At 36.2% G+C, this 53,666-nt stretch overlaps 4 protein-coding genes and 1 long non-coding RNA gene across 16 annotated transcripts; 1 reads left to right on the top strand and 4 right to left on the bottom strand.

The window, feature by feature from the left end:
* Nucleotides 1-1,956: 1,956 nt before the first annotated feature.
* Nucleotides 1,957-11,321, top strand: LOC145224237 (rab11 family-interacting protein 2-like). 2 transcript variants are annotated; one of them, XM_080090694.1, is made up of 11 exons: nt 1,957-2,217; nt 3,019-3,166; nt 3,336-3,422; nt 3,806-3,954; nt 4,847-4,970; nt 5,664-5,779; nt 7,224-7,364; nt 7,875-8,004; nt 8,614-8,746; nt 9,282-9,397; nt 10,023-11,321. In XM_080090694.1, exons 1-11 carry the CDS (start codon nt 2,034-2,036, stop codon nt 10,129-10,131), a joined length of 1,437 nt encoding a protein of 478 aa, XP_079946820.1. In that variant the 5' UTR covers nt 1,957-2,033; the 3' UTR covers nt 10,132-11,321. The 2 variants fall into 2 exon arrangements, with proteins under 2 accessions (XP_079946820.1, XP_079946821.1); XM_080090695.1 differs by lacking the exon at nt 7,224-7,364.
* A 2,379-nt stretch (nt 11,322-13,700) lies between these two features.
* On the bottom strand, nt 13,701-16,334 carry LOC145224203 (uncharacterized). Of its 2 annotated transcripts, none has more exons than XM_080090645.1 (3): nt 16,186-16,334; nt 15,958-16,109; nt 13,701-14,522 (listed from the first exon to the last, which is right to left on the bottom strand). In XM_080090645.1, exons 1-3 carry the CDS (start codon nt 16,272-16,274, stop codon nt 14,404-14,406), a joined length of 360 nt encoding a protein of 119 aa, XP_079946771.1. In that variant the 5' UTR covers nt 16,275-16,334; the 3' UTR covers nt 13,701-14,403. The 2 variants fall into 2 exon arrangements, with proteins under 2 accessions (XP_079946771.1, XP_079946772.1); XM_080090646.1 differs by having other exon boundaries at nt 15,973-16,109.
* Nucleotides 16,335-21,085: 4,751 nt separating this feature from the next.
* On the bottom strand, nt 21,086-23,401 carry LOC145224231 (uncharacterized). Its single transcript, XM_080090684.1, has 4 exons — nt 22,703-23,401; nt 22,257-22,382; nt 22,000-22,148; nt 21,086-21,298 (listed from the first exon to the last, which is right to left on the bottom strand). The coding sequence occupies exons 1-4, from the start codon at nt 22,726-22,728 to the stop codon at nt 21,174-21,176; spliced, it is 426 nt and encodes a 141-aa protein (XP_079946810.1). The 5' UTR covers nt 22,729-23,401; the 3' UTR covers nt 21,086-21,173.
* Nucleotides 23,402-25,898: 2,497 nt separating this feature from the next.
* Nucleotides 25,899-28,555, bottom strand: LOC145223963 (uncharacterized). Of its 2 annotated transcripts, none has more exons than XR_013859528.1 (3): nt 28,398-28,555; nt 28,163-28,314; nt 25,899-27,783 (listed from the first exon to the last, which is right to left on the bottom strand). It is a non-coding gene; the product is annotated as an uncharacterized LOC145223963 (long non-coding RNA). The 2 variants fall into 2 exon arrangements; XR_013859529.1 differs by having other exon boundaries at nt 25,899-27,780.
* A 2,995-nt stretch (nt 28,556-31,550) lies between these two features.
* LOC145224847 (uncharacterized) lies at nt 31,551-36,585 on the bottom strand. 9 transcript variants are annotated; one of them, XM_080091435.1, is made up of 9 exons: nt 34,911-36,583; nt 34,454-34,537; nt 34,292-34,344; nt 33,531-33,647; nt 33,377-33,460; nt 32,998-33,099; nt 32,582-32,729; nt 32,284-32,395; nt 31,551-32,146 (listed from the first exon to the last, which is right to left on the bottom strand). In XM_080091435.1, exons 3-8 carry the CDS (start codon nt 34,319-34,321, stop codon nt 32,319-32,321), a joined length of 558 nt encoding a protein of 185 aa, XP_079947561.1. In that variant the 5' UTR covers nt 34,322-34,344; nt 34,454-34,537; nt 34,911-36,583; the 3' UTR covers nt 31,551-32,146; nt 32,284-32,318. The 9 variants fall into 9 exon arrangements, with proteins under 9 accessions (XP_079947561.1, XP_079947563.1, XP_079947562.1 ...); XM_080091437.1 differs by having other exon boundaries at nt 35,197-36,583; XM_080091436.1 differs by having other exon boundaries at nt 34,454-35,298; nt 35,373-36,583.
* Nucleotides 36,586-53,666: the final 17,081 nt, after the last annotated feature.

Here is a 53,666-nt window from a genome sequence, read left to right as displayed (position 1 = left end):
TGCGAGACAAAAGTCGTATATAATTCAATTTCCAAAAAAAAGAATAAAAAAGATTAGTGCCGTGACGATTAACACAGCGATCGATATTTCGCTTAAATGTGAATTGCTGTATGAGGTACAAACTATCCAATTAAATTTAGACATATTTTAAATTTTGACTCAATTTTTTCGGGAAAGCAGCTGATACTTTAAAGGAAAACACAGCAACCGAACAATAAAACTGTTATAGCCTAATATGCAAACAGTCCAAATTTAATCCTATTCGGACATTGGTTACAAATTCCACCTACTTTAGGGGGCAAGTTGTGTAATTACCCGCGGTTTCCATTTCTCAACTAATCAAATACCAACCGCAATGATCCAACATACAGTTCATACAAACTTTGACCTGTTAACACCACCTAACTACTTAATTCGGAACAGTTTTAGGCAGTGTAGGGATTCAAATTTTTTGTCAGCCGATTTTAACCCAACAAATCATATTTTTCAGCCGGTTTTGTTACAAAAAGTCCATTGACATTATAAACCAGTAATGTTAACCGGTTCGCTGATACTGTTTCGTGAGACGGTTCTACAGCACCGGTGCGAACCGGCTGAATCCCACCAAGAGTTAAGATTTCACTACATTTTTATCACACAAAAACTTTATCATGGTTCAACAGAATTAAACAAAAGAACATTTTAATGTAAGGAATTAAATAAAGGAGTGCCGAATAATTTGGTGAAGTAACTTCAACTTGTCGACCATTCGTAGCATGTAGCTTAATTTTTTGTGTGTTCTGTTTTTTAACTGTAACTTTTAAAAACAATTTCCAGAACGTCCTGGCTGTGAGTATATCAACTTTTTTACGGTCCGTGTCAAGGTTATTTATTTTCGAACTATTCCCGTTTTTTATAATTAAAATTGTTTGAGTCAGGTGCGTTTGTTTTACCTTGTCAGAAATCGTAGGTATGATGCACTATTGAACAATTCACCAAGCCGCAAACATGCCCTTCTGCTTTCTGTCGTTTTTAGCGTCGTCTGGCGGATAAAATGTAGCGCGATTTTTGTTCTTTTATTAACATTTCTTAGCTAATTTAAACAACGCAAACCCACGTAAAAAACAAGTGAAGCGTTACGTTTAAGATACATATGTTTTGTGCAATACAATTAATCCTTTAAAAAAAGAAACATGGTGTATAAAAAAGATTAGCAAGACGTAAGTAAAGGTAGAGATAGATGAGGCAAGAATTTAGTAAACCACATTACCTCTGTTTAAATTAGAAAATGTAATATTGTTGTCACACAGGATTTCGAATTGGTATTGTGTTATTTCAAGTTTTTGAATAGAAACACTTGGCAACCATCAGATCGCCAGTCATGCGTTGCCTCACCTGTGTGACGTCACAAAAACATCAGCTGATTCTAAAAATAGAGCCAGGCGTAATGAAGGCGAGACGCGGTCAACAAAAAGAAAGTTGCTGTGTTGACGACAATCAAGCAGCGATAGAGAAAAGCTTCTTGACTGTATGACGATCGCCCTTCGACGTTGCAGACTATTTTGAGACGGACTACTTAGAAATTACCTGCATTATTATCGTAGTTCAGATCTGATTACTGAACAGTGAACAGAATGACGAAGCTCTTCATATCAAACGTTACATCTGATTTGACTGCTTGTATAGTGTTGATGTGTTCTTCGGATACACCTGTGTGGTTAAAATGAAAGTATGATTAAAATGACGATATGTATATGACTTGTGTGTGGTTTTGTGTTGTTGTAATATGTGTATTTGTTTAAAATCGCTGTGGAATTTTCGATCAGCTTCTTGTTTGTCACGTTAGACTTGTAAAAATAACAGAGAAGTTTCTAATATTTATTGTCATTTTTTTGACAGCTTTATAGTTTATACCATAGATTCTGTGCCTTTTTTGTAATTTATTCAATTATTATTATCAGTCTATTCTCAAAAGTAACCCATGTTGTGTATATTCTGTTACAGGTTTGTTATTATTCTATTTATTTAAGTGTATTAGTTTAAAATTTTGCCTGATGTGGAGCCCTACCGACATAGTCGTGACAGTCAAACAAGCTCGAAACTTGTTAGTAAAGGGCAAAAATGGTGTAAATGATGCGTATGCTACAATTGAACTTGGCAAAGAAAAGTTTGCTACTTCCCCTGAACGATCAAATTCACCAACTTGGCTTACAGAATGTTCATTTTCACTGCCACAAGGTAATGTTTTAAACTCTTTCATATGTATTGGTTGCATAATTTATGTGTTAGGTTGTAAAATGGGCTTTTCGGTTTCTTGAGCAGATTGAGTGTGACAAGTAAAATGTATTCAAACCAAAAATAAACTGAAATAAATGTTTTGAAAAATATTAAATGTTTTATTGAAAGAATAGGATATCTTCTGTGACAACTAAGCATTTTGAAATTGATTGTTTTAACTCCAGTACTTTTCAGAGTTCAAACACAAAATTGTTTTATTATTTTTGCTGTAATGGGTGCAATAGCAAATAGATTGAAAAATGAAAATGACCTGTAAAGTAGTGACTTTACAAAAGTTTCCTTGTATACAACACATAAAGGGAGGAGGCAGTCTGTTTAAAACACAAAGCAAATTATTTGTGGGATTTTTCCAGTAATTTGCACTTTCTTTGGCTGTGAAGTATGTAAAACAGAGGCGTAATTGGCAGCTTGGAGCTAATCGTGATGCTCATAAGACTAATTATAACACCACCAGGCATGCCATGGTCAAATGTAAGCCATTATGTGCCTCTTGTTTGTACGCCCTCAGGCATTTAGGAGCCTGAATTATGTTTTGAATGTTGATGTACTAGGCTGATTCTCCCATGCATCCTTGTTCTTATACTAGCATGATTTTTTATATCATATGTGGTTTAAAAGATACAAATCTTTGTTGGTTGTAATGTACACACATTTAGTATTTTTCTTTGTACAAAATGTCTTCAATCAATTAAACATTTAATGTTTTTAACCAATTAAAGTTTGATTGCTTTATTTCTCCAGGTGGAGTTCTAAACAACAAATGTGTGGTATTTATCAACGTTTACCACAAGCGTCATGGTAAACTTGGCTTGGAGTCAGATGAATTTATTGGACAAGCTCAAATACCACTTTCAGCCCTCAATTGTAATGATAACAAACAAAGGAGCAGGTATTACAAGACAAACCATTCTGCAAAACGCACTTATTATTGTTTAAAAATGTACTTTTGTATGTAATAGTGAAATCAGCCCTTTAAAGTGCATAAATTACATCAATTGCCTATTATAAATGTTCACCAGTTGTGCTATATTTTAAATACTCTGATTCTGGGTTTTCAGATGGTACACACTTGGCAGCAAAAAGAAGGACAACAAAAAAGAGAGGGGCGAGGTTGAAGTTGGTTTTAAGTTTCTTACTCTTAACAGGTAATAAAAACACATTGTAAGTAGTTAAGGACAATAGGCACTAGGGATTGTCTAACTTATCCATTTGCTCAAATCTGGAAACACAAGGGTGCTTAATCAATCTTTACAGTACCGCTAATGCATGTTTTTGCATGATATATTCCTGTTGTGGTCATACTGCAATGTTACATAACAGATGGTAACATTGACGAATAAAAACACTGCTGGAAAATGATGGCAACTTTTATCAATTTTGAGATTTTACTGTTTAGCTGGAACAGCTGCAAAAACACAATGGCAAGCCACATAGCCCTCACAATTTGTTGTTTGGCATCCCCTGACTTCCCAGAATTTGTTGTAAAACTTCCAAATTTGTGGAACTGCAACTTTAATGTTTGTTTTAGGTCCGGTGTACTGCCAGACAAAAAAGAAAGTCCTAAACCACTGCGACTTTTAACAACTGGTTTGAGAGGGAAATTCCGCAGAAGGTCGGAGGATGAGGATTCAGGTGTTGGGTTTGGAGATACTGAAAGATTTTCACCACTCGGCATGGGTAAACATAAAATTGTCTGTTGTTTACTTTCTAACTGTTTCAGTTTCTTGCCAGGTAAATGAACTGCCTTTTCAAACAAAGGCTTCTGTTTCTGTGTGTCTACATTACTTTTTTCTATAACTCCATGCCACCCCCTTTGTTTCTGTTGTGCAGCACCAAGTAGTGATGTACCGAATCGGCTAAATTTTGATTCGCCGAAACCGAATATTCGGCGGTTTTGCCGAATCAACCGAATCATTTATGACGTCACGCGAAGTCGTACGCTACGCGTTTGACGTGAAAAAATGTTTATCTACCAGGCAGCCAGTGCAAAATAGTTGTGTTTCGTCCTTATTTCAGTTCTGTGGGGTTTAAAATTGCCTTAAGCATGATTGGCAACCTGCCAATGAATTACTAATTTTTTTGACTACAGTGGGAAAAACGATAATGTGTTGAAAAAGATAAACATTGACGCAATTTTCGTTATGTTTGGGCTTTTGAAAGATTGCATGGACCTTAATAAGCAGAAAAGACACGTTTAACGCTTTAAATTTTTGTTCGTAAAAGATTCGGTTTCGGCCGAATCGCAACAAATTATTCGGCCGAAACCAAACCTTTGCAAAAATGATCGATTCGGCCGAATAAATTCGGCAAACCGAATATTCGGTACATCTCTAGCACCAAGTTGCTTCCCTAATAATGTAACATTCATTTTACATTTTACTTGACAATGACAATAGAAACTGCCAGAATGTTGTAATGTTTTACATAATATATTGACTTGTTTCTTTTTGTTCAAGAAAGTTTAAAAACATGAATTGTATCACTGAACATTGTATGAAGTAGCATTGGCCCAAAGTTAGGTTATTGTATGTTTTGCCGAAAAGATATCAACAAATTCTAATCCTTCTAGGTCGATCATTAGAGAATTTGTCAACAATTTCTAATTCACCAACTGGAACATTTGAGCGATCCTTTCACACAAGTTCAACTACAAGTTCACCTGGTGTTCTAACGTCAGCTCGGGGCTCTGCAAGGTAAATACCAAGGAGATTAATTAAAAACACTGACAGACAACAATGGTACTAACTCCACACAAACTCCCATGGCATTTATTTGCGCAAGTTTCATGAAACTGCTTTCCCAGTTTATGTCAGTGTGTCCAAAGTTGCCAAATGATCAGTTCAAAACACTCATAGGACAGTGTCTTTTTGAAATGTATGACGTTTTGCAGTGGGGTATAGTAAATACTTCTATCTAAATTGGTTGTCCTGTTTAAACCATAAGACCGAGGTTCTCAACCAGGGTAAAATTAATATGCTCTATGGGCAAATAAAAGCATTCCAAATTCATGAGCTAAGCGAAATTATTGTTAAACAAACTTAGGATCAATTTATTATCAAAATATGAAAGGTTAAGATCCTGTGTCTTAATACCTTCATGTTATATAAAAACACATAGTCAAAGTTAGTATTATGATCTGTGTGGAGGAACTTTAATGACCACTTTCTGCATAAGCATTAACATTTATTAGTTCTAACTACCTGACATGGAAATTGTACTTTTTGTGGAATACACTATTGTTACCCACACCTCACAAGCCAAACAATATTCTTCAATTATCAAATAAATTGGAAGTAATTGTCCGAAAGTTTTTTGATGTTTCTCATTTTTAGACACCTATTAAAAATAAGTGCCTGTGAGTGTTCAATATGTTGTTCTTTTATCAGAAACTTACAGTCCCACCAACTTGGCTCTGCCAAAGCCGTCAGTGTTGATGTTTTAAACAAACCACCAATGCCAAGAATTTCATCATCTTTAAGTCGATCAAACTCAGGGGGCTCAAGTAAGAACATTTCTACTTTTTTATCCGGTCACTGACAGTTATGTATTGTTCACATAGCATGGTTGATTCTGTTATACCATGCAATGTGGCAAGCATGTTATTTGGTGAAGTCGCATGCCAAAAAATGTGCATGTGGGGTTTTTAACTTGTTTTTTTTTACTTTCGTAAATACAGTTTAACACTAACAACTAATTTATTAAAAGCATTATTTTATTTTACTAATGCCATAAAAACCTGTATGACATTTTACAAACACATCATTTATTTTGTGAGTGTCAAGAAGTATTGCCTTATACCTTCCCAATAAGTGTAAAATGCAAATTTGCACTGATTAAGCCATAAACGTAGGACAACCAGTTTGCCCAGCACCACATTACATCGTTTTTCTTGTTCAAGTGTTTCTATCTACCCATAGAGACAGCATGTCTTTAAAAGTATGTCATTTAATGTCTGCCAACAAAGCAATATTAGTAAAGCACTTCAGTTTTAATTGACAACCCCAAACTGTGTCACAAGTTAATATCACTGTGCATATTAAGGAATTAGGTCTTGTGGCTTAAGAGGCTTAAGTTTTTACAGTGGTTTCGAATTACTGCAACAATCAAAGTTGTGTATGGCATTGCTACAATAGAACACAGCTGTGAATGATTTATCACTACATTGTCAGCCACTGAATAACCACATGCTGATTACTTGCTTGTATGATTAAATTATTGATTACATAAGCTATTTGGTATCTTGTGATTATTTTGCAGTGGGCTAATAATAGTGACTGACATATCTTTTCTGCAAAAGGTTGGCTTAGTCACTGATGCTTAGCTGCATAAACACGTGATTATTGTTTAACACAATATCTTTGCAAAGGAAATTATCTAGCATTCTACTGTCACTGTTACTTTGTTTCCATGGCCACTTAATGATGTAAGTGAGTTCATTTGCATAACAAATTTTAAAAAAACTTGAAAAGTAAGAATGTGAGGGGTAGCGAAAAACCCTGCGGTCATCATGTCAGGTACGCCTTTTTTCATGTTTGCAATGGCCATGGAAATGAAGTATTTATTATTTCTGTTTATTTTTCACATTTAATTTATCATTACTTGTGGTATGCAAAGCGTGATACAGAATCAGCCAGTGCCCCAAGCATTCCCGTATGCCAAGGCACCAACTAGAAAAATCTAGCCTGCTTGGGAGACCATCTTGATTAGGTATAACGCCTTCAATGGGCCTGGTGTACTATAATTAAAGACGGATTGTGCCTTAAACACTGGCCTGCATCAACATTTCAGGACTGATCCCAGTATGAATGTATTTATCTCAATATTAATTGTGGCACTGCATAGTTTTTACTCTTCAATATGGTTACTGGCAATATTTTATACATTTTTTTGCATGCTTTACTGTGGAGGTGGTAACATAATAACAAAAACCAACTAACATTACTCAGGTGACAAAGGTCATGGTTCGGCGATGAAGCAGCATGTTCGCAATCGCTCCATGCCAAATGCTCAGCTCAAAACAGTCATGGGGCAGCTTCACCCCTCGAAGAGCGATGTCTGCATTAATGGAAACCATTTATATGTGCCAGGTGGTGGTTGGTGGATTTTGGTTGAAAATAACTGCATGCTGTAATTAACGTTTGTTGGTGTTTACATATATACATCAATTCAGTAAAAATGTCTGATTTGACTGTGTACCAGCTGTTCTTTTGTTTGCTGATTTTTTTGTTGAGTTTATATACCTTCGTTAAAAAAAGAACAGCAACAAAATTTCACTCAGACAATCACCAAGCTGGAAATAGCTGTGCAATGTTACAGGAAAAAAGTTGAGGTCACATTTTAGTGATAATGGCAAAATACGCTGTAGCTACATAATATACTGTGTGAACTAAATTAAACCTCAACTTTTTGTAATAGTTCCCAAGTTAATGGACACTATACATATACTTTCCAAACTTAGTAATAAAACTTCCCCAATTTCAATACCAAAACTTTTCCAATCTAAAATTCTGTATGTAACGTTTTGACAAATCTTCTGACAGTTGTATGTTAAAAAATAGCTAGACAAGTAATATAAATTTGTTGTGTTTTTGTATTAGGAACGCAAGAATCCTCAGGTTGCAGTAGTTCAAGTTCACCAGAGTTTAATCGCAGAACTGGGTCATTCACAAATCTCAATGAAAGCTCTTCTTCTTCGCTGCCAAATCCTAGAATCAAATCCTCAAACAAGTAAGTCACTCAGATTCACTACATAAAACATCTGAAGCGAAGCAATGCTGACAAAGAAAATGCCCTGATTTAAGCTATAGTTTTTATTTTTTATTTTTGATGTATAAATAAGGCTTACAGTTGATTTGGTATCACATTTTCATGTGTGATAAATGAATATTTATTGCAATTGGTTTAGAATGATCATATTCCTTCTAAAAGTGTTTAAAATAGTCTATAATAATTGTTGGGTCTTTAATGACATGGAATATCGCACAATGTTGCATGAGCTTTTTATGTTTTGGTGTATAACTATTGCTTACAGCTGACTTAAAATCACATTTAGGTGTGTCATAAATGAATATTTGTTGCAATTGATGTAGAATGATTGTAATCCTTCTAAATGTGTTTTAAATGGTCAACTAAAATTTCGTCAAATGTTTTTTTGGCATGAAATGCCATGTTCTGACCCAGTGAGTTTTTTTATGTAAGGTAAATAAACAAGACTTACATTTCACTTAAAACTGCAATTTAGTGGTGTATTAATACATAATTGCAGCAGTTCATTTAAAATGATGATAACCCAAGTGTTTTGAACAGTAAGCGTAAAAATTGTTTACTTTTTTGCAGCAATTCTAATACAACGAAGCGTCATAGCATTGCTGATATCAATATCACCAACCCCAGGCAAAAGATTGCTCCTCTGCCCAATCTATACAAGCCAAAGAATTACTACCGTCTGGATGTAAAGGAACTTCGCAAAGTAGGTCCTTCAACTTTGGCACGCACCACTTGACTCTACCATTTGTTATGCTTGCCCCCTGTCGGTCGCGTAAATTTGGTAAAATTAGAATTTGTAGTTCAGGGTCTGCAGACTGGAAAGGTACTGCTTTTAGGTACACCTTGCCCAGTTAATGCCGCGTTGGATATACCATCTCACGTTAATACTCGGTGCCCGGTCGAGCACGCTCGGTGCATTGTGACGTCACAAACATGCTACATTTGTAGCTTTCCAAAGCCCCTTACGTCACCAGCGGTATATTAGTCCCCACAGGCCCCAGAAGTACGCGTTTCCCACCGTCAAACTCATTTAAAAAATAGTCATTTTTGTTCTTGGGTACCGTTTTGAAACAATATATCGTTGATAATGTTTTGGCACAATACTCAGCTTGGTATAAGTTACAGCCATATACCACTTATAAACTGAAACCTTGCATCAAAATAGTTACATACTAACTGCTTACAAGTTTCAGTAAGTGAGATAACATGTAATATATAATGTTTCATTTGTTTTTAAGGTTTCCACAATACACGAGGACAGTTCGACGAATTTTCACACGATGTCCCACGATCAGTTAGTGAAGCTGGCAACCAAACAACAAGCTGAAATCGCCGACAGAAACCAACACTTAAGGTAACAGTTTTATATCAAATGCCTTAACTGTTTCATCCATAGTTTTATACATTTGTTTGCTCTGAATAAGGTAAAATATTTTTTGTCGAAGTTGCAAATAAGTCCTCAGACATAAATTCTCTAACCCATAAATTTGATTTTTATTGCGATTTCAAACTTTTTTGCGAGGGATAAGTACTGTAACCCAGTGGTCGGCAACCGCCGGTCCGCGAGGAGTTCGTTACCGTGCCGTATACTTTTTTAGGTTAAATGCTTTAAACCATTTTGTCCCTGTATATAGATATTGGATAAATATTTGTAGTTTTTTTAAGGCCGGACCGCGATAAAATTTTATTTTCAAAAACAGCCCGCTGTGCAAATAAGGTTTTCGACCCCTGCTGTAACCTATACTCACTAAAAAAAACATGTTTGGCAGATAGGCCTGTTAAAAGATGTATAAAATGTGCAGATGTACGAAATTGATTGGTGTACACCCTGTCATCAAAATAAAATATAATTATGTTTCAAATGTGGCAGAAAGCGCAAATTCAGCCCATTTGGTCCAACTTTTAAACTCATGGCCTCAGCCCACCCCGACTTACATAACTTGACTTTATATCAAATAACATCAATTTTTGCTTTGCAGAGAATTGGAAGATTACATCGACAGTTTGTTGTTGCGAGTTATGGTCTGTACACCACAGATACTCGACCAAACATTTGATATTGTGGGTAAACAGGACCGCAGGTTTTGAAACCAGTTTCCACCAACACCACCAAAGCACTTTTTTGTCTAGAGCCTGCCATGCTCTGGTCTTTTTGCAGTTTTTTTTTTCCTTTTTTGTACAGGGTAAATCTAAAAGTGTCTATGTTGATAAAGATATATTTTCTTTTGTGCACAGGCAGAAAATCATTTTTAATTCCAATCTACTTGATTGAGAGGCCATTATTGCATTGCAATTTTCCTATATAGATCTGATTGAACTGTTGTTAAATGGTGCTGAACTTACACGGTACAGAAATGATTTTGATAACGCTCCTTGAAACTGGAGTGAAGTTTTTTTTGCACGGTGCGGATTTTTTTGTATCATTACAGTCTTTACCTGCCAGTCGAACTGCTTATAAATCTTATCGGTGTCTTGAAGCAAAGCAATCAGCGAAAAAACTATTTTCTACGTTTTTGTCCACCTAAGCAATCTCCACTATTGCTGTGTGGTATTGTTGCAACATTAACTTAAAGCGGTCGCTATTAGGGTTTTTTTCAGAACAGTACAAAAGTCGACTTGCGACGGTGCACGCTAGTCTTAGTACCTATGGTACGAAAAATTTGCCTTTTCTGTACAAGCGTTTCCAGTTTTTTTGCGGTGTTACAATCGCGAAGGTGCCAAGTTGCCAAAGATTTTTTTGCATTGCATCCTCAATTTTTTTCATATGCTGCGAAGTGTCTGAGCCATTTTGTCCGGATTTAATGCCGTTGCCAACTTTACACGATAAAAATGTAAATATTACATTTGTTGGTTCAGTTGGTCGTACTTAAACGGCATTTTAGGACAGCCATTCTCAATCCATTCGATATCAGTTACAACAATTTGGAAGATATTCTTCTGGTCTTCTGTTGCCTATATTGTATTGAATGATCACAGCCTAAGTATGGTCTATGTTGCAAATATTTTGTCGATTTTTTTTTACAAATACGAAACTACTACTAATTTACCTGTGTAGTTTAAATGTCGTAAAATCGTGTGACAGTCGGCGCTGTACTCCAATGCTGTGCCTATCATCACAATGAAAAAAATCTATCTAGTCTGACAATTTGCTTTGGTATGTTCGACTTTTCTGTTTTGATGATGGATTTCAACGACTGAAGCTGGATTTTTTACATTTTTTGTGAAGTTTTGTTCTTCCGTTTATTCTGTAAATAAATGAATTCCAGCGATTTAACAAACTTTTCATAAAACAACCGTTGCAATCTAACAAGGAAATGATGGCTGGTGTTTTTCAAAACGCCACGTTATTGACATTGTCGTCACATAGTAAATGCTATAATTTCGGACAATGGGAATGGAAATGAAAGCCTAATTAAACTTAATGAGTTGTAACTAGAATCACAGTACGCCAGGCCCATTAAAGACGTCATACCGAATCAGCCGGTCACCAAGCATTCAGCACTTCGACGTCTGCATCGACGCTTCAGGGCTGATCCCTGTTATGAATTTATGTTCATCTTAATTGTAACTAGAATCAGCTAAATTTCGGTTCGGCCGAAACCGAATATTCTGCGGTTAACGCAACGCGTTTAACATAAAAACGTAAGTTTATCTACCAGGCAGTTAGTGGAGAATAGTTTCGTCCTTATTTCAGTTCTGTGGGATTTTACATTGCCTCAAGCATGATTGCCAACCTACCAATGAACTACTGATTTTTTGACTACAATGGAAAAACTTCGGTTTCGGCCGAATCGCAACAAATTATTCGGCCGAACCGAATCTTTGCAAAAATGGCCGATTCGGCCGAACAAATTCGACAAACCGAATATTCGGTACATCTCTAGTTGTAACCTTTCTACTTGCTTTTTAGCATAGTATGTTTTGCTTATGTAATCTTGCAGTTTTTTTTCATCGACAAAAGCACTAAACGTAGTTATTCTGCTATTTTTTCGTGAACATACAGTGGTAAGTATTTTTAAAACTTTAGTGAGCCAAACCTATTTCGAACAAATATAGTTTCGCCACTGAAAAAAAGAAAGAAATTAGAGTCAAAACATATGTATTATTGCTGCTCTTCGTGATTTTCTCTGTCTCCTGAAAACCTTAAATCAAGAAGAAATCAACTTATTTTCTTATTTTTTTACCCTTCTACATATTACATATTTCTGACAACAGGCAAATTTTTGTTGTCACTTTTCGTCATAATGTTTTTTTCTTCTTTTTTTTGCGTCCACAACAACCCCAGGACGTACAATAATCCTGAAACAGTTGAGAACCAATAAAATAATCAGGGCGTCGAACCGCTTGTATACAAGCGTATTATAATACGGGTTCAGGTTCGGTTCGGGTTCACTTAGTTTTGTTCTAAGGGGTTCGTTTTTGGTTCACGTTTTTAAAAATGTATATTTTCGGGTTCGGGTTTTGTTCCGGTTCGGGCAAATTATCCGGACCAAACCGGTTTGCGGTTTGAAACCGGTTCACAAATTATAATAAAGACTGCATTTTTTACTGGTTCGGTTACAGTCCAACGACAAACAAAATATGAGGTTCAACTCTGGTTCGGGTTTTTAGAAAATCGTAATAAACGGATCGGATTCGGTTCGGGTTTAATGAAATAAACCGCTCAAACCGGTTTACGGGTTCGGATTCAGTTCCGGTTTGACGCCCTGAAAATAATACACTCCCCAAGTCTATGGTTGAGATGCTTGCCCCTTGTCTCTTTGCTCTTTTTATTGAATTGCTTGCTTTTGTTGCTGTTTTATCAATATTGCATTATTTTTACGAAATCCTCGATGCAGTCTTCCTTAAAACTTCTATTAAAACAAACTTGTATTTTAGGCAATTTAATAGCTTACTCTAAATTGAGATTTAAAATTACTAAGGCATATTTGTTTTAGTTATGACGAAACAATTCAATACTAAACGTTTTGTTTACAAAAAGTTACTAGCGTCTTAATTTTGCACCAGCAAGCAGCATGACAAGTGATACGCAACCCGTTTTAAATAACAAACTTATTATGTCAGAATAAGCGATTCGTGTGTAAAATGACGAAATAAATAAAGTACCGAAAAGTCTTCGGGTATTAGTCGTGGGTCAGCCAACTTTTAAGCGACGGCTGGGGATTAACTTGTTATTTCGATGTGGTAATTACTAGTTATGCACCGAAGTTTCGGTTGGACGAAACATTTTGGCCGAATACGCTGTTTTTCAATGCTTCTTTTTGACTGCATGGAATTAGTGCATAAACTCTGATTTTCGCCAATATGAAACATCACAAATGAACTAATTGTTGGATTTATAAAATACGAGCCTCATTGTCTTTAAAATATTAGAAGTTTGGTAAAGCTTACACGTATTGTAAAAGTGATTTGGAATGTGATAAATGAGTTCACCTGCATCAACAACAAAAGGTTCAGTTGAAAACATCCACCAGAAATGGGATTTGAGGTGCAGCCTGATTCGGCCGAAATTACTCGGTTTCGGCTCAAATCATTTTAGCTAGGTTCGGTACATCACCAGTAATGACTTTGCGTGGCAACATTTTTCTGAGTAATATCCTGGTGGTTTGTGCCAAGTGATATCAACAATAAGAAAAAAGAAGAACGTTTTGTGCACCTTGGCTGAATTTTAAGACATTGCGACATAATAAAAAAACGAAAACAAGCAGTGTAACATGTAAAATTAGTATTTTAATATAAACACGCAAATCGGTTGGCGTGGCATGAAAAATCATCTCGCGTGGTTTGCCCACCCCTGGTCAAGTGGTACGCATACCACCGGCTGAGAACCACTGTGCAAAGTATAGATACTTAAACGCTTTCGTCACACTCCTTTTTTCTACTTCTGTAAAACTTTATTTGGTAGAAAGCAAAATAGTTTTTCCTACCAAAGAATTATCTTTTAAAACAACAGCAGCACAAAAAAAATATGACAAATTTACATCAAACTTTAGTGCAGGGGTTCTTAACCAGGGGTACATGTACCCCTTGGGGGTATGAGGCACTAAAGCAGGGGGTACGACATGAAGGGTGAAATCATACCGTATTTAGGCATATTTTTAAAAAATACGTAGCTAGTTACTTTGTTATGTGTCTAAAACGGGTTGGTTTTGTCCTACTTACAATACTGTTTTAATACATACATTCAACAAGCAAGTTTTAATACCTATTATTACAATTATGTTAGTTCCTATTATTACAACTTTATCAACTTCCGTCGGCCATTTTAGACGGGGGTACGAGAAAATTTTATGAAAGCTCAAAGGGTACAAGCGCTCAAAAGGTTAAGAAGCACTGCTTTAGTGTTAGTTTGGATCAAATTCAAGGCATCCAACACTGAAAAGCACAATGCAAAAATGGAAGCAAAAATGCTTTGAAGAAACCACGAGTTTCAATATCTTTCTTTCTACTTGCCGCATCGATTCCAAGCAAAATGCAGCCTGCAAAAGTATGTTAAATTCGTGCGTTATAAGGATTTCGGCCAAGTAGAATTCTTGTACTATAGTAGGGTTGCCATTCGTCCGGATTTTCCCTGACATGTCCGGGAATTTAGTGTTTAAATCTGCGTCAGGGAGAAATGGTAAAATGTACCTAAAAGTCCGGAATTCAAGAAAAAATATTTGTATATATTATAAAATTAATGTACCAACGGAGAAAGTTTCTAGTAGACAGCTACAACCGCGTCTATACCATGAAACGATAAGAGGTAAACTGGCGGCACGCAGGTTAACGTACCTGTTACTGTTTGATGTGTGTGCGCGCGTAACAATACCTGTTTGTTACTAGATCTTTAACAATATGCGTTAAATACACAAATAAAAATCCGCGTTTCAAGAAAACACAGTATTCGAAGCTACATGAGAACGTGGAAAATTTCATTTAACTGTGTACCTAATATGCAGGGAACTAACTAACAACTAAAAGTCATTTTTACAGTGGCATTTTTACAGTGGAACATTTTTACAGTGGCATTTTTCTTCAAATTTAAAAAGCTCCTTGTCACTACCATCGTTTAATTTTTTTGGTTAAAAAAGAGCTTAACTAAACAGAAGCGTTTATTCCGGAATAGAAGTGTTTGGATCGCAAAAATGATCAACGCAGCGGTTCTCAGACTGGGGTCCGCGGTCCTTTAGGGCATTTTGCGGGGACCTCGAAAAGGTGGAAGTAATTCTATAACCTTATTTGGCGTCAGTTTGTGCAACTGGATAAGTTGAAATCAAAGTTCAAGTGAGAATCGACCGTCTCCATTGTTAAACAATAGGCTTTATTGCATAACAACTAACAAAATGCAATTGTTCGCGCACAATTGTAATGTTTTTGTCATGTCTGTGATGTCAGATTTGGATCATTGTTATGCGCAATTTTGCATAACTAGCTAAAATCCTGCAATCAACTTTCGTTTTTCTGAAATACACACTCAGACTTACGTCAACACATTTAGACTTAAAGTTTGAGAAAAACTGGGTTCACGCAACCGAGATAAATTTTGTCAGGGATTGTGTTTCATAAAATATGGCAACCCTATACTATAGCCTATTTAGACTTATCTACAACTTCGTCATTTGGAAATGCGCGGTAAACAACTGGTTAAAGATTAGGTTTAAATAAGTAATTACAAATGATACGAGTTTCACATTTTAAGAAAACGTCATTTAGGGGGCATAAATAATGTGCGTGCTTGTGTACGCTGTCGATGCAGAGATAAACAATCTTGTTTGGCACATTTCTAGAAAGACAATTAACACCGCGTGCTTTGCCTGGTCAACCACGTACAAACCCCACATTTGTAATTAACGTCGTTGTGGCTTAAACAAAGTTGTTATTTTTACCTTTACTCCTAACTGTTTACCTGAACAAAATACGAAATATAAGCACCTGCAAAAAACTGACCAAAACCAATTCCAAAATGGATAAGAAATACGTCGTCCTTTGTGTTTGATTGAAGGTTGGCAAAACAGCAAAAGCATGAACCCCATCCTGCCAACACGCTGACAAACAATTGTAAGAACCACGCAAAGTTGCAACATCTGTGCAGACAACAACATAATTAAACCTGCTGGTAAAAGTAAAACCGTTGCGCAGACACAAATTGCACAAACTTACTCTTTGTCATTGTCACAATCACAATTGAACAATGCACACAAAAACTGGATTGAAGCAGTTGTTATAATTCCAATTGTGGGCCAAGTCATGATTGCACTATGATAATAATGATGAAACAAACCAAACTCAGCAACGTTTATTAAAATAAATTTATGTTTTAACCTAGATCAAAAGGTTTGAATAGTTTTAAGGACCATGCATATTACAGTTATATTCTTAGCTGTTAGAATCCCTGCGTTTATTTAGGTTAAAATGTCCGGTATAAATAGGAATCCTTGCACTAAAAAGTTAGACTTGGGCATTTTAACAGCTGATTGTGTCTGACTGACATAATTTCAAAGCATAGTTCATCTTCGACCAAATCTAAAACAACAATCTGAGACCAAAGCACTGAAAGTCATTGCTGCATTTGCACATTAAAACAAATGCGAAATCTCCACTTTCAAATTGGCAAGACGGACCAAGCACAAGCATACCTGTGCTTTTGCGTGCAGCTGTTAGCTGTATTACTGCTAGAAGTGTAAAGTCGTTCGCTATGTTATCCATCAGGGCGAAACACATAACAAAAAAGATTAGGGTTTAACCACATGACGCACATGGACTGCCTCTAGAGCTATTTCCGGCTTGGTGATTGTTTTGGTGCTATTGTGTCGCTATGTTCACCGAGCGAAATAAACTCATCTCTCATCATCTCTCTCTCTGGGACACCTAAATAAGCTGCACCTGGTGATTTCCACGAAAACGATTTCCCCTTGTAGCAAAAAAGGGCTTTTACGGTTTGGGCTGAAGTTCAATGTAGTCTATTATGTTTGCCTTTGTTAACTTGTGTAAAAACTAAACTTTAAATGGTTAGGTCAACATTTATTTTGTTTTGATTACTTTTTGGAAATACACAGTAGCATATATGCTTGCAAAACTGTTCCAACATGCTTATGTAAAAAGACAACAAAAGAAATAGTTTTCTTTGCGTAAATATTGGCAACTAATGCCAAACTGTCCTAAACATTTGCACGAGGACAACAACGCCTAATGATAGGGAAGGTGTGAAACCACTGTTAGTATACTGCTCTTTTATCGTATAATTTAAATTAGCCCAATATTAGTTCTAAAGTTAAAGGTTTATCAAAAGACCGAAAACATAAGCTTAAATTTTCTAATGTAACTCAAGCAATGCACCTTTTTAATCTGTTGGTCAAAAGCGCGAAGCAAAGCACACAAGGCACATGATGCTTTACTCAACATTACCTTTTTCCTTAAACGTATTTTTGCCGTAGAAAACTTACCTCCGACACAAGGGGATTTCCCATCGACGAGACAGTTTTCACTCTCCTGAAATACTGGCATTGACCACACTGGCTTCAGCGTTTCTTCTTGGTACGATATTTGTAAAGCCGTTTTTTAATGACTGCATCCTTATACAAACTTAAGAGAAATACAGGGTTTTTGCACGCTGTTTTGTTGGTTTACATGTTAAACCCGGTATTTGTTGACAGGGTGACAAACCTATCGAAAATTAGCTAAATGTTGGTCTGTCAAGTATGGTGTTAGTAGCTCTATACCCAGTTATCTAACGATACTGGTTGAACATAATATCTCTTGCATGTGCAACCTAAAGCATTTTTCGTCTGGGGTCTTGTAACCGAACGTCTATGAGGTCATAAACCTTTTCGATCATCACTAGTTAAAGAATCTCTAAAACTTCTCTTAGACCCACGGAGTCGAACCGCTTATCATATGGGTTCAGGTTCGGTTTGGGTTCCCTTGGTTTTGTTTTTAAGGATTCGGGTTCGGTTCAGGTTTTTAAAAATGTATATTTTCGGGTTCGGGTTTTGTTCCGGTTTGGGTAAATTATCCGGTCCGAACCGGTTTGCGGTTTTCAAACCGGTTTAAAATTGTATTCGTTTTAATTTAATTCTACCCATCATCTACCTGGCCTTATCAATATCCAAAAGAATTTTGCCCGTGCACTGTTAGTTTTGACACGCCCTATAAGCGTTATCTCGTGTATTCTTCAGTGCGCTGTTCTGAAAAAAAAATCACAAAATATAAAACAGACTGCATTGTTTACTGGTTCGGTTCCGGTTCCGGTTTGGGTCCAACGCCAAACAAAATATCGGGTTCAACTCCGTTTCGGGTTTTTAGAAAATCATAATTAGCGGTTCGGGTTTAATGAAATTAACCGCTCAAACCGGTTCGCGGGTTCGGGTTCAGTTCCGGTTCGACTCCCTGCTTAGACCACAGCGAACTCCATTTGTTGAAAGGCAAAATATATTGTTTTATAAAGCGCAAAAAACGAAAATTGACGCAAAGTTATATAAAAAAATTCAGTAAACAACGAGATAATTGTCATTTATGCACGAGCAGATTAAAAATTTCAGAAACTCTTCTGAATGAAATGATTTATTTTTGGTATTGTTGAAATATCTTGTTTGTTTAACGAATTATTATCATTTAAACCTCACTACCACAGGCAAGTAAGGAATGGTAGTTAGTCTGGCTTCAAACATACTATTTGATTTATCTACATGCTTTAAAACTGAATAGGATACTGCGGTATAGCTAGGATACTGCGGTGTATTAATATTTTGTTGCTTATGTAACCAATGTACAGTTACAGTCCTACATGCACTGTTCTCATTATAAGTTTGTATAAGTGGGTCAACTACTGTCTGTTTAAATCCGTTGGTTCACTTCAAATTTGTAGGCTTTGACACGTAGCAATGTCACTTTAGGCTGTTGCTTAGAGAAACGCAAGGCTTCAAAATAGAATTACAATATAGTAAATACAGAACGATTGCTAAATACGCCTGGTCATTGGACCCACACACATTAAAAAAACGCTGACCCTTATGGCAGAATAAATGCGTAAACAGACACTCGATGTGATCCTTTATCATTAGTTTGGTTTCGAACCACAGGCAGGAACATGCGTTATCTTCCACAAAACTTTATTTATTCATCATAGACAAAAGTATCTTGCTTGTTAAGCCACATAAATTCCAACAAAATAAGGAAGAAATTACGACCTGACGGTTAAAAGATTATGGCTGCACAAACGCAAGAATAAAAATTCAGTGCAAGTGCCTAATTAGGTTTTTAATAGTTTTAATCTCACATTGCATTATATTGGAAGATAGCATGCAACATTGGAAGAATTATCACCTTTGCAAGTAACAAATTTTCACATTCCATTCCAGAACAAAATAGTATGATACCTGAATGCAAAGTGAACAGTTTAACTACATTAAAAAAAATCTTGTAAAATTCATAGCTATATACTTTAACCCACTTCACCCAAACATAAATAATAAGAATAAAAAGTTACCCTCCACAAATTCCAGTTCCAAAATTCAAATGCTTTGCATGAATGTGTGTGGACTTTTGAGAGTTTACTCAACAGCAACAACATGAAGCCAATCCAGCTAAAATGCAGACAAACATTCGAAATCGCCAAGCTGGTGTGGAACAACTGCACAACATTAAAAAAACAACAACTTATAACTGTACCCGGCAACGCAACCTTGATAATGAAAACTGCACACAGATTGTGTGTAAAAAATTGCAAAAAACTTACTCTGGTTTTTGATCACAAAAGAACGATGTACCGAAAACCTGAATTACAGCAATTAATCCAATGCCCCAGTTAAACCATGGTTTTAACTCCATGTTTTACGATGGTGCAGTCAAACCGATTTAACAAGTGCTTTAAAGATACTTCATTCTTAAACCTTTGAAAAAAAAAATAACTAAAAGGCTATGTTTTACACAGTCTTACTCTCCTAAACCGAATCTTTAGGCTCTAATTTCATATGTGGATTTGCGGGACCTTGACAAATTTCGAACGTGTTTTGGCGTTTAAACTGGTTGTTATACGTTTTTCTGCCAATCAAGTTACTTCTTTTATGTCTGGCTAATCTGTCAATCAAATTTGTTCGGCCTTTCGCAATACACTTAACAGATTGTCCGACAGAACATCACCAATTGCCTTAAAAGCAACTGTGAAAACACCTTTACAGTTTAAACGATTCTTACTTAGATTTCGACCACTTACTAACCACAGCACAACTTTACACTGAATGTTAGTCGTTATAGTCGTTTAGAAGTGTAGACTCGTTCGCTTTGTCATGCATGCACGCAAAACACACATAATGAAGATTGAGGCGTAACCACATGACACAAATAGAATTATCGTGGAGGTTTTCCGCCAAAATCATTATTTTTGGTTCTCGCTTGAATTAAACCTTAAGGATAAAGTTGAAGTGCCATTCGGGCTTATGTCCGATATTGCCGAATTAGGTATTACGTTTATGAAAAGGGACTTGGCCATTTAAACTGAATGAGACCGACTAATTTTCGAATACATCAAATTAACTGCCACCCCATATGAATATAAGATTAAAATTGGCGTTTTAAAAACCAAAAAACCTTAAAACTAATGGTGCATCAAACCCGGCTTAAAACGGTTCGGGCCAAAACTGTAGAGTCGAAAAAAAGTGCCACCAAATCAGGTCTAACCTAAAATTCCCTTTTCGGTGGATGTTCTTAACTAAACCCGTTGATGAACTCGTTTATGGCACTCCATAACAACTGTTACAACAACATAAAAACAACTGGACAAAAACGCAGATAATTTTGCAGACAACGTCGCTCCATCTTTGTAGATACAACAATGAGTTAATTAAAAAATGTTTTAAATTGGCGATATTGAAAGTTTGGGCATCAATTACATACATTTAAAAAGTTCGGTTTCGGCCGAATTTTTAAAGTTCGGATTGGAACCGAAGCATTTGCAAAACGCCATATTCAGTCAAAACGTTTCGGCACACTGAAATTTCATTGATCACTATTTAAAGCACTATACAGTGTTTCCACAATTTTTTTCTATAGAAGGCCACCTGCCTAAAATAACAACAGAAAAAGGAGTTTGTACAAAGTATTTCTTTTAACAACAGTTGGACAAAGAAGGCATTTCGAAAAATGATGGATTGTTACTGTGTTTCCAATGAACAAACTTTATACTCAAAATAAATATCTAAAATTGGGAGAGTAAACGACTTCAGAAGCAAGACAACATCCCATTTCCATTCCAACTCGCAGCGACATTTGACGCAACCTGCACACAACACAAACTTGTTTTACAAATGGCAATTGTACATACTGCATCAGAGTTGTAAGCGGGCCCCGAAATTTAAGCCCGAGCCCGGCCCGAGCCAGGCCGGAACCCGAATCGTTTTGGTAAAGCCCGTTTTGGCCTGAATGTTTGATTGACAAGCTTATAATAAAGAAGACATACACAATGGTAGTACAATGGCTTAAACAAGACGTTTTAGGGCTGTTGGGCATTAGGTTACGCCTAGTAACTAGCTACTTATTAGCTTGGTAATTTACATTAAAAACATACCGACACAGAAAGTGAAGTCAAGCCCGAATTAAGGACGAATAATAGAAAAACCAAAGCCCGAACCCAGCCCGAACCCGGTCCGAACTCGCCCCAAACTCGTCCCGAACCCGAACCCGACTCGAAATGCCCGGCCCGACTTACAACTCTGTTCTGCATGGGATATGGTTTGTTGTTTTGTCTATAGCGTTTTTGTACAATGGTCATTAGGCTTAGTCTGATCAAAGAACCAGTTTTCGCTAAATCACATTCGCGGCTTTACAAAAGTGGTGGCCATCAAAAAACACATATTTTATGGTAATCCCTACTGTAGTTTTTCTTCGGTCAAGCTCAATCGCCAAACTTAAATAGTGTACAAAATGAAATATGGCTCAAGCAGTTTAATCAAACTAAAGTTTAAAAATAAGCAGACCTACCTTCCACAAACAGTACTAAACCAGTTCCAGCATTCATAGCAACTTTTATATAATAGGAAGCAGAAGTAAAGTTCACCACAAAGCAAACAAATTGCAAACATCGGGCAACTGAGCTCACGAACATAAGCCACCAATCGTTGTCACTTTCCCTGTACAGAAAATAAGACCACCACTTAACCAAATCTTCATAAAAAGACACACAACAGTAAGGACGCGAGTGCAGCAAAAATTTGTTACCAAATGTTACACAAACTTACTTTGATTTTTTTTCTTTATCACTACCACATGAACATGTGCAACAAAACAACTGGATAAGAGTAATTATAAGAGTTCCAACATTGCACCGAATTGAAATATCTTTAGACGAGTACTCCATTATGTTTCTATGAGGAAGATAGGTGTTTTTTTTTTACAGTAACCTTTAACCAGACATTTTGAATGCGAATAAACACGTGACATTTTCAACACAGCTCATAGCATGATTAGATCAGAACCAGCCTTCCCATTGTTATTTTAAAATATTTTTGACAGAGACATAAATAAACTGATAAAACTTCAAAGAACATTAGTGTTCGTTTTTTTTATTGTTTCTGGTGCAAATGTCTCGAATAGTTGCAAAATTAAGTCTGCTTTCCTGCTGCCAACTGGGACAGCGACAGTCTTACAAAGCAAAAATAAATTGAATTGAATTGAATTGAATTACATAGCTTTCCAACTGACGGTTGTCATCGCACAACTAAAAGAGCGTTCGCTTTGTTAACCATGGACACGAAGCAGATAACAAAGAACCCATATGAAAATAGCATTTCTTTTTGAAATTCCCAAATTGACAATACCAGATGTATTTACTTTTCCTGCTGGATCATAGCTTTTTATTTAATTTTATTGTGTTTTGTTTGTTTTCATAGTGTACACCAGAGGTGCCCAACCTTTTTTGAATATATAATTGTACCCAAAAAACTTCTTCTGATCTACACTGGCATGCTATCGCAACCTATAGCGACACCAAGCAACTATTATTTTTTAAACGCTCTAAAAAAACAAATTTTGCATGTTCACACATCAGCAACAATACAATCTAAACAAGAAGTTTTTTCTGTTTAGGCAGCGTAAAATATGGAGAAAAAACTCATAGCTAACTATTCAGTCAACCAGAATAGACTAGGCCTTTCGTTACTTGACATTCTCCTTACATAATATCAGGAAAATGCACTAAGGACAAAAAATACTGCCCAACTTTCAAATACAGCCAAACTGAACACAGTCTAATCACTAATAGCGGTTGCACTAGATGTTCAGGTTTTACTGTTAGAAGCAGACCCGTTCGCCTTTGTTCTCCATCAGTGCACAACACATCACGGGTTCGAGTGTAACCCCATGACACAAATAGAATTTTCCACGAAAATCCCTAACTTTGCACCAGGTGTTTTACCTAAAAAACTTTTTGATTTTTCGTTATGTCAAGGGCTTATACCAGGGGTGTCCAAACTTTTTTTCGTGGGGGCCAATTTTTGCCAGATGATGACGCCCGCGGGCCAATTTTTGCCAGAAGAAGACGCCCGCGGGCCAACGTTTTTTGAAAATTGAGCAAAAATATACGGAATTTAAGGAAATTGTGGGATTTTGTTGCGTCAGCACGCTGTACACTTTGCTTTTACCGGTAAATAAAGTTCCATGGAAGGCGTTTGCGTGAAGTCGCAAGTCGCAAAAACCCAAAAACGTTTTTGCGAAACATTTTGAAAAACACCTGCGGGCCACGTGAAATGTCGCCGGGGGCCGCATTTGGCCCGCGGGCCGCACTTTGGACACCCCTGGCTTATACAGTTTGAGCTGAAGTTCAACGTACCCTTTTTTTGCCTTTATTAATTTGAGTAAATCTTATATTAAAATGATTAGGTTAACGTTTGTTTACTTAGGCTTATTTTATTTTGGAAAATACACAGTAACAAGTTGTGGTAACCATTGTGAGCATACGATTCTGCCATGGTCTTTGTATGTCATAATTTAGTCAGCTTAATAACCAGTTCTGAAGGTATAGGTTTATCCAGTTTAAGACCGAAAGCATAAAATGCAAGTCTTGTTGAAACTGTTGACGTATACAGTAAGGTGCTTAGGCAAATGACGCGATGCCCTGTATTACTTAGCTCTGACACAAGGGGATTTCCCGTCGACGAAACAATTTTCACCCTTTCGAAATACTGGCACGTACCACACTGATCTTTAGCGTTCCGCCTTGTTGGGCAAATTTTACAGGGTTTTTGCACAGTGTTATGTTGTTAACATGTAAAACCCGTTATTTGTTGACAGGGTGGTAAATGTTAACGACTGTAATTAGCATCCAAAACAAACAGAATATTATGCAAAACAATATCTGTATAGTCAAGTTATTTATACAAATTTCTTATGAAGCATAGGGGTACAAGCAAAACGTTTTGCAAAATTTGGTTTTACATTTATTTTACTAAAGCAACTGAATCAATTGCGATCCTCATTGCTAATGGGTTTGTAGCAGCCTCGCCCAGTTGCATTAGTGTTTTTTAAAATGTCAACTTTTGTTTGTTTGTTTTTCGTTTGTGCAAGCGACCCCTAAAGTTCTGTGTGGGTGCAGTTCTTACAAAAGTATACAACCAATAGCATTTTTAGTCTAGGGCAGGGGTGTGCAACATACGGCCCGAGGGCCACAGTCCGGCCCGCCAAGCTATTTACTGTGGGGCCCCCACCAACACATTGATTGATGCAATTTTCTGAGAACAGCAAAATTTTCCACCAGTTTTGGTAAATCTCCTAAAGTGCCATACCAAAACTTTTGTTACACTCCACCAAACTCTATGTTTAAAATCAAAACATTTTGTTTTATGAGCCGCAAAAAAAACGAAAATTGACGCAAAGCTAAAAAAACACTATTGCAGTAATACGGGTTGATATTTTGCAAATACAGTACCAACTTGTGGCCTTTTTATTTCCGATGATGTACGAAAAGCAACAGAAAAAACAGCCCTTAGTTACTGGGTAGTATACATTTAGCAATAAAGTCGGAGACCAATTTCAGTTGCCTTACGAGCAATGAAACATGACGTTGTTGAAGGTAAAACCGACTCTCTCTTATAAACGCTTTGTTATAGCCATGAACGCGAAGCAAATTATGAAGCAGCGTAAATCATTTTTCTCTGAGGTAATAAGGTCATGGAGTTTTCGCAAAATATATTTTGGTTTTCTACAGGGTCAGACCTTAAGGTTTAGATTTAATGCACTTTTGTCGCTTCATCGCTTGGCTTTTAGACAGAATAAGGTTAGTTTTGAATTTTTGAAAACCCTTTGCCCAAAAAGAAAATAAAAAAACCATGAAAAAAATATATGTTAAGCGCTTTAAACTAACTGCTCAGAAACTAGTTGTCCGCGGTCTTTTAGAAGCTTTTAGAAGTGGGACCTATAAGACCTTGTGCCTTTACAATTACATTTATCGTGAGATTGTGCGACTGTTCAGTTAGTGGTTATTAACCTTTTTATTATCGTTACCCTGAAAACAACCAGATAAGATCCATTTCTGCACGAGCAAATTAAAAATGTGGGAAACTCTTCTCAATGCAATGATTTTTTGTATTGTTTAAATCTCTTGTTTGTTTATGGAATTATCATTTAAGCCTAACTACCACAGGCAAGTAAGGAATGGTGGTTGGTCTGACTTCAAGCATATTTTAGTTATCCCTATGCTTTAAAACTGAGTAGGATACTGCGGTGTAGCTTTTTTAATATTTCTTTGCTTATGTAACCAATTTACGCAGTTACTGTTCTAAATACACTGTGCCCAGTATAAGTTTGGATAAGTTGGGCAGCTACTGTCTTTCTGGAAATCTGATAGATCAATTTTGATTTGTACGTTTTGACACGTAGCAATACCACTTTAGGTTGCTGCTTCGAGAAATGCAATGGCATCAAAAAGTGTAACAACCCATGGCATAGTAAACACAGAACGATTGCTGAAAACGCTTGGCCATTTGGCCCCATAACATTTCAAAAAAATAGAAAAGCGGGACATAAACAGCAAAAAAGGCATTACGATTAAAAAACACGGAAAGCGGAAAAGTTGGAAGCATCAATTTTAAACAAAACACAGCGGCACAGCAAAAGAAAAAATATTTAATGCAAATATTAAACTGTAACCGTATTAGTTTAAATTGTCTTCAAATTATCTTATATTGGCAAAAACAGTGGAAAAGTGGTAACCAAAACGCTTTAAGGGCTCCTTCGCCTTCAATATTTTCCTTGTTACTTGCCCAATCGACGCAAACGGAGATAATGCCTGTAAACCAGGGGCGGGCAACATACGGCCCGCGGGCCGGATCCGGCCCGCGACGGAATTTTGAGCGGCCCGCGGACAGTTTCTGGTCTTACATGATAATGTGGCCCGCGGCCACAGTCTGCTACAATCCCCCACTACTTGCTTACTACGTCAAATTATAGTTGTAACGGACAGTAACGCTCCCCAATAGCAAAAAAACTATCCCGCCGTTGTTACCATTGCACCATACATCCATTGTTACGACATAACTGCCAACCATGTGTGTGGCCACGGTTTCCTTTGTTTCCACACGTGTAGCCTAGTTAGTGTTTCAGCAGTATCTAAGTTTGTGGTTTATGCATTAAATTTGCTGTGGTGAATAATTTTATGTTATATCAGTTAGATTGTTTGGACTGTATTGTAATTGTGACGTTCTTGATTGTATTTGGTTTAGGTCAGTGGTTCTTAACCGGTGATCGATCGAACCCCAGGGGTTCGGCAACGCCGAATCAGGGGTTCGACGAAGGTCTTTTTGAAGTACAATACAAATACTCGTTTTTGTCAAACTTTAGGGTCTATAGTCGCTAAAAACGGCAATTTGTATTTGCTTAATATCGAAACACTGGAAGGTTAAACTTAGGCAGGGGTGTTTTAAACTGCTCTAAACAGTTTTTGTGGTACTAAAAAGAGTATTACCAGCCTAATAACCATATGTGTCAGACTTTTTGTACGCCTATTGTGTGACAACAATGCGAACAAAACAGGTACAACAAGCATCACAATATAGATTGTGACATCATAAACACTTAAGACTGATCTCCTCGCTGTGCAGCTCAATCTATGCACCGAGCTAGAAATTAATCTGGGCTTTTTGGGCGCTATTAGATGGTAAATGCATGATATAAACCAAATATTTTAAAACAAAAATAAGCAGGCAAATGGCGGCCGTTGGTAAAAGAAGATTCTGCGACGTTGTGCAACCCTGCACTAAGGTTTTCTTTTCTTTTTTTGACGTAACAAAGAGCATTGTTCGCGTTGTTCGTAAGCAGAAAAACAACGAAATTTTGTTGGCAGCAAAAACTTATTACTTCATCTTTTTCATGTTAGTGTACAGATGCTAAAAATACAATGCTTCATTTTGGTAAAAACTAAAAGTTGCCGGAATTAAAGCAATCCTGAAACAAGTTGCTTGTATTATGATGTCAGAATTTAACAAAATGACAAACAGTAACTGTTGCCACTACGTTTAAACAAAAACTAATTATGACCCACCAAACAAAATGGGTTAAAAACCTAGGATGTAACTTGGGGTTCGACCAAAGGCTGAAGAATATAGTAGGGGTTCGGCCGTTATAAAAAGGTTAAGAACCACTGGTTTAGGTCGTCAAAAATCCGTTTTATCACTGGATAAATACGCGATTAATGTATCGATTCAGGAATCCGGCCCGCCAAGTACTTCATTTTCCCATATCAGGCCCGCCGACTGGAGAAGTTGCCCGCCCCTGCTGTAAACAATCATGAATTTGTTTGTAATGAGTATTTTAGACAACTAATCTCTTGAACTTGGCATAAGTAAACAGCTTTTTTATCCAAAACTACGTAATTGGCTAATTTCTGAACGAATAAATTTTGAATTTTACTAAATTTTTAAATTTTTGACTAAAGACTAAATTTTTGAATGTTAATAAAAAAACATGCATGTCGTATGACTAATCGGCATACTGGGGTTACCTGTTGATGCAAAAAGGAAAAACTTTAATTTCAAACATACAACAAACCCACTAACAAAAGGCACACACTTTACATCAGTAAGTTATATTGTGCTTCACCTTTGTTTACCCTTTCTCCTTCAGTTAAAAATGTTAAACTACGAAGTGTACGCACCTGCAACAAACTGAACTAAACCAATTCCCTCATGGAACAGAACAATTTCGTTCTTTGTGTTTGCTTGAAGGTTGACAATACAGCAACAACATGAAAACAATCCTGCCAACAAGCTGACAACCAGTTGGAGGATACAACCAATGTTGCAACATCTGTGCAGACAGTAACACATAGTTAATTTAAAAAAACACGAATTAAGCAAAACGGTTTGTTACTAAATGTATCACTAACTCACTTGTTGTTATTGTCACAATCAAAATGTTTGCGTAATGTAAGCAAAAACGGAATCGAAGCAGTTATTATGATTCCAATTGTGGGCCAAGTCATGACTGTATGATGTTGATAATGATAAAACAAACAAAAACTACCAACGTTTTTAAAAGAAATTTATATCTACACCTAAACAAAAAGGATTAAAGCAAATGCTAAACTGCAGTGTTAAGCAAGTAATTGTTTTTCCGGAACAACAATATTCCAAAAAAGTAGTATATTTTGTTTGCTATTGTTAACTTGAGTAAAAACTAAAATTTAAATGATTAGGTCAACATTTCTTTTGTTTTGAATATTTCCTTTTCGAAAATACACAATATAAAATATCGTTTAAAAACTGTTTTGACTTTTATGGCAGAAAAATTGCGTAAACAGACTCTCTAAGTTGTTGAACTCTTTTACCATTACTCTTGCTTCAAACAGCATTACAGGAACATGCGTTACCTTCTATAAAACTTTATTTATTCGTGGGGCAAAGTATCTTGCTTGGTCAGTCACATAAGTTCGAACAAACTGGGAAAAAAATTACAGCCTGATGGTATAAAAACATGGCTACACAAACGCATGAATAAGCAGTTCATATGACTACTCAAATTATGCTGTCAAACACGTTCACACACATTCAACACGCAGTCTATTGAGTTTATCAATCGAAACAAAATCATCCTTCCCAATACTGACTTCACAATTTGCGTCAAATGCATAACCAACATTAGGGACAAAACAGCTGTAACTTACAGAACGTTTGATCTGTATCTTATACAAAATTTGATCTGTATCTTATACAAAATCTTAATACAAATTCTTGTTAATATCAATTTTGTCATGCTTTATACACTGCATCAGCATTAGATTTTTTTGGTCTCGGATAGTTTAAAGCTTAGCTCAAATTTTCGAATACGAATTATGAACGGCGACAGCTTTAAAGTACCTTTCTACTGACTGTTGCCAAAGCACAACCAAAAGCACGTTCGCTTTGTTAACCACCAACGCGAAGCAGATAACAAAGAAGCTTGTGGTCACATGACGCAATACAATTTTCCCCTAATCATCCCCGACTTGACAACGTACTTTCCATCAAAACACCGTTCGCTAATGCCTTTGTAGGTTGAGATGTGCTGTGAATTGTTTTACTCATGTTTAAATCCCGGGTAAAGTAACTGCTGAACAAAACAGTAAAACATACTTAAGGCCCATTTTCGTAAACTCTGGCCTTATTTTTGTCAATGACATTAATTTGCAAAAATGTGCAACAAAAAGCCACTTGCATTGCGCAAAACATTGTTTAGTTGATAAATGATTTTAAGTCTGCTTTCCTGCTGCCAACTGGGAACAGCGACGGTTGACACCTTTCCAGCTGACAGTTGTCATCGCACAGCTAAAAGAGCGTTCGCTTTGTTAACCATGGGTTAACCAAATCTTCTAAAAGAGCGTTCGCTTCGTATATGCATTTGTGTTTCGAACGATAATTCGTTTCTGGTCTCGAAGCAAATAACAAAAAAATTTAACAATATTATTTCTTTTTGAAGTTCCCGACTTAACAATACCAAATACATTTACCTTTCATGCTGGATCATAGCTGTTACTGTGTTTTCTTTGTTTTAGACCGTTTTGCCCGATCTCAGGGGTTTGCCTTTTTCCGATAATTTTGCTTACTTTATCTTACCTACATTAAAGTTTTTGAGTAAGATTTGGACGCTAATGCCAACGTTACTGTACTGAACGTTTGCACGAGGACAATTTGCCTAAATTGTGGGAACCGTTGTTAGAATGTGGCTTTGTTATAGTCTATCTATGTGTAATATAATTAAGTTAATAATGAGTTTTTACGTTAAATCAAATTAAAAACCGAAAATATATGAAAAAAGTTTAGAATACAGCTATTGAAAAGCTTGATTAAACTGTTGGTTAAAGACGAAAAGCAAGGCTCATAATGGGGCAAACGACACAAGCCCTTTTCCTTTCTTTCCTACGTAGGTATTGCCATTGAAAACCTAGCACTGGTAAAAGGGGATTTCTTCTCAGCGAAACAAGTTTTATTCTCCCGAGAGACTGCGGTACTTCCCGCGTAAGCCTTTAATGTTCTTTATGTCCTGTTTAGGGCAAATTTAAGGCTGTTTTTGTAGTCATCACATCAACTTTTTAATCGTATAGTATTAGCACAACGTATTTTTTACGTGCATATCAACCTGTATTGCCGATTTTCGGTGTTCGTCACTTTCAATTCTCCGCTTGGAGTTTCGAGAGACCGACAAAACCACAGTTGTTGTTTCACTTAGAAATATCTCATACAAGAGTTTATGAGTCTACGATTATATGTATAATGTCGCATTATGATACTGTATAATTGTATATTATGTTAAAATTACACTGTACATAAATTTTCAGCGCTTGGTTATGCGCGTTTATTTTATCACAAGTAACATAATGATTATACATAAAGTTTTTTCCAGGGAAGTAATTTACGGAATATACTGGAGTAAAATAAATGTTCTCAGTCTATACAACTCAGGTTTCGTCACGAGGAGCAGATTTATTGTGCTGCGTGTTCCGGCGAAAGATAAAATTACCTTGTGACACCCTTTTACAAAGGTCTAAGAGGCGTTGGGAAAACAAGCGTTTCCAAATTCACAGAACTCTTTCACTTGTGGTAAGCGCTGTTCGGTACATGTGAATAAAGAAACTTTCCGGTAGTTGATTCTTGTCGGTTCTACTATCTAAACGTTCCGTTGGGAGCGACGGTCTGTAATTTTGTGTGAAAAGCTACGAGTTTTGTAGGACAGGTGTACTTGTTTAAAAATGAGTTGACTCGAATTTACTTTGCGATGTTACTTTTCTTTGTTGGTGGAATACAAACAGGTTAGAACATTATTAAAAGTTAAACCTTTTCAATTTTTTTCAATATAAATTTACTGGGTTATTACGATGGCTAATTACACTGTAAATGAAAAACTAGTGCCCGTTCCACGTATAAAGGTGGTCCTTGTTTTCCATCCCTAAGGTTAGATGGTAATCTCCACCCCAGACACAACTATACGGGTGGTCCCTAATTTCCAACTATATTCCTGCTAAAATACCACCCTCATACATGTTCTATATCCATGTTACAGGTAGAGAATTACACGAATCAATTTGCAAGTTTATTGCCTTTGGCAAAAACAGTCACAGCAAAAGCAAACAACAATATACAATCACCGCAATTTAGCACAACTTATTTGGAAAGAGGCATGCATTTAATGTAAAAAAAAACACTAAACCCAGTAATTGTGGTGCTTATCACATGTAAAAAATTAGTAAGACAGAAAACATGATGTTTCACAAAAATAACACATAATAAAACCATGCACCATAAACAATGTGGTGTTAACTACTACATGTGTTGTGGCTGGTTTAGCATCCTTTAAACCTAATATTATCACCAAATTAACAACCATCGAACACAGCTAAGAGTTCATTTTACTGCAACACACTGATAACTTTTTTTACAGGTGCACAAATATCAACTGTCAACCCAACTAAGTAACATAGCAACTGTAGGGTTTTCTCACATGATTTCAGGAACTGTATGTTAAAAATCCAATAACATGCAAGGAGTCCTGCAACACCATGTACCACATTATTACACTTGTACAGTAGGTTTTTCTCAGCAAAGAGGAAAATCTGTGACTGTTTTAGAAAGAGGCACAGGAAAATGCTGTTGGGAATGTCACTGCCCTGAAACAAACAAAAAATTACAATACTGATTACCAAAATCTAATTTATAACATTTGTACATATTTATATGTGCTGAAACAAATAATAATTTGCAACAAATTCACATGCACCACTGCTGTAATAATTTATAATCTTACCTGCCTAAAAAACAATAAAGTCCCCATACAATTCTTCAAAAACCGTTGGTAAAGCTTTGAATGCGACGTCCACCAGCCCTGGCAAAAGTTGGTATCAAAAATCCAAGTCTGACTTTAAGGTTAAAAAGAACACGTATATACATGTTTATAATGTAGGCGAGAATAATTCAATGTATTTTGCATGTTTGCATAAGTAAATGACATGAAAAAGGCAGTTTTACACTGGCCTTATAATTTATAAACATTATGGCCAAAATACCAAACAAAATATTCTCCCTAAAATAATTGCAATACATACCATTTGAACATTTAAACATCAATATTTCCTCTGGAATATTACACATATTTTCCAATTTCAGCAGTTTGGGAATAATTGAAGATTTAGCCACATCATTGAAAGATTGTAAAACTGAATTTCCTGTTAAGACTTCCATTTCTTGAAGCAACTACAAATGCAGTTTGTTATTGTGCTTGTCAAAAACAGTCACTAACATCTAATGATGTTTAAAGTGAAACGTTAGGTCTATAGGAAAATCTAAATCCCTTTAAACATCCTTAAATATATATATATATATATATATATATATATATATAATACATGTTTGGTACAAACTTATGTCATTGATGCAACTGTTTAAGTTTGATGCAACTTGTAATTACACCAGAGACCCAAATATGAAATGCTTTTCTGGTTTGAGTACTAATTCTGCTCACCATTTTTTCCTCATGTAGTGATGGAAACTTCAGCAAACAAGAGCTGACACTTTCGTTTCTAAGCCAATTCCTAATTTTCTGTAATGTTGCAGCCTGATCATTCTACAAAATACAAACTAATTTACCTAGATATTTGCAATATGTGTTTAAATCATAAATGTTTAAATATTATGGTATGTCTGTTAAGTAAAATTCCTACTGGTATGTATGTTAAGTAAAATTCCTACTGCACTTAATCAAAACTAATTGTATGGGCTAAATCTGATTACCTTTGATATTTTACTAGTTGGGAATAGGTGCTATGTGCACTCCAGCTTATATATATACAACAAGGCTAAATCCCAAAAAACAAACCAAACAAGCCTTCTATATAACTTACAGAGCTGCCCTCATAATTCACATTAAGTCCCAATATTGTTTGCTTTTTGGGCATGAAAATGCCATCTTGCAGCAACATAGTGTTCTACAAATACAAATGTTTTGCTCAGTAAATGTTAACCTTATTAGTATACCTCTATTTATTACGAATATACCTCTCTTTTTAAAAGTTTTCTGTCATACTTTTCTTTCACTTTTATAAGCTTTGCATTGTCCAAGAGCCCCTGCCTCATGTAACAGAATCTCTGCTTTAATAACGCAACCCAAGACTCCTGTTACATAAGATACTTTACCAAACTTTCAAGGTAGTGCAAAAAACATAAACCTTACAATTGGGTGTATTAATATTTTGTTGCTTACGTAACCAATATACAGTTACAGTCCTACATGCACTGTTCTCATTATAAGTTTGTATAAGCGTGTCAACTACTGTCTGTTTAAATCCGTTGGTTCACCTCAAATGTGTAGGCTTTGACACGTAGCAATGTCACTTTAGGCTGTTGCTTCAAAATAGAATTCCAATATAGTAAACACAGAACGATTGCTAAATACGCCTGGTCATTGGACCCACACACATTAAAAAAACGCTGACCCTTATGGCAGAATAAATGCGTAAACAGACACTCGATGTGATCCTTTATCATTAGTTTGGTTTCGAACCACAATGCAGGAACATGCGTTATCTTCCACAAAACTGTATTTATTCATCATAGACAAATTAAAGTATCTTGCTTGTTAAGCCACATAAATTCCAACAAATAAGAAAGAAATTACGACCTGACGGTTAAAAGATTATGGCTGCACAAACGCAAGAATAAAAATTCAGTGCAAGTGCCTACCCGATTTTAAACATTTTGTTTTAATCTCACATTGCATTATATTGGAAGATAGCATGCAATATTGGAAGAATTATCACCTTTGCAAGTAACAAATTTTCACATTCCATTCCAGAACAAAATAGTATGATACCTGAATGCAAAGTAAACAGTTGAACTACATTAAAAAAGTCTTGTAAAATTCATAGCTATATACTTTAACCCATTTCACCCAAACATAAATAAGAAAAATAAAAAGTTACCCTCCACAAATTCCAGTTCTAAAATTCAAATGCTTTACATGAATGTGTGTGGACTTTTGAGAGTTTACTCAACATGTGGAACAACTGCACAACATTAAAAAAAACTTATAACTGTACCCGGCAAAGCAACCTTGATAACGAAAACTGCACACAGATTGTTTGTAAAAATTTGCAAAAACCTTCTGTGGTTCTTGATCACAAAAGAACGATGTACCGAAAACCTGAATTACAGCAATTAATCCAATGCCCCAGTTTAACTATGGTTTTAACTCCATGTTTTACGATGGTGCAGTTAAACTAGGCCTACCATATTTCCATCCCCCAAATGGAGGACACATTGTTAAATAGGACATGAAAACATACTTCAAGGCCCACCAAAAATAAAAGCTTTAGAAATTAGATGATATTAAATTATAGTTTGAATAAAGTTTTTATTCTCAAAATATGCAAAATCCACCTGTATTTAAAAAAATCAGCTGAAGATGTACATTTGGCTGTTTCCAAAGGCATGATTGTTACTTTTGTATTCGGTAATACAGAAATTCTTTAAAAAGTAGGACATTTGGGCACTTTTTCTTGTCTTCGGAGGACAACTTGTTTTTTTGTTAAAAAGAGGACATGTCCTCCAAAAAGAGGACGTATGGTAGGCCTAAGTTAAACCGTTTTAACAAGTGCTTTAAAGATACTTCATTCTTAAACCTTTGAAAAAAATAACTAAAAGGCTTTGTGTTACACAGTCTTACTCTCTTAAACCGAATCTTTAGGCTCTAATTCCATATGTGGATTTGCGGGACCTTGACACATTTCGAACGTGTTTTGGCGTTTAAACTGCCTTCATACCAAATCTTCATAAAAAGACACACAACAGTAAGGACGCGAGTGCAGCAAAAATTTGTTACCAAATGTTACACAAACTTACTTCGATTTTTTTTCTTTATCACTACGACTTGAACATGTGCAACAAAACAACTGGATAAGAGTAATTAAAAGAGTTCCAACATTGCACCAAATTGAAATATCTTTATAAGAGTACTCCATTATGTTTCTTTGAGGAAGATAGGTGTTTTTTTTACCGTAACCTTTAACCAGACATTTTGAGTACGAATAAACACGTGACATTTTCAACACAGCTCATAGCATGATTAGATCAGAACCAGCCTTCCCATTGTTATTTTACAATATTTTTGACAGAGACATAAATAAACTGATAAAACTTCAAAGAACATTAGTGTTCTTTTTTTATTGTTTCTGGTGCAAATGTCTCGAATAGTTGCAAAATTAAGTCTGCTTTTCTGCTGCCAACTGGGACAGTGACAGTCTTACAAAGCAAAAATAAATTGAACTGAATTGAATTGAATTACATAGCTTTTCAACTGATAATTGTCATCGCACAGCTAAAAGAGCGCTTGCTTTGTTAACCATGGACACGAAGCAGATAACAAAGAACCCATATAAAAATAGCATTTCTTTTTGAAATTCCCAAATTGACAATACCAGATGTATTTACTTTTCCTGCTGGATCATAGCTTTTTATTTAATTTTATTGTGTTTTGTTTGTTTTCATAGTGTACACCAGAGGTGCCCAACCTTTTTTGAATATATAATTTTACCCCTAAAACTTATCTGATCTACACTGGCATGCTATCGAAACCTATAGCGACACCAAGCAACTATTATTTGTTTAAATGCTCCTTAAAACCAACTGTTGCATGTTGACATATCAGCAACAATACAATCTCAACAAGAAGTTTTTTTCTGTTTAGGCAGCGTAAAATATGGTGAAAACACTCGTAGCTAACTATTCAGTCAACCAGAATAGACTGGGCCTTTCGTTACTTGACATTTTCCTTACATAATATCAGGAAAATGCACTAAGGATAGTCATTTCACTCAAAAAATACTGCCCAACTTTCAAATAGAGCCAAACTAAACACAGTCTAACCACCAATAGCCGTTGCACTAGATGTTCAGGTTTTACTGTTAGAAGTCCAAACCCGTTCGCTTTTGTTCTCCATCAGTGCACAATGCATAACGGGTTCGAGTGTAACCACATGACGCAAATAGAATTTTCCACGAAAATCCCTAACTTAGCTGCACCAGGTGATTTACCTAAAAAACTGTTTGATTTTTTTGTAATGTCAAGGGGTTATACAGTTTGATCTCAAGTTCAACGTACCCTTTTTTGTTTGCCTTCAGTAACTTGAATAAATCTTACATTATTATTTTGGAAAATACACAGTAACAAGTTGTGGTAACCATTGTTAGCATACGCTTCTGCCATGGTCTTTGTGTGTCTTAATTTAGTCAGCTTAACAACCAGTTCTGAAGTTAAAGGTTTGTCAATTTTAAGACCGAAAGCATAAAATGAAAGGCACGTTTAAACTTTTGACGCACAGTAAGGTGCTTAAGGCAAATGACGCAATACCCTGTATTACCTTTTTTCTTACAAACGATTGCCGTTCAAACCTAGTTCCGACACAACGAGATTTTCCGTCGACGAAACATTTTCCTCACTTTTCCGAAATACTGGCAAATACCACAGTGATTTGTATCGTTATGCCTTAGTAGACAAATTTTAGGGCCGTTTTTGTAATGACTATACACTCTTATGTAAACTGAAGAGAAATACAGGGTTTTTGCACAGTGTTGTATGTTGTTTTACATGTAAAATCCGTTATTTGTTGACAGGGTGGTAAATGTTGACGACGACTGTAATTAGTGTCCAATAGCCTACAAACACATCATTATGCAAAACAATGTCTGTTTAGTCGATTTATTTAGACAAATTTCTTATGAAGCATAGAGGTACAAGCAAAACGTTTTGCAAAACTTGTTTTTACATTTATTTTACTAAAGCAACTGAATCAATTGCGATCCTCATTGCTAACGGGTTTGTAGTAGCCTCGCCAAGCAATGTTTCATTAGTGTTTTTTTAAATGTCAACTTTTGTATATTTTTTCGTTTGTGCAAACGACCCCTAAAGTTCTGTATGGGTGCAGTTCTTACGAAAAGCTGCAATCAATAGCATTTTTAGTTTAGGGTCTTGTAACCGAACCTCTATGAGGCCTTTTCGATCACTTGTTAAAGAGTCTTTAAAACTTATGTTACACCCCACCAAACTCTATGTTTAAAAGCAAAACTTGTTGATTTATTAAACGCAAAAAAAACTAAAATTGACGAAAAGCTAAAAACACACTGTTGCTGTAAGTTAATACAAGGATTGATATTTTGCAAACACCAACTTGTGGCTTTTTTATATCCGATGATGTACGAAAAACAACAGAAACAGCCCTTCGTTCCTGGGCAGTATACATTTACCCAGAAAGTCTGAGACCAATATACCAGTTGCCTTAAGAGCAACGAAACATGACGTTGTTCAAGGTAAAACTGATTCTCTCTTTCAAACGCATTGTTAGCCAATTTAAAATTATTTGAACTACCAGCTATCGTTTTATTAAAATGCTTTACAATTGCAGCTACACAAACAACACCAGTGAACTAGACCTAATACAAAAAATCAGGCTACATTGTTTGAAATCATCACGCCTAAATTGAGTGCAATCAGTGGAATGTCACCAGAATCCACCCAAAATTGTTGCTGATCAGTGTTATGCACAGTGTATTTGTCAGCTATAAAGACAACAACAGAATAAAAGCTTTTCACAAAATCGGTTTTCCACAACAAAAAAGTCACACAAAAAAGCAAATTTCTCCAAAAAAGGATTGTTACTTTCTTAGCTATGAACAAGCTCCATACTCAAAGAGAGAATCCAACATTGGAAGAAAAAACGACTTCAGCAATAGTCCACAAACGCTTTCCGCTTTGTTTTCCGTAATACAACACGTAAAGAAACCTGTCATGGACTTGTTTTACTAACTCTATAGGGCTCTTCTGGCAATTGTATTTTAAGCCTGGCAGCAAAAACTTTTTTATTGAACTTGTCTCAAGAATAACAGTTACACATTTCACAGGATATAGTTTGTTGTTGTTGTGATTATGCCTAATAGTGTTTTGTTTACGTATGGTCGTCGTGACGTTTGGTTGGCAGATAGTCTCTCCTTTACACTAAATCACATTTGCGCCTTCACATTCTAATAAAACTATGAAAGTAAATAAAAGTATAAAAGTGAACTTTATGTGCACAATTTATGGCAGTCCTCCTATTTAGTTTTTCTTTGTTCGAGCTCACTCACGAAACATATTATCATGTCAATTTTAATTATGACCCAACCAGCTGAATTAAATGAAAATAAATACAAACTTATGTAGACCTACCTTCCACAAACAGTAAGAAACTAGTTCCAAAATTCCAGGCTAATAAATTGTCGTGTGAAGACGATGACAAGTTCACCCGAAAGCAAACTAGTTGCATAAATCGGACAACTGAGCTCAGGACCACTCGAGACCACCAAATGCAGTCACGGTCGCTGTACAAAAAAAAAACACCAACAAGTAACAACATCTAAAATCGACACAAAAAGGCAGAAATGTTTGTTACCAAATTATGCACAAACTTACTCCGACTTTTTTTCACCCCAACTGTATTTGTATATTGTACTGTAAAACTGGATCACAGCAATCACAAGAGTTCCGACATTTAACCAAATGTGGTAATCAAAAACAGTTTGATCGAACTTAAATGAGTCAACCATGATAGTTTCTTCGAAGAAAACATATAATTAATATAAGAAAGATTTATAATTTTTGTCATATTAACCTTTAAACAAGCATTTTAAAGCAGCTCAAATGACTACACAATTTATGCTGTCTAGCACGTTAACACATAGTTAACGCGCAGTCCTTTGAATTTATTGATCTAAACAATACTTTTTTGCGTCTATACATAACAAATTTAAAGTAAATATAAATAAACATTGGGCATATCACAGCTGTAATTTACATTTCGTTTAAATCACTCTGTTTATATCTTAAAACAAATTCTTGGTTATATCAATTTTGCCATAAACTATACATGGCATCAACATTAGGTTTTGTTTTTCTGTCTCGGATAGTTTTAAGTCTTACTCCGTTTTCCGAATGCCAATTATGAACAGCGACAGCTTTAAATTACCTTTCTACTGACTGTTGCCAAAGCACAACCAAAAGCGCGTTCGCTTTGTTAACCCCCAACGCGAAGCAGATAACAAAGGAGCTTGTGGGCACATGACGCAATAGAATTTCTCCCTAATCATCTCCGACTTGACAACACCAGGTAGTTTCCATCAAAACACCGTTCGTTAATGCTTTTGTACGTTGAGATTTGCTGTGAATTTATCCCGGGTAAAGTTACTGCTGAACAAAACAGTAAAACATACTTAAGGCCCATTTTCGTAAGCTCTGGCCTTATTTTTGTCAATAACGTTAATTTGCGAAAATGTGCAACAAAAAGCCACTTGCATTGCGCAAAACAATGTTTAGTTGATGAATGAAGATATTATAATATCTGACTATAGTCACTATCGCAACGCGTGAATATCTCCTCTACTAAGCAGTTTTTATCTTCTTTTAAGCCAGTGTTATCAACATTTTTCCTGTACCGCCCCTTTTTGCTTATCAAGTTGTTGAGTGTTGATTTCTTGTTTTTCCGAAGAACGTATAATTAAAGTTAACAGCCATATAAGGTCAGTAAGGGTGTAATGGTTGCATGAAGTTTTTCTGAAACAACTGTTTTTGGGTGTAACAAAAAAAATCCCAAAGCGTGCTTGTAATGTCACCGCATCCCATTTTAAGTACGAAAAATAATATTAGAAATCATCAATTGTTGGAATTAAAATATGTTGGTTAAAAGTGAGCTGTATGCTTTTTAACTAAACGAGACCTCCTGTTACAACAATAACGACCTAATATTTATTGGACTAACCAGCATTCATTTTATTTTGTAAAAATTGCAGATGAACCAACAATACCAACAAAAGTAGACGGTAGAACTTAAATTAACACTTTATTTTTTGGCTATGAAAGGCATCAACAGATAAAAAAGATTTAAACAAAATTGCTTTTGCATAAACAAATAAGTTGCACAAAAAATGAAAGAAAAAACGACTTCAGCAATAGTCCACCCACACTTTTTGTTTCGTTACCCAAAATACAACACGTAGAAAAACCTGTTAATAATATAAGTATGTATTATAAACGTGTTTTATGAGTATCAGTTATACATACTTCACAGGATATGTTTTGTAGTTGTGACTGTTGTAACATTTAATGGGTTACAAACATTCTACGCGTAGTATACATTTACACATTAGTGCCTTCACATTTACTAAAGCCATGTAATAAAGCTATGGCAAAGTGACCTGTATGTGGCCATCCTTACAATCTGGACTAACGCTAGATTTTATGGCAATTCTCCTCGTAGTTTTTCTGTGGTCAAACTCAATACCATGTGTATTATAATGTAGACCTACCTCCTAAAAACGGCACAAAGCCAGTTCCAACATTCACAGCAATTTTTATGTAATGTGAAGCAGAAGTAAAGTTCACCACAAAGCAAACAAATTGCAAACATCTGGCAACTGAGCTCACGAACATTAGAAGCCAGCGATCGTTGTCACTTTTCCCACTTAGCCAAATCTTCATAAAAAACGCACACAACAGTAATGACACAAGTACAGCAAAAATTTGTTGCCAAATGTTACACAAACTTACTTATCACTACCACATGAACATGTGCAGCAAAACAACTGGATAAGAGTAATTAAAAGAGTTCCTACATTGCACCACATAGAAATATCTTTAGACGAGTACTCCATTATGTTTCTGTGAGGAAGATAGATAAGTAATATGACAACGTTTTTATTTTTTTTTACAGTAATCTTTAATCAGACATTTTGAATGCGAATAAACACGTGACATATTCAACACAGCTCATAGCATGATTAGATCAGAACCAGCCTTGCCGTTGTTATCTTACAATATTTTAGTCAGGGGCATAAATAAACTGATAAAACTTTAAAGAACATTAATGCTCGTTTTTTATTTCTTTTGGTGCAAACGACTCGAATAGTAACAAAATTAAGTCTGCTTTCCTGCTGCCAACTGGGAACAGCGACGGTTGATACCTTTCCAACTGACAGTTGTCATAACACAGCTAAAAGAGCGTTCGCTTTGTTAACCATGGGTTAACCAAATCTTCTAAAAGAGCGTTCGCTTCGTATATGCATTTTTGTGTTTCGAACGATAATTCGTTTCTGGTCTCGAAGCAAATAACAAAAAAATTTAACAATATTAGTTCTTTTCGAAGTTCCCGACTTAACAATACCAAATACATTTACCTTTCATGCTGGATCATGGCTGTTACTGTGTTTTCTTTGTTTTAGACCGTTTTGCCCGATCTCAGGGGTTTGCCTTTTTCCGATAATTTTGCTTACTTTATCTTACCTACATAAAAGTTTTTGAGTAAGATTTGGACGCTAATGCCAACGTTACTGTACTGAACGTTTGCACGAGGACAATTTGCCTAAATTGTGGGAACCGTTGTTAGAATGTGGCTTTGTTATAGTCTATCTATGTGTAATAGAATTAAGTTAATAATGAGTTTTTACGTTTAATCAAATTAAAAACCGAAAATATATGAAAAAAGTTTAGAATAGAGCTATTGAAAAGCTAAACTGTCGGTTAAAGACGAAAAGCAAGGCTCATATTGGGGCAAACGACACAAGCCCTTTTCCTTTCTTTCCTACGTAGGTATTGCCATTGAAAACCTAGCACTGGTAAAAGGGGATTTCTCCTCAGCGAAACAAGTTTCATCCTCCCGAGAGACTGCGATACTTACCGCGTAAGCCTTTAATGTTCTTTATGACCTGTTTAGGGCAAATTTAAGGCTGTTTTTGTAGTCATCACATCAACTTTTTAATCGTATAGTATTAGCACAACGTATTTTTTACGTGCATATCAACCTGTATTGCCGATTTTCGGTGTTCGTCACTTTTAATTTTCCGCTTGGAGTTTCGAGAGACCGACAAAACCACGGTTATTGTTTAACTTTGAAATATCCCACACAAGAGTTTATGAGTCTACGATTATATATATAATGTCGCATTGTGATACTGTATAATTGTATATTATGTTAAAATTACACTGTACATAAATTTTCAGCGCTTGGTTATGCGCGTTTATTTTATCACAAGTAACATAATGATTATACATAAAGTTTTTTCCAGGGAAGTAATTTACGGAATAGACTGGAGTAAAATAAATGTTCTCAGTCTATACAACTCAGGTTTCGTCACGAGGCGCAGATTTATTGTGCTGCGTGTTCCGACGAAAGATACAATTATAATTGTCTCTTAGACCGTTGTAAAAGGATGTCACAAGGTATACCTTGTGACATCCTTTTACAACGGTCTAAGAGGCGTTGGGAAAACAAGCGTTTCCAAATTCACAGAACTCTTTCACTTGTGGTATGCGCTGTTCGGTACATGTGAATAAAGAAACTTTCCGGTAGTTGATTCTTGTCGGTTCTACTATCTAAACGTTCCGTTGGAAGCGACGGTCTGTAATTTTGTGTGAAAAGCTACGAGTTTTGTAGGACAGGTGTACAAAAATGGAGTTGACTCGAATTTACTTTGCAATGTTACTTTTCTTTGTTGGTGGAATACAAACAGGTTAGAACTTTATTGAAAGTTGTAGGGAAATTAAACCTTTTTAATTTTTTTCGATATAGATTTACTGGGCTATTACGATGGCTAAATTAGTTTAATGTGCAAATGTTGATGTCTTCTAAGCCAGTGCAGTGCTCTCAAAAATTTTGTTTGTGTCACTGTTAACACAGTAGTTTCAGTTCTAATGCATCAAACCTATTTCAAGTTAATGTCTTCAGAAAGCGGTTCATTGACTTTAACCGTAACATTTATGCAATTCAATGTATATGTTGTCCTGTACCTCGTATCATTTCACACATTAACTAATTCCTGTTCACTTCTAGCTTTACCACAATTAACAACTACAGAACGATCAGCAAACACCAGTGAAACACAAACAACAATTCAACCATCAACAATCGATGGACCTACAACTACCAGTGAAACATTATTAACAACTGAACCGTCAATAACCAGTGAACTATCAACAACCAGTGAAACACCAACAACAATTCAACCACCAACAAACGATGAACAATCAACTAGCAGCGAAACAATAATAACCAGTGAACCGTCAACTACCTTTAAAACACCAACAATCATTCAACCATCCACAATCGATGAACCTACAACTACCAGTGAAACAATAATAACCAGTAAACCATCAAAAACCATTGAAACACCCACGACCATTCAGCCATCAACAATCGATGAACAATCAACTAGCAGAGAAGCAATAATAACCAGTGAACCATCAAAACCCATTGAAACACCAACGACCATTCAACCATCAACAATCGATGGACCATCAACTAGCAGTGAAACAGTAATAACAACCAGTGAACCGTCAACTACAAGTGAACTAGCAACAACCAGTGAACCATCAACAACCTTTGAAACACCAACAACTATTCAACCCTCAACAATCGATGAACAATCAACTAGCAGCGAAACAATAATAACCAGTGAACCATCAAAAACCATTGAAACACCAACGACCATTCAACCATCAACAATCGATGGACCATCAACTACCAGTGAAACAGTAATAACAACCAGTGAACCATCAACTACCTTTAAAACACCAACAACCATTCAACCATCAACAATCGATGGACCTACAACTACCAGTGAACTAGCAACAACTAGTGAACAGTCAACAACCTTTGAAACGCCAACAACCGTTCAACCATCAACAATCGATGGATCATCAACTAGCAGTGAAGCAATAATAACAACTGAACCGTCAATAACCAGCGAACCATCAACAACCAGTACGTCGTCAACAACCATTAAAACATCGTCAAGTAGTAAACCATCAACAAGTACTGAACCACCATCAACAACCAGTGGTTTTACAACTAGTAAACCCCAACTATGCAGTGAGACCAACATTGTAAGGTAAGATATAACCTAAACAAAATGTCAAACATAGTCTTCTAAAAGTGTTCATTACTTATTAAATTAAAAAGTAAACGAAACAGACGTGTCGATGGTGCTCATTTTTAACCTTTTTTCGTTTTTAGAGAATATCGCGAGGCTCTTAAAACCTGGCAAGAGGAATTTCAGAAATGGAAGAAATGTTCACAGACTTGTACCTAGTTAAACAAAAGGAAATCTAAAATTAAATATTGGTGGAACTCTTTTTCAAAACTATGCCCTGATTGCAAATAATGTACACTGATTTAATTCTGGTTGCTCTGTTTTGTCTTTGACCAGCATATTTGTTTACTGGCAATGTGAAAGAAAAAATATATTAGTGTGCCTACGCCACTTGCGGAGTTCGGAATTACAAATACATGAGTTTGAGATTTATATGCCGGATGCAATAGCTCAAACCGACGCAGTTTTGAAAAGCCATACATTGCTTTTGAAATGGAACTGCCGCCAGAGGATATCTCTTGCACAAATAACATACAGTTGCAAAAAAATACAGTTACTGATATACAGAAATATTAAGCAAAGTTTTGTGTGTGCATTATGTGTTACAATACCGAGGTTCTTTCAGTTTAATAACTTTTTAAACCCTTGCCTGCTTTCATTATTATGCAAACATGCATACCGTTCGTCCACTTAGGTAGTTAACTTGCATAGTCTTAAGCACTGCGTAAAAAGGCCAAATCCAGACCGAAGGGATATTTTTGTTCGTCGCGTCGAATGAAAGTCGGAGTTTATGTAAATATCCCTGTATATTTATTACAATTAAGAAGTATAACCAGTTTAAGCTTCTAATGATTTAAATATTGGATATTGTTCCCGCGTGGTTTATGTTAAATTGTGTGATCCCAGGCGACCATACACACCGCCATGACCGGTTGGTTCTGTTGAATTAGCCAGCTCACTGTTTGTGCCGGATACGCTCTTATAACTTATTGCATAAGGTTGTGCGTAATTGCAAACCACACAAAGTTGACCTTTACTGATAAAAGTAGCTGCTCCACTCTGGCCCTACTCTGATAAAAATATTTTTACAGTGTGTTTGACTTTCCTATATAAGTCGCAGTCGCAACATTCTTGAAAACGAATTCGAGTTGTTATCCGATTTCTAAAATTATTGAGTTCAGTTTTTAATAAAGTTCAACAGAAAGTGTAATCCTGCAATGTAATTTATTCGAATGTTCTGGACTGCGTTACTTGTTTGTGTGTGCGCACAGCTGGCAGGTAACATAACTTTGATTACCATACTTTTTACTTGACGACTCTTCGAATTCAATAGACAACCGTGAGTTTAAACAATGTGAACAGCTCTTTTTCATGACTGCATATGGATCAGGCGCACCGAACCATTCAGCAAAATTCCTGCTAAACTTTGAAATTAGTACGGGTGCTTTTGCGTCGCCTATCGGTATTTTTGCAATTTTTTGGCTGCCGCTAGCCATGGTTGGAGTTTATTTGTCGTTTCTCAACGCCTCTGAGCAGATCAAAAATTTCCGATGCTCTAAAAAATACTTTAGACAAGTTGGTTTGTTAAACCATTATTTACAAATTCAGAAAACTATTTACACAAATACAAGGTGCTGTGCTTTTGCTACTAATCTGTGCACAATACCTTATCTGTAGCGTTGAAATATATTGTGTTGTGTAGTGATTGAAGGAACAGCACATAGAATTAAATCTTGTTTCTTTAAAGAATGGCATGTGTAAAAGCGCACTGAACAAATCTCCCAACGACAAATTAAAAACAGCTACCTTTGGAAATTTTAGTACACACAAATAATATTGTATGTAAATTATTGTGCAATAATATTGCATGCAAATGTACCTATTTTAACTGCCACTTGTGTAAACCAGGTTGAACTATTTGCAACTGCGTGTTTCCTGATAAATACGTACAGGAAAATATGTATGAGTGTGCTTCGGCCCACTTGCAGATTCAAATAGATAACCACACAGTTTACATGAGTTCGAGCTTCATTACTAACAACAATTCTGTTGTTTACAGTATTGCCGACCGGATACAATGTGGTATTTGAATAGGAGTCACAAAAAACTCACAAACTCAAATAACTTTTTCGGTGGTTAGGACATGAAAATTGAAATTGGAGCCCGAAACCGGCCCAAGCCCGATTTGATTTCGAGAAGCCCGTTAAAGCCCGAAAATTTGATTGACAGGCCTATACATTGAAGTCCCAGGAAAGACCAAAACAACAAACACAATAGATAATAATTGACAATTGGTCTCGAAAAAGGCGTTTCAGAGGTGTTTGACATTAGCCCGAACCCGGCCCGAACACGACCAGAACTCTAACCAGGCCCGAAAAGCCCGTACCGACCTACAGCTTTGATTTGGGCACCTAATTGTTGTGTGCTGTTTCTGCGTAGGTTTGTTTGTGTTGTTTGATTCCAGACGGAACTGACGGGTTGATCCTGTTGCACAAGATTGCCTACTGTTTACGCTTCTAGCAACGTTTGCTGTTTGATTCATGTTAGGTCTTACGCCATAGCAAACCCGCCGAAGTTTTATGTATCAAAGTTATTTATTGCGATTTGCCTTTAACTATTGTACATAGTTTTTGAACATTACCAGAACTAGATGGCCTGATTTATATTGAAACAGATTATTATTCGTTTGATTTAGGTTGGATGAAAAATGTTAAACAACTGAATTAGAATGACTAATCACTGAGTATTAGTTATCAAGCGTTTAATGAAGTTTGGGAATAGCTTATCAATGGACTTGATACTAATGTACAGGGCAATCTTACTTGTTTGCGTTTGCGTGCCACTAAAAGGTGAGGAGTTTTGTTTTTGGAATTTTGTGCTGGTCGTGTTCGCGCTACAGTTTAAATTAAACGGGTTCAGTTAGGGCCTGGCCCTTACGTTATTACTAACGTTAGGGCCAAATATAGGGCCGGGTTTTCCGCTTGTATTTTTTGCAACCATGAAAGTAAACTTGACAAATGTGTTTAAGGTAAACTGGAACAAACGGTGTTTATTAACCTTTTATTGAGCGCGATTTGTATAGCTTTCAACAAAGCTTTGTTTTGCGACATGGATGTTATGCGATTCAGACGGAAAAGCGGGATTATACAAATAGTAACTTTGGCAGCAGACAGATGTTACTATATCACCTCCTTAGGAGTGATAGCAGTAAACTTTCAGGATGGGGCAAGCAAACCAAGGCTATGGAATTAAACCTAAACTGTCTGTACGACAATATATAACAAAGCTTCACGAAGCAAAAGCCATAACTTGGCGAATCCAGAATTACTAATAGTCCTCGGTTGCGTAAGACTAGTGCTTATTTTGATTCTGTGACAACATTTTACAGCTTTCTCATTCGAGAAAAACAGCACTGATCTGATTTTACTTGTGGACTCTTCGAATTCAATAAGCTCTTCAAGTTTTGAAACAATCAGAGAATGCCTTCTTAATTCGTCTTTGAGCTTTACGCGTTCCATTTGTTCCTGCCTACAAGTTGGAGTTCTTCAATATGGCAACCTAAACGGCAGAAAGTAACCTTTCATTTCTAAATTTTGTATAAATTCATACACTATTTTCAAAATTTGTTTTCAGCCTCACTTATTTATCAACGAGCCCAAGTCACTATCAATCGCCTACTGATCTTGGTGAATGCAAAACAATCCGATGTATACAAGACTCTTTTATGAATATGAAGCACTTAAAAGCAGCTAATACCTATACTGCAAGGGCGATCGAACGTGCCGTGAAAGTAAGTTCGATTGATTGTTGTTTTTAATATCGGTGTTTAAACAAAAGACACAGGATAAGGACCAAGAAGTTAACGAGTGGATATGAAGCAATACATGTGAAAATAATTGAACCACCACATAACGTACAAGTTGACTATGTTGTCGTTTTGTTTAGATCAATTTCAATCAATCATTAAGGGCAGATTTCGCCAATAAGGTCCTAGTTCTCATCACCGATGGAGCAGCGACAGATTACAAACTGCTTCATACCAGGTTGCAAGATTTTGCAAAGTTTAAACCTTTTTCCTGACACATTGTCAATAATGCAATATCAAATATTGATAAGAAATAAAGAATCGTGATATTACAGCGAAAAGTTTCTTACAAGACTATTTCGTTTTAAGTTTTGCCCTGACTCAATCCAACAACGTCACCGTCTACGTCATTGGAATTGGCACAAGAGTAAGCCAAGAGCAACTTCAAATAAGCGCCAATGGAGGAATATCTGATGAAAGAGTAACCACAGTGGGATCCTTTGAACAACTTCCATCCATTCTTACTAACATTTACTCTCATGTCGTTCCACACTGTGACACAGGTTGGTTTCTTGCTGTACAAAAACATACTTTATAAACTGTACCACCGCTATAAACCTTGACCGGTTAAACAACGAAGATAAAAAGTGCTTGAAATCGTATAGACCTGAAAGGAATATACCTGTTGTTATACAGACTGCAAGAATTTTACAACAGAGCAAACACCAACCTTCACACCAACAACCACCGACAAACCAACACCCGTAAATGAGTCAACAACGACCATCAAAGTACCTACAACTGGTAAAATAACTTCCACCAGCGAGTTATTAGCCACCAACAAACCGGTTGTAACTCTATCATTGTAGACCCGTCGCCCAAACCAAACAGCACTGATCTGATTTTACTTGTGGACTCTTCGAATTCAATAAGCTCTTCAAGTTTTGAAACAATCAGAGAAGGTCTTCTTAATTCGTCTTTAAGCTTGACGCGTTCCATTTGTTCCTGCCTACAAGTTGGAGTTCTTCAATATGGCCAGTTAAACGGCAGAAAGTAACCTTTCATTTCTAAATTTTTTTTCATACACTATTTTCAAAATTTGCTTTCAGCCTCACTTATTTATCAACGAGCCCAATTCACTATCAATCGCCTACTGAACTTGGTGAATGCAAAACAATCCAATGTTTGCAAGACTCTTTTATGAATATGAAGCATTTGAAAGCAGCCAATACCTATACTGCAAGGGCGATCGAACGTGCCGTGAAAGTAAGTTCGGTTACTTGTTGTTTTAAATACCGGTGTTCAAACAGAAGAAATTTGATAAGGGCCAAGAAGTACACAAACAGATATGTAGCTGCAAGTGTGAAATTTATTTAACCATCTTATAAAGTACAAGTTGACTGTATTTTCATTTTGTTTAGATCAATTTCAATCAATCATTAAGGGCAGATTTTGCCAATAAGGTCCTAGTTCTCATCACCGATGGAGCAGCGACAGATTACAAACTGCTTCATACCAGGTTGCAAGATTTTGCAAAGTTTAAACCTTGTCCTGACACATTGTCAATAATGCAATTTAAATATTGATAAGAAATAAAGAATCGTGATATTACAGCGAAAAGTTTCTTACAAGACTATTTCGTTTTAAGTTTTGCCCTGACTCAATCCAACAACGTCACCGTCTACGTCATTGGAATTGGCACAAGAGTAAGCCATGAGCAACTTCAAATAAGCGCCAATGGAGGAATATCTGATGAAAGAGTAACCACAGTGGGATCCTTTGAACAACTTCCATCCATTCTTACTAACATTTACTCTCATGTCGTTCCACACTGTGACACAGGTTGGTTTTTTGCTGTACAAAAACATACTTTATAAACTGTACCACCGCTATAAACCTTGACCGGTTAAACAACGAAGATAAAAAAGTGCTTGAAATCGTATAGACCTGAAAGGAATATACCTGCTGTTATACAGACTGCAAGAATTTTACAACAGAGCAAACACCAACCTTCACACCAATAACCACCGACAAACCAACACCCGTAAATGAGTCAACAACGACCATCAAAGTACCTACAACTGGTAAAATACCTTCCATCAGCGAGTTATTAGCCACCATCAACAAACCGGTTGTAATTCTGTCATTGTAGACCCGTCGTTCAAACCAAACAGCACTGATCTGATTTTACTTGTGGACTCTTCGAATTCAATAAGCTCTTCAAGTTTTGAAACAATCAGAGAAGGTCTTCTTAATTCGTCTTTAAGCTTCACGCGTTCGATTTGTTCCTGCCTACAAGTTGGAGTTCTTCAATATGGCCAATTAAACGGCAGAAAGTAACCTTTCATTTCTAATTTTTTTTTAATTCATACACTATTTTCAAAATTTGCTTTCAGCCTCACTTATTTATCAACGAGCCCAAGTCACTATCAATCGCCTACTGAACTTGGTGAATGCAGAACAATCCGATGTTTACAAGACTCTCTCATGAATATGATACATTTAAAAGCAGCTAATACCTATACTGCACGGGCGATCGAACGTGCCGTGAAAGTAAGTTCAGTTACTTGTTGTTTTTAATACCAGTGTTCAAACTGAAGAAATTTGATAAGGGCCAAGAAGTACACAAACAGATTTGTAGCTATAAGTGTGAAATTTATTTAACCATCTTATAAAGTACAAGTTGACTGTATTTTCATTTTGTTTAGATCAATTTCAATCAATCATTAAGGGCAGATTTTGCCAATAAGGTCCTAGTTCTCATCACCGATGGAGCAGCGACAGATTACAAACTGCTTCATACCAGGTTGCAAGATTTTGCAAAGTTTAAACCTTGTCCTGACACATTGTCAATAATGCAATTTAAATATTGATAAGAAATAAAGAATCGTGATATTACAGCGAAAAGTTTCTTACAAGACTATTTCGTTTTAAGTTTTGCCCTGACTCAATCCAACAACGTCACCGTCTACGTCATTGGAATTGGCACAAGAGTAAGCCATGAGCAACTTCAAATAAGCGCCAATGGAGGAATATCTGATGAAAGAGTAACCACAGTGGGATCCTTTGAACAACTTCCATCCATTCTTACTAACATTTACTCTCATGTCGTTCCACACTGTGACACAGGTTGGTTTCTTGCTGTACAAAAACATACTTTATAAACTGTACCACCGCTATAAACCTTGACCGGTTAAACAACGAAGATAAAAAGTGCTTGAAATCGTATAGACCTGAAAGGAATATACCTGTTGTTATACAGACTGCAAGAATTTTACAACAGAGCAAACACCAACCTTCACACCAACAACCACCGTCAAACCAACACCCGTAAATGAGTCAACAACGACCATCAAAGTACCTACAACTGGTAAAATAACTTCCACCAGCGAGTTATTAGCCACCAACAAACCGGTTGTAACTCTATCATTGTAGACCCGTCGCCCAAACCAAACAGCACTGATCTGATTTTACTTGTGGACTCTTCGAATTCAATAAGCTCTTCAAGTTTTGAAACAATCAGAGAAGGTCTTCTTAATTCGTCTTTAAGCTTGACGCGTTCCATTTGTTCCTGCCTACAAGTTGGAGTTCTTCAATATGGCCAGTTAAACGGCAGAAAGTAACCTTTCATTTCTAAATTTTTTTTCATACACTATTTTCAAAATTTGCTTTCAGCCTCACTTATTTATCAACGAGCCCAATTCACTATCAATCGCCTACTAAACTTGGTGAATGCAAAACAATCCAATGTTTGCAAGACTCTTTTATGAATATGAAGCATTTGAAAGCAGCCAATACCTATACTGCAAGGGCGATCGAACGTGCCGTGAAAGTAAGTTCGGTTACTTGTTGTTTTAAATACCGGTGTTCAAACAGAAGAAATTTGATAAGGGCCAAGAAGTACACAAACAGATATGTAGCTGCAAGTGTGAAATTTATTTAACCATCTTATAAAGTACAAGTTGACTGTATTTTCATTTTGTTTAGATCAATTTCAATCAATCATTAAGGGCAGATTTTGCCAATAAGGTCCTAGTTCTCATCACCGATGGAGCAGCGACAGATTACAAACTGCTTCATACCAGGTTGCAAGATTTTGCAAAGTTTAAACCTTGTCCTGACACATTGTCAATAATGCAATTTAAATATTGATAAGAAATAAAGAATCGTGATATTACAGCGAAAAGTTTCTTACAAGACTATTTCGTTTTAAGTTTTGCCCTGACTCAATCCAACAACGTCACCGTCTACGTCATTGGAATTGGCACAAGAGTAAGCCATGAGCAACTTCAAATAAGCGCCAATGGAGGAATATCTGATGAAAGAGTAACCACAGTGGGATCCTTTGAACAACTTCCATCCATTCTTACTAACATTTACTCTCATGTCGTTCCACACTGTGACACAGGTTGGTTTCTTGCTGTACAAAAACATACTTTATAAACTGTACCACCGCTATAAACCTTGACCGGTTAAACAACGAAGATAAAAAAGTGCTTGAAATCGTATAGACCTGAAAGGAATATACCTGCTGTTATACAGACTGCAAGAATTTTACAACAGAGCAAACACCAACCTTCACACCAATAACCACCGACAAACCAACACCCGTAAATGAGTCAACAACGACCATCAAAGTACCTACAACTGGTAAAATACCTTCCATCAGCGAGTTATTAGCCACCATCAACAAACCGGTTGTAATTCTGTCATTGTAGACCCGTCGTTCAAACCAAACAGCACTGATCTGATTTTACTTGTGGACTCTTCGAATTCAATAAGCTCTTCAAGTTTTGAAACAATCAGAGAAGGTCTTCTTAATTCGTCTTTAAGCTTCACGCGTTCGATTTGTTCCTGCCTACAAGTTGGAGTTCTTCAATATGGCCAATTAAACGGCAGAAAGTAACCTTTCATTTCTAATTTTTTTTTAATTCATACACTATTTTCAAAATTTGCTTTCAGCCTCACTTATTTATCAACGAGCCCAAGTCACTATCAATCGCCTACTGAACTTGGTGAATGCAAAACAATCCGATGTTTACAAGACTCTCTCATGAATATGATACATTTGAAAGCAGCTAATACCTATACTGCACGGGCGATCGAACGTGCCGTGAAAGTAAGTTCAGTTACTTGTTGTTTTTAATACCAGTGTTCAAACTGAAGAAATTTGATAAGGGCCAAGAAGTACACAAACAGATTTGTAGCTATAAGTGTGAAATTTATTTAACCATCTTATAAAGTACAAGTTGACTGTATTTTCATTTTGTTTAGATCAATTTCAATCAATCATTAAGGGCAGATATTGCCAATAAGGTCCTAGTTCTCATCACCGATGGAGCAGCGACAGATTACAAACTGCTTCATACCAGGTTGCAAGATTTTGCAAAGTTTAAACCTTGTCCTGACACATTGTCAATAATGCAATTTAAATATTGATAA

The sequence above is a fragment of the Phallusia mammillata genome, chromosome 4 (genome assembly GCF_965637545.1).
Source record: "Phallusia mammillata chromosome 4, kaPhaMamm4.hap1.1, whole genome shotgun sequence".
In the NCBI taxonomy this organism is placed as follows: domain Eukaryota; kingdom Metazoa; phylum Chordata; class Ascidiacea; order Phlebobranchia; family Ascidiidae; genus Phallusia; species Phallusia mammillata.
Note: the sequence above shows the minus strand (reverse complement) of the source record. Positions and strands in the feature narration are given on the sequence as shown.

What these genes read in the sequence shown, in the direction of transcription:
- LOC145224203 (XM_080090645.1), bottom strand. Translation starts at nt 16,274, where the DNA reads ATGACTTGGCCCACAATTGGAATTATAACAACTGCTTCAATCCAGTTT. An exon ending in GATTGTGACAATGACAAAGA is followed by an intron (nt 16,110 to 16,185) that starts GTAAGTTTGTGC and finishes TTGTCTGCACAG; the next exon opens with ATGTTGCAACTTTGCGTGGT. An exon ending in TTTTGGTCAGTTTTTTGCAG is followed by an intron (nt 14,523 to 15,957) that starts GTGCTTATATTT and finishes ATACTTTTGCAG; the next exon opens with GCTGCATTTTGCTTGGAATC.
- LOC145224237 (XM_080090694.1), top strand. Translation starts at nt 2,034, where the DNA reads ATGTGGAGCCCTACCGACATAGTCGTGACAGTCAAACAAGCTCGAAAC. An exon ending in TTCATTTTCACTGCCACAAG is followed by an intron (nt 2,218 to 3,018) that starts GTAATGTTTTAA and finishes TTATTTCTCCAG; the next exon opens with GTGGAGTTCTAAACAACAAA. An exon ending in GACAGAAACCAACACTTAAG is followed by an intron (nt 9,398 to 10,022) that starts GTAACAGTTTTA and finishes TTTGCTTTGCAG; the next exon opens with AGAATTGGAAGATTACATCG.
- LOC145224231 (XM_080090684.1), bottom strand. Translation starts at nt 22,728, where the DNA reads ATGACAACCGTCAGTTGGAAAGCTAT. An exon ending in GATAAAGAAAAAAAATCAAA is followed by an intron (nt 22,149 to 22,256) that starts GTAAGTTTGTGT and finishes TTTTCTGTACAG; the next exon opens with GGAAAGTGACAACGATTGGT. An exon ending in TTTAGTACTGTTTGTGGAAG is followed by an intron (nt 21,299 to 21,999) that starts GTAGGTCTGCTT and finishes TGTTGTGTGCAG; the next exon opens with GTTGCGTCAAATGTCGCTGC.
- LOC145224847 (XM_080091441.1), bottom strand. Translation starts at nt 34,321, where the DNA reads ATGGAATGTGAAAATTTGTTACTTGCAAAG. An exon ending in GAAAACTTTTAAAAAGAGAG is followed by an intron (nt 33,461 to 33,530) that starts GTATATTCGTAA and finishes TTGTATTTGTAG; the next exon opens with AACACTATGTTGCTGCAAGA. An exon ending in GATGTTTAAATGTTCAAATG is followed by an intron (nt 32,396 to 32,581) that starts GTATGTATTGCA and finishes TTAACCTTAAAG; the next exon opens with TCAGACTTGGATTTTTGATA.